The sequence below is a fragment of the Cupressus sempervirens genome, chromosome 5 (genome assembly GCF_028749045.1).
Source record: "Cupressus sempervirens isolate cs-2001-9-10 chromosome 5, ASM2874904v1, whole genome shotgun sequence".
Classification (NCBI taxonomy): Eukaryota; Viridiplantae; Streptophyta; class Pinopsida; order Cupressales; family Cupressaceae; genus Cupressus; species Cupressus sempervirens.
Window position 1 is genome coordinate 690,310,280 of NC_143122.1, and position 72,089 is coordinate 690,382,368.

Below are 72,089 nucleotides of genomic sequence, written 5' to 3' on the forward strand. Positions count from 1 at the left end.
GCTTAATTCATGCCACTCTTGGTCTGAAAGCTTGTATATACATGTACTTTGTCACAATAAACAATGAAACATATATCATTCTCATATTCTTCTACAAGCTTCTTAGGTATTTTGAACCTATATTGCATCTTCTCTTTAAATGTTTCAAAATAGTTATCCATGATGCTATCAAAATTTTCACCCATTTTTGCTATATATCCATTATTTGATATAATATAGGAACATCTTTTCTCCAAAAAATAGATCCTTTGGAAGGGAAGAACTTTTGAACAAAGAAAAATAAGCATACCAAAAGTGAATCAAACTTCCATGGGTTATTCTTTGATAACCTGATGCTCTCCATGTTTTTGTTGAATTGGTTCAACAATAGCTCATCAAGGTTGAAGGATAGGTTACTTTTCACCACCTTTTATGCCAAATCAACAACTTTACATGATACATTGTTCAATTGACTTGAGCTATAAATATTATGAGAAATTGCATGGACTCTAAATTTTAGTTCTGGTGTTTTCCATGTCATTTATCTTCATACCTCTTCTATCCCATTTGAAAAGAGTTCTCTTGGTTAATTCAACCCAACCTAGGGTTTTCATCATCTTAGCTTTGTGAAGCATTGGTAGTCATGTGATTTTGTGAATCATTTTCTTAGTAATATGAATAGGTTGATCCAACCACAATTTTCCATTGTGTACATGGCTCAAAATGAATCTAATCCACTTGACTTGAAAATCCCTTGGCATATGTGAGATATGTCTCAAGTCCTTTCTTGCCAAATGTTGATGCTTGCGTTTTAAAACACCATCCACACATAATTCCTTTAACAACTCGTTCATCTCTAGGGTTCCAAGTTGTTATATAGAGTAGTCGCAAAATGAATGGATTTCATGTATGAGTAATACCTTAGTTGTAATTTGAGACTATGCACTAGCTGGGTCAAGTTTTTATGTGATCATCAGACTTAACTTGAATGTAGGAAACTTTTAGTCTAGTCCATGAACTAGAATTTTAGAACCTTTCTTAGATATTTTTCTCAATGATGCCATAGCTCGATAGGGTTTCTAAAAGTTGGAGAAATCTTCAACAATGAATGATCAAGTCACTCAAGGGGTCTTAATTCTCTCTTCGCATTGTGTTTTGAAAATTTGTGGTGAAACAATGCATTCAATTTTATCCTTTTAACAAATTTCCTCCTTTTGATTGCCATTAATGCTTTGTATGTATACTCACTTGTTGACATGATGTTCTCTACTTGGTTTAGTCATTAATGATCGAGGGACACTTCAAGCTCAATATGGTCTTTAGACTCGGTAGCAACTACTACCTTAGAATTTTTTTGAACTCCATAAGGTCACCATCACTCAGTCTTAACTTGGTACTTGTTAGAGTTATCAATTTTACATTTATAAAATGATGTGTAACCTGACCTTTCTTAATAAGGTCTTGAACTTCTATGATCACTCGGTGATCCTTGTGCATCCTGAATTCTAATATGGATCTTTCTTCTTGTAGTCTGGAACTGATGAAGGATGTCTACTTTTGAATCTTAGTTCTAGTGATCTTTATAGGGAATTAAGTTGAAATGTTTGAGTCACCCAACTCACTGACTTGGGTGTCATTAACTTCATGACTTTGGCTTGCATTCTCAGGAGATTTTGGTTCCCATTTTTGCCTCATTTGATTTCTAATGTTGTTAGCTTTGGCCTTTTTCATCTTCAATTCTTCATATCTTCATGTAGTTCTTGGCAACGTATCCATGTTTTATACAAATAAAACATCTCTTTGTAGTGTCTCTTTTCCTCATATGATGTTTCACACAATTTTCTCCAATGTGCCCATACTCACCATAGTAGTGACATCTACACCATGTTTTTTAGTCCCATCCAAATATTTCTTTTAGAATCTATTATGCTGGGTTTAACTTCATGGTCTTGCATTCAGAATATTTATGTCCTTTTTTATTGCAATTGTAGCATTTTCCTTCAAACTAAGATTTTTCTTTGTGTTTACTTGCTCTATGACCATCCTTTTTGTAATTGTAGCACTTTCCATTGAATTTAGGTTTACCATTGCTCCAACATCTATTTGATGTATGATCTATCCTACCACAATGATCACAAGAAGCCCTTTTATTCTTTTGAACTCCTTGCTTAGACGATTCCCTTTGTGTTTGTATTGAGTTTTCTCACTCAATTGATTCATGCTTTGTTGAGATTTCATCATTCTTTCATTTGTTTTATTTTCAGTGCTAAGTTCATTTTGCAATCTTTCATTTTCTATTCTTAGATTGATAAGCTCTTGATTTGCATCATTGAGTTGATCAATGAGATGTGCTTGTTGTATGGATAGTTGATTGATTTCATTATCTTTTCCTTCTATCTCTTCTTTAGCTTTGCCCTTTTTTTTCAAGACTTCACACAATTTGATTGATTGGATTTCTTTCTCTCTTCTCAAATTTATGACTTCTTCTTGAAGATTGAGGTTTCTTTCAAGTAAAACTTTGATAGTTGCATTAGCTTCATTTGAGTTTCTTTCTAGACATAAATCTTCAACTCTTTCTTCAATGTAAAAATTGTCATCCATATGTGCTACAAGATCTTTCCTTCTCTGTAATGATTGAGAGAGTTGATCCTTTTCTTTCTTGATCTGTCCAATAGCCAATTCCAAATCCAACTTGTCATTCTCAATATCCTTTTCTAGCTTCTATACCTCCATTGTCTATTATCTTTTCATTAGTTGTTAAACTTCTTTTGTGCGAACCAAATGCTCTGATACCAATTATTGGAAAAATAAGATAGGTTAGGTTACTAAGAGGGGAAAGGTGAATTAGGAACCAATAAAATTTTTAACTTATTTCACCAATTAATCCTTTATATTAGTTTGATCTAATTGCATGCATGAAAGGATGAAATCAATAAAATACCCATAATATTTTGACACAAGAAATGCTGACCTAGAAACTTTCCAAAGAGAAAGTAAAAATAGGGTGGGGATGATACCCAAAAGCTTTAGTATTATAGTATAAAGTTGGCCTATTAAGGCTTACAATTTACCACTTCTATTGATCTACCCTATTAGGAGCAACAAGGACTACTAGGTCCGCCTTGTAAAAGGATTTATAAACATACAATAAATATGCACTCTATTAGGAGATTTGGCACAAGACTATTAAGTCTACCCTATTAAAGGATTTGAATGATGCAACTTTTAGGATAAATTAGTGATGAATCTCTAATCTGCAAGTTTTTTTTCCAATTGAGATTCCTTGTAATACAATGATCAATTGACTGTGATAGATAAGTCTCTATTGTCTCTTATACTGCTTGTAGCCTTCAATTAGAAGTCATATACTTTATATGCTTAATTCATTACAACCTCTACACCCTTGGATGTGATACAATACATTACATATATATCAATCCTATTAACTACTCACTAGAGTCGGCTACAGTACTAGAGTAATCATAATTCACAAAGTTGGCCCAACTACTATAAGTCAAGTTCCAAAAATTGAATTAGTGATGTTCTAAAACTTATTAACCAATGTCAATGCTTAGAAACCTCTGTCACTTGGTTGAAGATGAAGTTTGGTCCATACTAATTACTTTCAATTAGCTATAACTTGGTCAAGATTGTGCGACTCAGTGAACACTAAGAAACTCGATAGCTATTGAATCTCTTGGTTGACACTGCATAACTCAGTCAACACTAGATTCACTTGGTTAACACTGTGAGCTCGATTAACACTACAGAACTTACTTAAAACTATAGAGATTTGTTAATACTAGAGTCTCCATCACTTTCATTGGATAGCTCAATAGACATTGCTACACTCGAGCTATACTACAAACTGTCTCTAATGCTTGGTGGATTAGTGTAGCTTGGCATGAACTGAAAACTATGTGTTTAGCTTAGTAGCTACTGAGACACTTGATTAAATCTATTAGATAAATGATAAGCTTGTTAGAAACTATAGATCTTGGTGGCAATGTAACCATTTGTCTAAGTGTTGAGTTACTGATAGACAAGTTGACCTTAATTCAAAAATTATTATTTATAATTCTTCAAGTCTATACATTTGTTACATATTATGAACTATTGAATCAATAATATATGATGTAGAAAATTTACCCTGAATGTCATAACTAATATAATTGACCCTACTAATTACCTGTTTTGGACCTCCCTAAGATAAAATAGAATTTTGATCGGGGAGAAGAATATGTAATGTTAGTTTATGGGGTTCTAATGAGTAAAGAATAATGATTTAAGTGTGTGTATATTAGAAGGAGGATGTAGATGTAAAATAATAGATAGATTGTCATGGAATGTGGATGTAAATATAAGGATGTAATGACTAATATGGGGTACTAGTAAGTTTAGTAGTCACGAATAAGATATGAAAGAAAAATATAATGAAATAATAAAAAGAAGTATCTCAAAAGTTATAAAGCTAGCATGTGAGACAAACCCGAGATGGACATAATAGAAGGGATGAATACTAAGTTGTGTTATACTAGTAATGCTAGTACTATGAGGATGAGTGGTGATGAAACATTATAAAGAATGGATTGATAGTGGAAGTAGTAATGATGTTGGAGGTAATAATTACATAGTACATGAAGTAACCTTAGCATTGATTACTCACAATTACTTTGATCTACATGGTTTGTTAGTGAACTAATTATGAATCAGATCAAATAGTTAGAATTTCCAATATTAGCCCAACTCAGGAATAAGTCACCTAGGACAATACAAAGAAAGACAATCCTTATGGTTGTGCAAGGATCAAAAAGATAATGTCACATGTAAGAACATTAGAATTATTATGCAAATATTAAATTCTTTTACATAGTTCCAATTGAAGTTTTCCTAGAATGTTCCTCACTAAATGGGGTTGATATTCAAATGATGTACATGTGAGGTTCTACATTTACATTCATCTAATGCTTTTATTACAAGAACATGGTAATAGATTGCATAATGACATGTTTGGTCATTTCATAGTAACTTTTAAGATTGGTGAGAGTCAAGAAAATTATAATTCCAATATTTGAAATTTAAAGGGTTAGATTAAGGCAATGTATAAACAACAAATTAAAACACATATCTTACCAAAAGGGAAACTTTGATTTTTTATTTTTTCAAACATTCCTTATAGATTTAATGGTTTAGTTTGCTGAGAACTATTACCTTAAGTTTGTAAACAATGAATGAACAAGATAGTAAGTAGTAGTACTTTTTAAAAAGTAGATGTCTAATCAATGATTGATCTAATAATTATGAATAAACATAAGAAAAACTAAAAGATCGAATTATAAAAATATGATAAATATAGATTTATTTGAAAAAAGATTTAATAATTATGAATAATATAAGAAAATCTAAAAGATTAAATTATACAAATATAATATTCAATAAATTCAAAAATTATATAAACAAAATGAAGAGAAGATTTATAATCATTAAGTATCAGCTACCAAAACTTTTGCATTAGAATACACTAGTGGATCAAAATTATTTTCTTAAACCTCACTTTCTCTTCCACACAAGATTATCCTTAACACATGCTTCCTTCGTCCCATCAGATGCTTTCCTTCGAAGAAGTTGAAAGAGCATGAAATGTGAAATGAAATGGTAACAAATTTAGGAGAAAACCTTGAAAATCCTTATGCTTGTCATTTAAATTGTTTTTGGTGTGCTTTTGCTCTCGTGATGTTCTCTACTTAACCTCCTTTTATATATACTCTCCACTAAAAATCCTTGTTACCTCAACAAGAAGCCTTTCTTCATTATTTTATGTTCTACTCTTTTTGTGTCTTTAGCTCAGTCCAATTTCATGGCATATGCGTCTTACTCAAAGGTTCAGGAATCTGCATCATCTACATCTAATTCTAGTAGACCTTATGGTTTTTTTTATCAATCATCATGGTCCTGATGTCAAACATAGAATAGCTGCCAAAATATACAACATGCTTACCAAAGCCATGGGACTAAATGCTTTTTTGGATTTAGAAGAATTTGAATTGGGGGATGGTTTTTTTGGAATATTAAATGCATATAGACATTTGTCCCTAGACCCAAATGCCCACCTACCACCCCTGATGGATTGTAGAATAGACAGAAAACATGAATGCAGTAGGTGAGTTTTTTGAAATTATAAAAAGAGTGGAAAACTATATTGCTAAAGACAAAAAGGAATGTTTGAATCATTCATTCTGTGAGATAAAGAGAAAAAGTTCAGTAGAGCAGAGAAGAGATTAGAAGTTGTAGAGAGGAAAGAAGCGATCAGTAATCCAGTCTTCAGAGTGTAGAGATAGAAGGAAGTCTATTTCATGCCTGCAAATGCATGTGTTTCTTCTCTGATCATTCTGTAAGTTTATTGTTTGTTGAGTTCATCTTGTTGAAGTAGTGATTTCTCCAGGCATTATTGTATGCAGGCATTAGAGCTGCAAGTTTAAAGTTTTTTGAAGTATTGAAATTGTCTAAAGTTCGAGGGTTATTTTAGAGTTTTCTGGTTGAAGTTGAATGCTCCCAAATTTTGTAATGGTTTAATCAAAGTTGAATAGAAAGCAAGGAGACATACTAGAATCCTTTGTTCTTCTTCTGTTCATTGCATTTGAGAAGTTTGTTTGGAAGTTTCAAGCTTTTGATTTCTAGTTTTAATGGTGGAAACATTCACATTGAAATTTTTCAAAGTTATATTTTTTAAGTTTGAACCAAGCTCACTCAGTACCTTCTTCTACTGAGCTCCAACCTCCAATGGCTACTGAGCTAACTCGACTTGGTGCCGAGTTGTTCTTCATTTGCTGAGCTCACTCGGCACTCTCCTGCCACTCGGCTCCTTATGGTGCGAAGCAAAACTAGAACTCGGCAATAGTTTTTGCTGAGCATTTAATAGGGTTGTGAAATTGTTATTTAAGGTTGGTAATATATTTGTCACATGGTATCAGAGTTTTGAGGCCCCACATCCAAAGTGAGTTAGGGTAATTTTTTCTTGGGGTATTTGACATGGCAGGAGATGCAGGAAAGATATGGCAGCAGCCACCACCCTTCAATAGACAAAATTATGATACATGGGCAAAGAAAATGAAAATCATAATGGTTGCTAATGATTTGTGGGATTTTTTGGTTAATGGATTCAATGATGTGACAAACCCAGCTCACTATGCTACTCTCACAAATGCACGGAAGAATCAATTGAAAGAGTCAAGGAGGAAGGATGCTAAAGTATTAAGTCTTATTGAAGTAGCAATGATAGAGACAGTTTTTCCCAAAATTGCAATAGAAAATTATGCAAAGGAAGCATGGGATATCCTTGAGACAAACTTCAAGGGGACTAATAAAGTCCATACAATAAAGCTACAAAATATAAGGAGGGAGTTTGAGAACCTTCAGATGAAAGAAAATGAATCAGTTGTGGATTTCAGTTCAAGGACCTCTAATGTGATTAACCAACTAAAGTCAAATGGAGAAGACTATCAAGAGAAGAGGATAGTGAAAAAGATATTAAGGAGTTTACCTCATAAATATGACAATTTGGTGATGACCATAGAAAAGGGAAAAGACCCCATTGTTTTGATGATGAATGAGTTGATGGGTATTCTTCAAACCCATGAGCATAGGATCAACAAATCTAAATCTTCTTCTTCCCAAGAGGAAGCATTCAAGGCTCACTCAAATCCAAGAGGAAGGGGGAGAGGAAGAAATGTCTCAGGCAGAAACACCAGAGGTAGAGGCCGAGGTAATGGAGGACAAAGAAATGTTGCAACAGAAAGCTCAGGAACAGTAGATGGAACAAGTAGCTCACAAAATACTTCAAGAAGAGTTAAGAAAAACTACAACTTAAATAGGAGTAACGTAGAATGCTACTACTATCATAAATATGGGCATTATGCAAGTGAATGTTGGAAGAAGCAAAATGATCAATGAGGACAAGAAAATGTGGTTGATGTGAACATGGGAAGTGGAAATAATGCCACTACCTTCATCATGTGTAATGTTGGTGAAGAAGGAAGCCCTGAGGTTTAGTACTTCGATAGTGGATGTAGCAACCACATGAGTGGTAATGAAATCTTGTTTTCATTCATTGACAAGAGTTTCAAATCTGAGATTAAATTGGGTAATAATGGAACCCTACTAGTAGTGGGCAAAGGATCTATTATGGTCCACACCAAGCAAGGTGAGAAGAAAGAAATAAAAAATGTGTATTTTGCCCCTAGTATGAAGCACAATCTGATGAGCATTGGTCAGCTCATTCAAAATGGATACAAAGTGCTGATGGAGAATGACACGTGTGTCATTCATGAAAAGGATGGGAGTAAGAACCTACTTGCGGTAGTTCAAATGACAAAGAACAGAACATTTCCCTTGAGGATAGAGACATGTTTCTTATCTCAAGTTGGTGTTGCACCTCCCACACAATAAGCTCTAAGGAGTGTGATTGAAGACCCTTCATAGCTATGGCACCTCAGGTACAGTCATCTTGACTATGCTTGTTTAAATTCATTATCAAATAAAAGAATGGTAGAAGGTTTGCCACGTATAGGAAATTCATGTCACAAGTGTGAGGCTTGTAGTTTGGGTAAGCAAAATAGGCTTCCCTTTAATCCTATAAATTCGAAGAGGGCTAGATATCCATTAGAGTTAGTGCATAGTGACCTAGTCGGTCCTATGCAAGTTACTTCTATTAGGGGGAGTACTTGTTTTATAACATTTATTGATATTTCAGTCATAGGACATGGGGTTATTTTTTGAAATCTAAATCTGAAGCATTTGATAAGATTCTTGAGTTTAAAGCCCAGGCTGAAAGAGAATGTGGACACTATATCAAGGTCCGAAGATCAGATAGAGGAGGGGAGTATAACTCTAATTCTTTTGTAAATTTTTGCAAAAAATATGGCATAAAGAAAGAGCTCACAACCAGCTATACACCACAGTAGAATGGAGTGGTTAAAAGAAAGAAGAGAACCATTGTTGAAATGGCAAGGAGCATGATGAAAGAGAAAGGTCTCCCAATTAAATTTTGGGCAAAGGTTGTGGTAACAATAGTTTACCTAATTAATAGGTGTCCTACAAAAGCAATCCATGATAGAATTCCAATGGAAGAATGGTCAAGAGGAAGATGGATAGTTGAACACCTAAGGGTGTTTGGATGTGTTGCATATGCACATGTTCCTAAAGAGAAAAGGTAGAAATTGGATGACAAAGGTGTGAAGTGCATCTTCATAGGGTACAACTCAAAATCAAAGGCATACAGATTGTATCACCCATTCAGCAATAAGATGATTCTCTCAAGAGATGTGGAATTTCTTGAAAATTAGTCATGGTATAGACTGATGAATGAATCATAGAGCACCTCAAGTAAATTTCCAATTATGAATGAAGAAGATGCTGATGAACAACAAGAAGAAGGAGCAGATAGAAGAAAAGGCAAGCAACTTTAGTCATTTTCGAGCTCCTCTAGGCATGATCGAGTGTCAATGTCGAGTAATAGTGAAGACTGAGCTAGTTGACAAAGCAACAGTAGTGAAGATTCTAATCCCACACTCTCCTTCCTATTACCAAGAAAGATTAAGAGTCTTAGGCAGATATAACAAGATGAAAGGTATGAAGATTATGATGAGAGTGTTAATTTTGCATTATTTTCTCATAGTGATCCAATATATTTTGGAGAAGTTGTTAAGGAGAAGAAATGGTGTAAGGCCATGGATGAGGAGATAGATTCTATAGAAAGGAATGAGACATGGGAGCTAACTGATTTGCCTCCCACAAGACAAGTGATTGGAGTGAAATGGGTCTACAAGACCAAATGCAATGCTAAAGGCAAGATTGATAGGTATAAGGCAAGACTGGTAGTCAAGGGCTACAAACAATAGTATGACAGAGATTATAATGAGACATATGCCCCAGTTGCAAGAATGGAAACTGTGCGTATTGTCATAGTAATTACAGCTTAGCACAAATGGAAGGTATTTCAAATGGATGTGAAGTCTGCCTTCCTAAATGGTGTATTGAAGGAAGCAGTCTATATGGAGCAGCCACCTGGTTATGAAGTTGTAGGTGAAGAACATAAAGTATATAGTTTGAAGAGAGCTCTTTATGGGCTCAAGCAAGCTCCAAGGGCATGGTATAGTAGGATTGACTCATATTTGATGAGCAATGGCTTTAGCAAAAGCAATGGTGAGCCTACTCTCTACATCAAGGCAACAAATAGAAATGTATTGATTGTTGTCTTGTGTGTAGATGATTTGGGTTTTATGAGTAATGACAAGGCTCTAATTGGTGAGTTCAAAGAGGCCATGAAAAATGAATTTGAGATGATAGACCTTGGTCTCTTAAAGTACTTTATAGGCATAGAAGTAAAAAAAATGCATGATGGCATCTTCATCTCTCAAGAAAAATATGCAGAGCAGATCTTGGAGAGATTTAAAATGTAGAACATTAAGGCAGCCCCAACACCAACAGTAATAGGTCTGAAGTTGAGCAAGGAAGACTCTAGCAAGAGAGTGAATCCAACACTATACATGTTAGTGTAGTTTTTTATTTTTCCTATTTTGCTAGGTTTTTCCTACACTTTTAATAATCTCGCTTAGGTTAATAAAGCATGTCTTATTAGGTGAATGGTTGTGAGGTGTCACCTTCTTACATGTGAGCATCCATTAGCTATCTTGGGAAGATACTTTGCTATCTTTAGTCCGATAGATGGTTGCTCCTCATTGGTTGGTGTTGCCACCTCCTCCCTCTTCCTAGCCTATATAAGCATGCTACCTAGCTTGTATTTGGATATCTCTTATTTTTGCATCCTCTTAATGCTATTTTGCTTCCAGCATTTGCATTACTCTCTTGGAGACTAACTCTATGATGCTATTTTGATTTTGTATCATTTGCATTCATAGTTTAGATATTTACTCTTTGCACTCGTTTTCTGGGTTATTAATCTTTTCAGATTCTAACATGGTATTAGAGCTTTTCTATGTGCAAGAGTAGATTTTGGTTTCCTTATTTGAGAGATTCGAGGGGGGCAAATAAACTTTATTGTAGTTTTTTGAAAAATGAAGTATGCTCTTCTCTTGCATCATTGGATGATCATAAGAATCAAAAAAGTTTTGACAAAAACAGTTTTTCTCTGGGGTTTCAATCTCAAATCTGACAACCAACTTGCATATTTGGAGTTTTTAATCAGTTTTACAAGTTTCAACATGTCATTGGTGGACTTAAGAAGCTGATCCAGCATTTGCATGTCATATTTTGGTTGCTGGGGTCGTCTTTTGATTTTTGGAGCCATTTTTTACTGTTAAAGGCGTATGATTTACACTACAGAAACATCTTTTGTAGATCAGCAAGAGAAACGGTTTCTGGGTTTTGTTCGCAGCCCCAGAAAACCATCTGGGTATCTTTTATATTTTGCATGCAAGCTGTATATTTTTCAGAATCGAGCATGCAAAGCTACAGCCATACCCCTCTCCATTGGCAGTCGCAGATTTGAATGCAATTTTCAAATGTCTCATTCTTGCTCATACGGACTCCAATTTTGATGATTCTTGTTATGAACTTGTCTATTTTTTTGTGCTCTATCCACTAGTGGAGTTGTTTTTTGATTTTCATGCATGAATTCTTTAGAAATTGCAGATTCTCAGCCATGACTGTGCACAGTTCTCACTTTGGAAACTTCAGAGGATCATAAATTTCTCATACGACCTCATATCGAGGCGATTCTTTTTTTGAAAGTGCATGATTTTTCGAGTAGATTGCAGTGGTGCTATTTGTTTTTTTGATTATTGTGCCCAAGTTTCACTTCTAGCATAAGCTCTTCATGAGGGTTCGTAATGCATTGAAATAAAGACAACTAAGTATTTCTTTCTATTGGTAGTTGTAAACGCACTAAAATAAAGTGCTAAATAATATTTCTTTGGGGGTGGGTTCTTTGATTGAGTAAAAAGCGGGGGGAATTGTCGTGGCTGGGTTCTCTTCTTTTTAGCATTTCTTCTCTAAATTTTTTCATCATGGATCAAACAAATATGCCCATCCTAACTCCATACAACTACTTTGAGTGGAAATCATGCATGACAATTCACTTAAAGAAAGCTGGATTAAATAGGATAACTATGGGACTTGAAACTGAACCTACTAAAGATGAAGATAAGCCTAAGTGGTTTAACAAATGTGATGAGGCATATGGAACATTGTGTTTGTCTGTTTCTCCTCACTTTCTATTTCAAATTGTGTCTTTGGATACACCAAATGAAGTATGGACAAAGCTAGAGACACTATTTGGCACACAAGATTCAATGAGGGGTCATATGTTGGAAAATGAATTAATTCGTTTGAGTCCAGGCAATTTCAACACAATCCAAGATTTCTTCACCAAATTGAAACCACTAAGGCTGCAGTTAAAACAATGTGGAATTGAAAAGAAAGATGAACAACTGATTCTTAGTATTCTCTCTAAACTAAGTTCAGAATATTCTGTGTTTGTCTCTACCTTCTATGCTACTAAGGGTGCACTTGGTACTCAATTCACCATGCCATCTTTAGATGATTTTGTTGTCAAACTCACTCGAGAATAGGACAAGCTAATCCAGATGGGCATTCTTAAGTCCTTTAAGTCACATGTCTTGGCTGCTAACCAAGGCACAAAAGAACAACAAGGACAAAGTAGTAACAACAATAGTAAGGACAAGAAACAAAAGAATAGTCAGGAGAAGAAGGATCAGATGCTGGTTTCTTCAAAAGCAACTATTGATACACCATCTTCCAAGGGCGATAAGCCTAAGAAAGAAAAGGTCAAATGCGCCTATTGTAAAAGACCTGGTCATGGTGAACATAAATGTTTGCAGAAACAACTTGATTGCTTGACATACATTCTTGAGAAGAATAATATCAGTGTTCCTGAGTCTATCAAAAAAAGTTCTAATGAAGGTTCTAACAAGGAAAAAGAAAACAGCAAGGGGAAAGGAAAGGACAAGGCTCTTTTTGCAGTTGCTTCCTCACCATCCACTTGGGTTCTTGATTCAGGTGCTTCACACCACATGGCTTCATCTAAGGAAGAACTTGCATCCTTGGAGCCGTGTACTATGCCTTCTATTTTGATGGGTGATAACACTCTTGTTGAGGTGTGTGGGAGAGGGTCTGTTGATGTGGGGGATGGTACATTCCATGATGTTCCTTATGTACCCTCATTGTCAACTAATCTCCAATCGGTACACCAAATCACTCACACATGTTTAGGTAAGCGGGTTGAGTTCACTTCTAGTTCAGTGGAGATATGTGAGTTGCACAATGATTCTATAGTTGCAGTTGGGAGAGCAGATCATCAGTCACGACTCTATATGTTTTCTCACTTTGTTCTTGATCCTCCTTTGACTGTTTCACTCACTCACTCTAATGATGTGAGCAGATTATGGCATGAGCAGTTTGGCCATCTTAACTTCCACTAGTTGCATTAGCTTAACCAGCAGAGCATGGTCACAAGGTTGCCTTCTACTTTGACATTGGAGTCACTTGGAATACATGATAGATCTTCTAATGGGTCAGATTCACTTGAGCAGTCTTCTACCTCCACTTCTGATGCAGAGAGTGATTTAGAGGACTCACCTCCTTCCTTTCCTAGTCATCATTCATAGGTTGATGATTCTTCTCTAGATTCTCCATCTTTTGATCCACTTTGGGCTAGACAGACCTTGCAGTTTGCAGGTGATTGGATTGGGGATCCATCAGACACCAAGCAGACTCGTTCACAATTCCAGGATGCTCTACATATCTTCATTGCTACTGCCTCAAATCCACAGTCCTTTCATGAGGCTTCTGGTATTTCTAAGTGGGATACAGCTATGCAGGAAGAGTATAGTTCCTTGATGAGGAACCACACTTGGGATCTTGTCCCTTTTTCTAAGGGAAGAAAAATTGTTCGATGTAAGTGGATCTACCGGAAAAAATTTACAAGCTTTGCTGGGGGTATGGGATGCTTCATCTTTTGGGGGGGGGGGGGGCACTTCCTCTCACTTGGAGTCCTAATTTTCTTTGGGGAGTCTCTTTTCTCTCTCTTTTGGTGGAATTTTATGTACATGGGTACCTCATTAGGCTTGACTTGTCGGGACCCATTTCTACATCCACCTAAGCTTCGCTTATGGGGTGGTGTTAGTGTAGTTTTTTATTTTTCCTATTTTGCTAGGTTTTTCCTACACTTTTAATAATCTCGCTTAGGTTAATAAAGCATGTCTTATTAGGTGAATGGTTGTGAGGTATCACCTTCTTACATGTAAGTATCCATTAGCTATCTTGGGAAGATACTTTGCTATCTTTAGTCCGATAGATAGTTGCTCCTCATTGGTTGGTGTTGCCACCTCCTCCCTCTTCCTAGCCTATATAAGCATGCTACCTGGCTTGTATTTGGATATCTCTTATTTTTGCATCCTCTTAATGCTATTTTTCTTCCAGCATTTTCATTACTCTCTTGGAGACTAACTCTATGATGCTATTTTGATTTTGTATCATTTGCATTCATAGTTTAGATATTTACTCTTTGCACTAGTTTTTTGGGTTATTAATCTTTTCAGATTCTAACAATACAAGTGTATGATTGGAAGTTTGATGTATTTGATTGCAACTCGGCCAGACCTAATGCATGCAATAAGTTTGATTTCCAGATTTATGGAAACAACAAAGGATTCTCATTGGCAAGTGAAAAAGAGGATCCTAAGGTATGTAAAAGGTACCAAGGAATTTAGAATTTTGTATACTACAGCAAATGAATTCAAGTTGGTAGATTATATAGATAGTGATTGGGATAGAGTATAGAATATAGAAAGAGCACTTCTAGATACATGTTTCATATGGGATTAGGTGCAGTTCCATGGGCATCCAAGAAGCAACCTATTGTTGCTCAATCTATAGCAAAGGCTGAATACATAGCAGAAAATCTAGTAGAATGTCAAGCTATTTGGTTAAGAAGGATCTTGACAGATTTGAATGAAAGGCAAGAGGCTGGAACCACAATTTATTGTGACAACATCTCATCTATTACATTGTCCAAGAATCTAGTCTTCCATGGGAGAAGCAAACATATAGAGATCAGATATCACTTCATCAGAGAGTTTGTGAAGAATATAGATATCAAAATGGAATTTTGTAAGTCTGAGCAGCAGCTAGCAGACATTTTCACAAAGCCATTAGGCATTGGAAGTTTTGTACACCTAAGAGAGTGTCTTGGCGTAGTTGATTTGGATCAGTAGTGATTCTTGTTTGTTTGGCTTGGGACAAAGTGGGAGTGTTGGAATATTAAATGCATATTGACATTTGTCCCTAGAGTCAAATGCTCACCTACCACCCCTGATCGATTGCAGAACAGACAAAAAACATGAATGCGGTAGGTGAGTTTTTTGAAATTCTGAAAAGAGGGGTAAACTATATTGCCAAAGACAAAAAGGAATGTTTGATTCATTCATTTTATGAGACAGAGAGAAAAAGTTCAACATAGCAGAGAAGAGATTAGAAGTTGCAAAGAGGAAAGAAGTGATTAGCAGATCTATTGGTCAGAGTGCAAAGATAGATAGAAGTTTATTTCGTGCCTGCATCTTTGGTCATTCTGTAAATTTATTGTTTGTTGAATTCATCCTGTTGAAGTAGTGATTGCTCTAAGCATTATTGTATGCAGCCATTAGAGCTGCAAGTTTAAAGTTTTTTGAAGTATTGAAGTTGTTTAAAGTTCTAGGGTTATTTTAGGATTTTCTGGTTGAAGCCGAATGCTTCCAGATTTTGTAATGATTTAATCAAAGTTTAATAGAAAGCAAGGAGACACACTAGAATTCTTTGTTCTTCTTCTATTCATTGCATTTGAGAAGTTTGTTTGGAAGTTTCAAGCTTTGACTTTCTAGTTTTAATGGTGGAAACATTCACGTTGAAATTTTTCTAAGTTATATTTTTTCAATTTGAACCGAGCTCACTCGGTACCTTCTTCTACCGAGCTCCACCCCGCAATTCTACCGAGTTCACTTGGTACCTTCTTCTACCAAGCTCCACCCTCTAGTGGCTACCGAGCTCACTTGGCGTCCACACTACCGAGGTCACTCGGCATCTATTGGTGCTAAGTTGTTCTTCATTTGCTGAGCTCACTTAGCACTCTCCTGCCACTCGGCTCCTTATGGTGCCGAGCAAAATTGGCACTCAACAATAGTTTTTGCCGAGCATTATTCAGGGTTGTGAAATTGTTATTTAGGGTTGGTAATATATTTCTCATAGGTTTGCCTATTGAGTTAGAAGGAGGAATGAAGAATGCTTCCCTTCATATTGCTATATTTTCAGAGAATTATGTACAATCATGGTGTTGCTTATAGGAGCTATCATTTATGTGTAGAACAGGCACCAAGATCATTCCCATTTTCTACCATGTCAAGCCTAAAGATGTCCGGTATGCAAAAGGAGTCTATGTTGCTACATTTGAACGGCACAAAAAGAAGGGTAGAGTCGCATCTAAAAAGCTTCATGAGTGGAAGGATGCACCATACCGTGTTTGAACTAATATCAGTCACATTGTCGATAATGAGGAGTAATAACCCCACACACTCATCTTGCTTCGATCAATGCATTCTATTTTTCTTTCTGGCTCTAGCTTTCCAGGCCATAGATGCTTTTTATGTATAAAGTCAACTATTGAAGGATGATATTTTTCTTTTCATTTTGTTGTTGTTGTTTCTTATGTATCTAGACACAAGGACATGCTATTGAAGAATATTACATATTCTATTGTGAAAGAAGTTAGAAAGCTAGAATGCGTGGCATATGAAGTTCCCATGCGATTAGATGAAATTGATTGTTTGGCAGCTGGATATCCAGGGGGCTTAGATTGTTTTTTTTGTTAGCTTGGATAGCTGTTTGTCCAAATGCTATTATTTAGTATCTAATTGTTTTTGCTAAAAAATTGGTTAGAGCAAAGAAACTTATTTATTAAATAATTGACTTCTTTTAGAAGCAACTAGAAACCAATTTTGTTAGAGTTGGTAATTTGTTTTATATCTCCACCGTCAATTGTAAATCAATCTCGGTCGTTGGTTTACCAACGAGAGTAGTATAAAAGGGGGTCTAGGGGGCATTTGGCAAACAAGAAATTTGGAGAAACATTTGCAGTGTTAGCAAACAGTCTTGCAGTCTTAGCAAGGGCACAGTGTTAGCATGGCGATAGCAGTGGGGAATATCAGCGGGAGAAATTAGGAGGTTGTCGAAGTTCTGCTAGTAAGAGGCGAGGAATTCTGTATCTCTTGATTTGCTGAAGTTTAATATAATTTCTCATTTGTAGAACTAGTTTTCCCTTAGGGGTTTTTCTAGGGACAATTTTTCCGAAAATATTGTGTTCATTGTGTTGTGCATTTCTTTTCATATTTTATAAGTGAAGTTGTAGTTGTGTTATTTTTCAATATTAGCTGGGAATTTATTTTGAGCAGTTTAATAAGCGTTTATGATAAGAGATTAATAATCAGTGATTGCAATAGTTAAATTTTTCACATGGTATCAAAGCCTAGTTAAGGGTAGAAGAGTTTTGCCCCAGGAAAGAAATTTTGATCTCTTTAGATTTATTATTGCTTTAAACCCTTGAGATGGCTTCAACTGGTTTGAGAGATTAGGATAGATTCGATGGTGCCTCAAATTTTCGTGTCTGGAAGGCCAAAATTTCTTTATTGTTGGAAGAGAATGGTATCAAGGATTATGCTACTAGTGTTGTACCTATACAAACGGATGCAACCCAACTTGTAACATATAGGAAGGACGATGCCAAAATGAGGAGGATTATCCTTGATGGTGTCAAGGATCATATTGTTCCACATATCGCAGAGCTAGATACAGCAAAGAAGATGTGGGATGCCATTTTGAATCTATACCAGAATGCTACCACCAAGAGGAAGTTGATTCTCAGAGAGAAGCTAAAGAATACCCGAATGAATCAGGGAGAAGACGTCACAAGTTACCTCACCAGGCTCAAACTTGTCAAGGATGAGTTAGTAGCTATTGGAGATAGCCCTAGTGATGACGAGCTAGTGAGAATAGCCCTAAATGGGTTTACTAAATAATGGAGTGTCTTTGTTCAAGTTGTTAGTGGACGAGATACTTTACTGTTGTCACTTAGATTTGCACCCTTGTCCAAGGCTTATGCGCGAGGACAACCTAGTGAAACATGGAAACAACCTTCAAGCTGTGGGACTTGAACTATGAGGTTGAGTCTCCGGAGAAGGCCAGCTTCCTCTTACTGTCAGGGCACACCTATCTATTCTCAGGAGAAAATGGAGAAAGAGAGCACTAAGGCAAATCCTCCTAGTCTAATCTAAGGCGGTGATGCACCAAAATAGAGTGTTCAGACCCATTCCTACCCATATATGCACTACAGAGCTAGGGTAACATCCAAAAGTCATACACGTCCAGACTTATATCGATCAATAATCACATACAGATCAAAAAACCAACTGAATGACACCAGGAAAAGAAGATTTCACTTGTATATTATCCAATAGGCCAAGATAGATACAGTATGTGGACCACTAATCTCAATAATGCATCAATGAAAGGAAAAATGAAGCACATACACATTGACCACTGAAAATAATGACACAGGATGCTATGTAGCTCAGAGACACAGGGATTCTACACTGCAAGTCTACAAGCAGTAGTAGAGAAAATCAGGAAGAGTCCCCTCGGGAACAGAATCACAAAATTGCCTTTATAGATCAGGCATAACTTGAAGATTTATGTGTTACATTTACTTCCTACCTACTGGCATTAACTTCCCATCTTGAGAATCCAATCAAAGATCTGATTGAATCCTGGCTTGCATACCAAGAAATCTCATATCTTTCTGAGAAAGAGCCTAGAGAAGATAGAAATGGCGCCACAACATTCCTTGACATGGTAGATGGATCAACTAGATAGATGGAGTGTCCCTCTACACCTGATATTCATTCTGAGTTGGTGGCAATTGATTATGAAATCAGATCCACGGCAAAAAATAAATAAATGATTTCTATCCTTTCTGGTTCACAAAACAACAGGGTCAAAAAAAAATTCAACCGGGTCCACATGCTAACTGGGCCACGTGGGGCAATCACTTTCTTCCCCTTTGCCACCCTGGCAGTCTTCTTCATGCGCTGACCACACCTTTATGTTTGACTGGGCGCTATGTCGCTATGTGTGCCATGCCCTGAAGTTCCTAATAGCGACATAGTGCCCAACAGTTATCTCTATCCGTGGTGGTACCAAACTGTCACTGCGATGCCCAACCTGACTGTATCATTTACCTGGCAACTTAACTGTCAATCATAACTGCGATGTTAACTGTGCATCCAAATCTAGGCCCACGAGGGCACGCGGCGAATGGGCGCTAACTCCCTATCATAAAATTTGCGCGACTTCTCCATGGCGAGATAGCGCCCGTCGCTGATCTTCGCAGATTTGACGGTGTAGAACTCGCCCCTGCAATATGCTGGTTGCATCAAGAACCTTGTCCCACGACATGTCTGTGCCCTGACTAGGCATATGTGGCAATTCTTGATTCGCCGTGGACCCTTCAATCCGCGACTGGGCCCATCCTGTTTGGCACCACCTCAGCGACGCATCCTGGCGAGACTTGACCCCACCAACACATGGCAAAAGGGCGCCAAGTTGCTATGCTAAAAAACTCACAGCTTCGCCATGGCGAGATGACGCCTGCCATCAATCCTTTCCAATCTGACAGTCACAAAATCTCCCTCCTGCGACCCTCCTTTTCTCGTGATTCATTGAGCCCGTTGATACGTGGCGTCTCCTCGTTGATCTGTTGGTCACTTAAATCTGACCGCACCGGCAGCATGAAATGTGGCCCTGCCAAGACACGTGGCGCACAGGCGCTATGTTGTCGATGTTAACACCTGGGCAATTCTCGACAGCGAGACAGCGCCAGTCTTAGATCCCTACGAATCCAGCAATTGTGAAGACTCGCCATTCATGCTGAGATTAGTGGGCCCACTGTATGCTATGCACTGACTCATACGCATGGCACTTCCCTGTTTGGTTCGATGAAGACTAGCTGACAACCCAAGACCTGATCTGCAAAGCGACCACGTGTTAGCTAGGTGCCATGTCGCTATGCAAAAATCAAGACCAAATTCCCAGAGTGCCATAGCGCCCACTAATAGCGTGCCTTGAGATTTATGTGTGTCCCCATCTGATTCGTTACCTTGACGCAGGGCTGACAGATTGCGTTGCAGAGTACCGACGGGACCCATTTGCCTGATCCTTCCTCACCACGGTGAACTTTCCATTTGGGCGCTATGTCGCCATCAGAAAATGCATTGGTTTTCCGTTGGCGCCATAGCGCCTCACCGTGTTTTCAAACTTTCGGGCCATGAAACTATCTTCCCGCCACCATGAAACCCCTGACCTGCCGTACTCTGAGACCTGCGATCGGACTCTGAATGACACCTGGCAATCCTTGGTGAGACCTGGCCCATGTTGATACACCTGGCATCGCCCTGTGACATGGCCCCACCTGACACGTGGCATCAGGGTGCAATGTCGCTGTCATAACCCTCGCGCATCTCTACCATAGTGCGATGGCGCTTACTGTTGATCCGAGCTGATCCGACGGTGGTGAACGTAACCCTCGACTATGTTAGCCGTGCCGACAGGAACTCTAACCTGGCACATGTGGTTTCTCCTGATTCGTCGCCAGAACACCTGATCACGTCGGTCATTGAAACTTGTTACCGTGACTATTTCTGCTGGGCGCTATGTCGTTATGGAGATTTTCCTACTATTATGCGATAGCGACATAGCGGACAAGGCACCGTGGAACTTTTCTGACCCGCCGAACGCTGGACCCACCTCTGCAACGTGTCTTTAGGGCGTCATCGCGCTATCATAAATATCGTGCATTTTCTTTATAGCATGATGGCGCCAACCATCGATCTGCTTAGATCTGACAGCCAGAAACTTGCGGGTTGCAACATTAAAATATTAATTCAAGGCTAACCGTTGCATGAGCCGCACTTTCAAAATTTGAATCCTTGGCGGCAAAACTAGAGGCAACGCTTCTGGTGACTCGTAGGGGGCATGAGCCTTCTCGATGCACGACCAGTGCCTGAGAATGATCCATTGGGCCATGGAGTCGAAAAAGAGGGCCTGGAAGGTACAAAACTGAGAGCTGCAAGAAACCCTAACCCTAAAAGAGGAAATCAAAACATTAAAGAACTGTTGAACTCTGGCTCTATCTTGCGACTTGAAAACAAAAAATAGGACCTCCTCAGCAACCTGAGACTTATCAAAATTTGGAAACTGGTGACTCAAGAAGAGAGCCATGTGCGCACGCACTTATTGCAAATAGGAATGAACAGGAAGCGGCTAGGCTAACTATGTACATGGACTCACAATCCTTCAGAAACAGGGCTTCAAATGGATCCCATTGACTGGAATGGGCAGAACTTCACCATTTGGCCTGCTTAGCTGGAACGCATTGGCCTATTTGCAACTAGAGATCAGATAAGGGCCACTCCATAGTGGATCAAATTTGGAGTGCCTTCCTGGTTTTTCCCTGTCTGAGTCCCACTTGAGAACTAAATCTCCTTCTCTGAAGATTCTGGCCCTTGCCTTCTTATCAAAACTCTTCTTCATCTGTTGCTGGTGTATCTCCAAGGTTTTCATAGCTTTGTTTCTCTTTTCTTCCAGCTCAATTAGTTCTGCCATTCTTACAAACATGGCATCATTTTCAATTAGTTCCACCTGATGAGCCAACTCCAAGGATGGGAATTCCAATGAGATTGGAAGTCTAGCCTCCCTACCATATACCAACACAAAAGGTGAATTCCCAATAAATCTCTTGGGCATTATCCTATCAACCCATAGAGCAGTTCTTAGCTTCTTATGCTAGGCCCTCTGGTTGTCTTCTATCATTCTCTTTATGATTCTGATTAGATTCTTATTGGAGGATTCAACCAAACCATTACCCTGCAAGTAGTAATTTGATGATGTGCTCAGATAGATATTGTGACTCATTGCCCATGCACAAATCTGGGTTCCAAAAAAAGATTTGGCATTATCTAAGATGATAGTAGAAGGAGCTCCAAACCTAGATACAATTCCATCAAGGAATTCAACAATTGATGGCTCTGTAGCATCCTTCAAGGCAACTGCCTCTGTCCACCTAGTGAAATAATCAGTAGCAGCTAAGATCCATTTATGACTTGCACTAGATGGAGGATTAATGGGGCCTATGAAATCCAACCCCCACTAGGTGAAGGGCTGATCCACCTGAATGGGATGAAGAGGAAGAACTGCAAGTCTCTGTTTGCCTGAGAAGAAAGCGCACTTCTCACATTTTCTCACATACCTATGACAATCATGAAACAAGGATGGCCAGTAATAACCAGCCCTCATGATCTTCATGGCAGTTGTTCTTGCAAAGAAGTGGCCACCATCAGGGCCATCATGGAGTTCTTTAATCATCCTTTCAGCCTGATCCTCTTCAACACATCTCAACAGGGTCCCATTAAAATCCCTCCTGAATAGGATATCATCAATCACAACATAGGGAATGGATTGTAGTCTATATTGTCTTCTTGAAGCTCTGTCCAATCCTTGAGGGTATCCATTCCCTGATAAAAAGTTCCTCATGTCATCCATCCAGCTCCTTGGGGCATTAACATTTCTTTCCTCCTGCTGCTCTGTAATTACCATAGCAGCTTCTTCATCTGAATCCTAACTTGATAACATTTCTTTGGATAACATTTCGAATCACACTCTGTGATTCATCATCAGGATATGAATAGCAACATTTTTTCTCCTCTAGCTATTCATATCCTGATGATGAATCACAGAGTGTGATTCAAAATGTTATGCAAAAAAATGGCACACAATCGAATCCAGAATGCGTATCTTCATACTTTATCTGATTGTGGAAATCTATTCTTGCCTAACATTTCTTTGCATAATCCTCTCCCTCTTACCAATTTGGTAATCTGAATGTCAACATCATATTCCATTACCCTAGTGATCCATCCAACTCTCTTCTCACTGATATCTTTGTTTAATAGGAAGTCTTTTACACTTGCATGGGGCACCAAGAAATGGATCCTATTATGGGATAAGAGGTGTCTGAATTTCTTCAAGGCTCTAATGAATGTAAGGGCTTGCTTCTCAACAAAGCTATACTTATCTTCATATTCCTTGAGCCCTTCACTAAAGAAGGCTATGGGCTGCTCCTCATTCTTGTCATTTGTTTGAGTCAAGACAGTAGAAATACTTGACTCACCACCTAAAGTGTAGAGGATGAAATCATTCTCAAAATTTGGGTTCATGAGGGTAGGGGCCGATGCTATTGCTGCCTTGATCTTTTCAAAACTCTCCTTCCCCTCCTTGGTCCATGAGAAGACCATATCTTTCTTGAGCATGGCTGTAAGGGGTCTCACCATGGTAGCAAGATTAGGAATAAACCTTCTTACAAAATTTATCCTACCAAGGAAACTTTGCAGCCCCTTCTTGTGTTTAGGGAGAGGAAGGGCAAGTATTGCTTTTGTTCTTTCTGGATCAATGGTCAATCCATCCTTAGATACAATGTGTCCCAATAGTTTTCCTTGGTTTGTAGCGAAGACACACTTGGCTGGGTTGAGAGAAACCCCAAACTCTCTACATCTTAGAAATACCTGTCTCAAATGATCAAGATGATCTTCTACATTCTTGGAATACACAGTTATATCATCAAGGTATACTAAGACAAACTTGTCAATTAATCTTTTGAAAGCTACCTCAATTGCCTTTTGGAATGTGGCACCAGCATTTGTTAATCCAAATGGCATTTTGCAATAAGCATAGGTGCCCCATTTAGTAGTAAATGTTGTCTTGTATCTATCAGACTCTTTAACCAGCACTTGGTTATAACCAAAAAACCCATCAAGAAAAGAGAATCTCCTTGACCCACTGACCTTGGATAGAATTTGCTCCATAGAAGGGAGAGGATGGTGATCCTTAAGGGAAGCCTGGTTAAGATCCCTAAAGTCCACACACAATCTGATTTCTCCATTCTTATTCCTCACAGGGACAAGGTTAGCTACCCATGATGAATGTTTAATAGGAAAAATTATGTTAGCTTCAATCAACTTGGATAGTTCCTTCCTCATTAAGGGTTCAATCTTGGGATTCATTGGCCTCTGCTTTTGTCTTACTGGTTTGACCCTATCAACCAAATCTATGGTATGCTGAAACAAACTAGGGTCAAACCCCTTTAAGTCATCATATGACCAAGCAAATACATCACTAAATTCTTGACATAGATGAATGAAATTTTCTTGCTCAGCTTCAGAACATACCTTCCCCATGTTAAGAGATTTTCCATCAGCAATAGTAACTGGAGCATGATCATCCTTTTCTGCAGCTAGATTTATTCCTTCGCCTCTTGTCTAATCATCAGGATTAAAGACACTCTCCAAGGTAATGAGACCCTTGGGCAACTTGTTGGAGCTGAGGTGAATGATCTGATCACCATAGAGATCTTGTAGTCTTGACTGATTTCTTTCTAAAAATTCTGCTTCACTCTGCAAGAAACTCACAATCTGCTCATCAGACTCAAACACTTGCCAATGAGTATTATTATCAGGAACAGCAGGCCTTACTACCACCCTTATTTGTTTCTTCTTATCTTCCCCAAGATTCCTTGGCACATCATAAGATGCCCCCACTGCTGCAAGTCTATCAGCATATTTATTTCCTTTCCTAGGAATGCTCTGAATATTAAATGCTTGGAAACCCTCAAGAAAATCCCAGACTCTGTGTTTGTAAGACTTGAGCAGGCCATTTTTGGTGATATTCTGATTTCTCACTTGGTTCACTACCAACTCACTGTCTCCATATACTTTCAAGGTTTGAATTCCCCTCTTCTGGGCAAGTAGGAGACCTTGGATCAAGGATTCATACTCGGCCACATTATTGGTACAACTGAATTGGAGCCTAAAAGAGAAATAATATCTTATTTGTGTAGGAGAGATCAACATAACACCATCCCTTGCTCCATTTATATTCCTTGAGCCATCAAAGTACATATTCCATATTCCGCTCATGTCATCATTAGCTCCAACAAGATCAGGAACTTGAACCTCTTTCTCTATTATGCAATATGTACTAAGGCCTATCTCAAGAGTTTCCGACATAGGCTCAAACTGACATGTATTTTCCCACTCATCTAAGAAGAAATCAGGAATCTCTACTATGGAGGTGGCAGGCTCATTCACTATGTCATTTTCATCCATCTCCAAAATAGGGCAATTCATATTAATGAAGTTGGGAGTGTAGGGTTCAATGTGATGAAGGGCTTGAGGTTCTACTCTAATTGAAGCATTGGCCCCATATCTGGTCTTAAATGACATATAAGACCAATTAGCAGATATGAATCTACCTATTTGGGCAGTGAAGTCTCTTGAAAGATAGATGGCAAAATAGGGCTTAACCTCAGTAACAGATATGTCTTGAATCACAGTACAACCAGGGCATGCATGTAGGGCCATTTCCACACTTCTAAGGATGCCTACGATTTTGATAGTACTCCCATCTAGTTGTAATACATCCCTAACAATGGGCTCATATTTCATCCCTAAAGCATCAGCAACACACCTAGGCATTACCAAGCTACTAGCCCCCGAATCTATCATGCAATTATGGACTAATTTGCCCCATATAATCAGAGAAAGATAAAATGGAGGAGGTCTAACCTTTTTACTTGTCCCCACATCTCCTTTTGGTTGTACTAAACTAGTGGCACTCTCCACAGTAGATGACTGATCCTTGGGTTCAATCCTTTCCAATTCTTGTTGCAGCATCTTCCTCTGCATTGGTATGGTAGCAACAACATCCTACATGGAAATGTTTACATTGGTTTTCTTCATTTGCTCTACCACACTCAATGGTGCATTAGGAATTTTGGTAGAAACTTTAGGAGCTACACCCATGAGAGGCTGAGATGGAGCAGCATAGGGATCACTTGCATTCTCCTCTCTTAGACCTTGCCTTTGCTGTTGTGAAGTGTTTGTCTAATCATTTTCTTTCTGTGTGTTAGGTGTAACACTTGAAGTTGAGGCCTACTTAGGAGAAGGAGGAGCAGCATGTTCCATAGCTCTCTTCTTACTTCTTGTGTTATGAGCAACGGAATCCTGGTTTACATTACAATGCTCCTCCATCTGGTGATTCATGAAAGAGCAATCACCTTTCCTTTGGATATATGAGGCCTCCTTGGTATGATCTTCCTTGTATGGTTGCTTTACTGTAGGCTCCTGGACAGTTAAGGCCAAATAAGATTTTGCCTTTTGACACATGCAATAGGTATAAGAATAGTTGCAAGAAGGAAAAAAATCTTGATCTTGGGCCAAGTTATTTTGAGGGACTATAGCTCTGTTTTGATTTGAGCTTGAAGCAGAAGCATGACTATTCTGCCTATTCTGATCAAAAGAGCTATTCCACTGATTAGGAGGCCTACCACCACTTGGAGCCTGATATTGTAATTGGGGAGGCTTGCCACTTTGGGCTTGCTGCCTTTCTAAGGCCACCACCTTGTTACTCATTTTTTGTATTAGAGAAAAACTATCCTCTAATCTCTTCCCTTTGTCCTTCAACTCCCTCCCCTGCTCTTGTAATTTTTTATCCAGGATCTTCTTTCTTTTATCTGTGTTCAGCACTAGACCTTGGAGCATTTCCTTGAGTTCATCTATTCCATTTGAGGATGTGGAAGCTTGGGGAACTGGAGTAAGGGCTTGTGACATAGAAATTGTAGGAAGAGGGGCTATTGTTGGTTGGTGGTTGGGGACATCCGGAAAGAAGGGCATAGGATGTCTTGGAGCCAACTTTCGTCCTTGTATTAGGATGTTCTCATCTTTTATAGCTGTTTCATAAGCATTTGGTAATGTATCTCCCCCCATAATTTGGATTGTGGTGGCAATGTCACTGTTGAAAGCTCTAAGGTAATGCAAGAAGGCATTACCAGGGGTAGGTTTCACTATAGTAGGTATTCTATCCCATGTCTTTTGGAATCTGTAATTAAAATCAGTCATACATTCATGGGGAGCTCTTTTTATTGTAGTTAGCTGCTCTAGCAGTGACAAATGGTCACTCTTATCCTCAAAATGTTTGCATAATCCTGCTCCTAGTCCATCCCAATCAGTTATGGAACCATGAGCTAAGCCTCTATACCACTGTAATGCTTTTCCTTTTAAAGATGAGGCTAGAAGTCTGACGACAACATCATCTTCTGTAATAGCATGAATATTACAGACATTTGCTACCTCTTGGATATGCTCTAAAGGGGAAATAGAAGTTTCACCAGTAAAATTATGTATGCTTTTTAGTGCAACTACTGGTATATCATGTCTTTGGGCTAAAAAAAGAGGACTTCCACCATTAAAGGTGGCAAAAGGATGAACTCTTGGCTGTACCATATAAACAAGTGTTCTATTGATGAGTGTTGATGGTGATCTAGGCTGAGTTCGAACAATAGGGGGAGTAGATATAGATCTTATGGGTATATCAACTGTTATTCTACCCCTAACTGGTGATAATGAAGTTCTAGTCCTTCTTCTCCTAGGATTTGAAATAGAAAGCTCTTGATATTGAAATTTACCTCTAGAAGATGCCCTTATTTCAGTCCTGGGCATGAATTACTACAAACTTGGTTTGGAACCAGATTTTTTGATGTTCAGAGTCGCCAAGTACTTGAAGAATCAGCCTCTGAAGGCTTGAAAACTGAAGCCAGCACTACTTCTTCAACATTTATCTCTAGAATTCTTACTTCTTGACACCAATAGACCTGAAATCTTCTGATATGAGTCCCACCGGGCATGCCAAAAACTGTTGTCACTTAGGTTTGCACCCTTGTCCAAGGCCTATGCGCGAGGACAACCTAGTGAAACATGGAAACAACCTCCAAGCTGTGGGACTTGAACTACGAGGTTGAGTCTTCGGAGAAGGCTGGCTTCCTCTTACTGTCAAGGCGCACCTATCTATTCTCAGGAGAAAAGGAAGAAAGAGAGCACTAAGGCAAATCCTCCTAGTCTAATCTAAGGCGGTGATGCACCAAAATAGAGCATTCAGACCCATTCCTGCCCATATATGCACTACAGAGCTAGGGTAACATCCAAAACTCATACACGTCCAGACTTATATCGATCAATAATCACATACAGATCAGAAAACCAACTGAATGACACTAGGAATAGAAGATTTCACTTGTATATTATCCAATAGGCCAAGATAGATACAATATGTGGACCACTAATCTCAATAATGCATCAATGAAACGCAAAATGAAGCACATACACATTGACCACTGAAAAGAATGACACAGGATGCTATGTAGCTCAGAGACACAGGGATTCTACACTGCAGGTCTGCAAGCAGTAGCAGAGAAAATCAGGAAGAGTCCCCCCGGGAATAGAATCACAAAATTGCCTTTATAGATCAGGTATAACTTGAAGATTTATGCGTTACATTTACTTCCTACCTACTGGCATTAACTTCCCATCTTGAGAATCCAATCGAAGATCTGATTGAATCCTAGCTTGCATACCAAGAAATCTCATATCTTTGTGAGAAAGAACCTAGAGAAGATAGAAACGACGCCACAACATTCCCTGACATGGTAGATGGATCGACTGGATAGATGGAGTGTCCCTCTGCACCTGATATTCATTCTGAGTTGGTGGCAATTGATTATGAAATTAGATCCATGACAAAAAATAAATAAATGATTTCTATCCTTTCTGGTTCACGAAACAGCAGGGTCAAAAAAAAAGTCAACCGGGTCCACATGCTAACTGGGCCACGTGGGGCAATCACTTTCCTCCCCTTTGCCACCCTGGCAGTCTTCTTCATGAACTGACCACACCTTTATGTTTGATTGGGCGCTATGTTGCTATGGGCGCCATGCCCTGAAGTTCCTAATAGTGACATAGTGCCCAACAGTTATCTCTATCTGTGGTGGTACCAAACTGTGACTGCGATGCCCAACTTGACCGTATCATTGACCTAGAAACTTAACTATCAATCGTAACTGTGATGTTAACTGGGCATCCAAATCCAGGCCCACGAGGACACACGGTGCATGGGCGCTAACTCGCTATCATAAAATTCGCGCGGCTTCTCCATGGCGAGATAGTGCCCGCCGCTGATCTTCGCAGATCTGACAGTATAGAACTTGCCCCTGCAACATGTTGGTTGCGTCAAGAACCTGGTCCCACGACATGTCCGTGCCCTGACCTGGCATATGTGGCAATTCCTGATTTGTCGTGGACCCTTCAATCCTCGACTGGGCCCATCCTGTTTGGCACCACCTCAGTGACACATCTTGGCGAGACTTGACCCCACCGATACATGGCAAAAGGGTGCCAAGTTGCTATGCTAAAAAACTCGCAGCTTCGCCATGGTGAGATGGTGCCTGCCATCGATCCTTTCCAATCCGACAGTCACAAAATCTCCCTCCTGCGACCCTCCTTTTCTTGTGATTCATCGGGCTTGTTGATACGTGGTGTCTCCTTGTTGATTTGTTGGTCACTTAAATCTGACCACACCGGCGGCATGAAATGTGGCACCGCCAAGACACGTGGCGCACAGGCGCTATGTCGCCGATGTTAACTCCTAGGCAATTCTCGATAGCGAGACTGCGCCAGTCGTAGATCCCTACGGATCCAGTGATTATGAAGACTTGCCATTCGTGCTGAGACTACTAGGCCCGTTGTTCAATGAAGACTAGCTGGTAACCCGAGACCTGATCCGCAGAGCGACCACGTGTTAGCTAGGCGCCATGTCGCTATGCAAAAATTGAGACCAAATTCCCATAGCGCCATAGTGCCCATTGACAGCGTGCCTTGAGATTTACACGTGTCCCCATCTGATTCGTTATCTTGACGCAGGGCTGACAAATTACATTGCAGAGTACCGACGGGACCCATTTGCCTGATCCTTCCTCGCCACGGTTGACTTTCTGTTTGGGCGCTATGTCGCCATCAAAAAATGCATTGGTTTTTCGTTGGCACCACAGCCCCTCGTCGTGTTTTGAAACTTCTAGGCCGTGAAACTGTCTGCCCGCCGCCACGAAACCTCTGACCTACCGTACTCTGCGACCTGCGACCAAACTCTGAATGACACTTGGCAATCCTTGGTGAGACCTGGCCCATGTCGATACACTTGGCATCGCCCTGCAACACGGCCCCACCTGACACATGGCATCAGGGCGCAATGTCGCTATCATAACCCTCACGCATCTCTGCCATAGAGCGATGGCGCTTACCATTGATCTGAGCTGATCCGACAGTGGTGAACATAACCCCCGACTGTGTTAGCCATGCCAACAGGAACTTTGACCTGGCACACGTGGTTTCTCCTGATTCATTCTCGGAACACCTGATCACGTCGATCATTGAAACTTGTTGCCATGACTATTTCCGCCGGGCGCTATGTCGTTATGGAGATTTTTTGGCTATTATGCGATAGTGACATAGCGGACAAGGCACCGTGGAACTTTTCTGACCCGCCGAACGTTGGACCCACCTCTGCAACTTGTCTTCAAGGTGTCATCGCGCTATCATAAATATCGTGCATTTTATTTATAGCGCGATGGCACCAACCGTCGGTCTGCTTAGATCTAACGGCCAGAAACTTGCGGGTCGCAACATTAAAATATTAATTCAAGGCTAACCGTTGCACGAGCCACACTTTCAAAATTTAAATCCTTGGCAGCAAAACTAGAGGTAACGTTTACCAAGTTGGGATTGACTATGGACTGATTTCACTTAGGAGGAGTTTAGACTAAGTCTTGTCAATGGGGCCAACAAGAGTCAAGAAAATGAGGTGGAACAAGAGAACGTTGCCCTAGTGGGTAAAGGGAAAGAAAAGAAGGGATCTAGCAAAGGATCGAATTCACAAAATGAAAAGAAGAAGAAGGACCTTTCTAAAGTCAAATTCTATGGATGTCACAAGTTTGGCCACTATGTCAGTGATTTCCCAGAGAGGAAGAAGGGTAAGAAGCAGGTGGCAGCTTCAGCAAGTATGAAAGAACTCTCCAGTAGAATGGAAGATGAGTTTGCACTCATAGCTTGTATGGTTAGCTCAACCTCATAGTGTGTTTGGTATATAGATAGTGGGGCATCATTTCATATGACAGGAGTTAGAGAGTACTTCTCTAGTTACAAGGAGGAGGACACGAACATCTAGATTTCTATGAGAAACTTGTCCAAACTAAACCCTGTTGGGAAAGGGACTATTCAGTTTTAGAGGGAGAATAGAAAGATAATCCCACTTCATGATGTGTTATATGTGCCAGGCTTAGGTATGAATTTGATTTCTGTATCTATTCTTCAGGATAGGGGGTATAATGTACTCTTTAGAGGTAAAAATTTGTTGATTAAGCACAAGGATTTGAAATCACCCATAACTATTGGAGTTAGGAGTGGTCACATTTATAGATTGCAGTTTGATACTCCAAAGGCACTTATGAGCAACAGTAACCCTAGAGATCTTGGAGAGCTATGGCATAGGAGGATGGGCTATATTCATCATGGAGCACTTAGATTGCTTCGTGAGACGGTGACAGGTGTTCCAAAGGTGAGCACAGAGCATGATGATGTATGTAAGGGATGTGTGTTGGGGAAGTTTGTGAAAGCATCTTTTCCAAGGAGTGACACCAGATCTAAGGGTATTCTTGATCTAGTACATTCAAATGTTTGTGAACCAATGTCGACGAAATCTCTCAGAGGATATGAGTACTATGTTACTTTTATTGATGATTTCTCTAGAAAGATCTGGATATACTTCTTGAAGACTAAGGATAAGGTTTTCAGTCGATTCCAAGAGTTCAAGGCTCTAGTGGAGAATTTGACAGGAAAGAAGATAAAGGTTCTTTGGTCAAACAATGGAGGCGAGTACAAAGGAAATGTCTTCCAGGAGTTCTATACTAGAGAAGGAATCAAGAGAGAATGGATTGTTCCTTACAATCCACAGCAGAATGGAGTTGCTGAGAGGAAGAATCATTCTATATCGAAGGCAGCAAGAGCTATGCTACATGACCAGGACATGCCCCATTACTTATGGGCAGAGGCATGTAATACATCAGTCTGCATTCATAATAGAGTTCCACACAAGGTGTTAGGGAAGATGACACCTGAGGATGCTTTCATAGGGAAGAAGCCAGATGTTAGTCACTTCAGGATATTTGAGAGTTTGGCATATTGCTATATTCCTAGAGATACACGTACAAAGTTAGATCAAACTGCAGAGAGGGGGTACTTTGTTGGGTAGAGTGAGACCTCAAAGGCATACAAGATTTTCATTCTGGGGACTAAAAGAATTATTGTCAGACGGGATGTCAAGTTCATGGAGGACAAGGAATTCAGGAGATCCAGAGATTTGCCACTAGATGATCAAAGTGAGTAGCCAACAGAAGCTTTAAGACCAAGTCAAGAGCAACAAAGCTCAAGTATGGTTACCAGTACGAGAGTAGACTCAGTTAGTGAAGATTCATAGAGTATGGAGCAACAGGTGGAATAGGAAATGCATCTAGAAGACTTAGAGGTTGACATTTCATCCTCTACAGTTGGTAGTGGGAACCATGTGGTTCGAGATACACAAAGGGATACTCAGGAGTTTGTTGGAGCTCCTAGGAAGAGTACTAGATAGTGAAGACAACTAGCCAAGTTTAATGACTATGTGGCATTAGTTATTCAATTGGTAGATAGTGAGCCTTCTAGCTATCAGGAAGCTACAAAAAATCAGGTATGGCAAGATGCTATGGTTGAGGAATATTCTTCAATAATGCAGAATGATGTGTGGGAGGTAGTACCTAGACCAATAGATAGGGCTATAGTTGGATCACACTAGATGTATAAGATAAAGCATGGTGTAGATGGTAGCATCGAGAAATACAAGGTGAGGTTCGTGGCAAAGGGGTTCTCTCAGAAGGAGGGATTAGACTATGAGGAGACATTTGCTCCTGTTGCTAGGTATACTTCTATACGAGCTGTAATCTCACTTGTAGCACAGATGGGATGACAAATCCATCAAATGGATGTCAAGATAGCATTCCTTAATGGTGAGTTGAAGGAGGAGGTATACATAGAAAAACCAGAAGGCTTTATAGCACACAACAAAGAGACCCATGTGTGTAGATTGAAGAAAGCATTGTATGGACTCAAGCAAGCTCCTAGAGCATGGTATGAGCGCATTGATACATACTTGCAGAAAATAGGCTTTGTGAAGAGTGAAGCAGATGCTAACCTCTACTACTTGATGGTTGGGGGTGAGATTCTCATTCTCGTTCTTTATGTGGACGACCTATTTCTTATAGGTTCGCTAGGACTCATAGTGGATTGCAAGAGGAACCTTGCAGAAGAGTTCGAGATGAAGGATTTAAGACTTATGCATTACTTTCTAGGCATGGAAGTGTGGCAGACAAAAGGGGAGATTTTCCTTGGTCAAGGGAAATATTGCATTGAAATCTTGAAGAAATTCAGGATGGAGGATTGCAAATCCATGTCTACACCCATGATGACGAATTGGAGGAAGGTAGATACATCTAAGGAGAAAGATGTAGATCCCACTTTATATAGACAATTGATTGGTTCGCTTATGTATTTGGTCAATACTAGGCCAGATATAGCATTTTCCGTAAACTCTCTAAGTTAGTTCATGGTTGAACCAAAGAGAATGCATAGGATAGCGGCTAAGCATGTGCTACATTACTTGTGTCGTACAGTCGAGTATGGGATTAGATATGTTCGAGGTGAAGGTATCAGGTTGATAGGCTATACTGATGCAGATTGGGCAGGAAGTACAACAAACAAAAGGAGCACTTTAGGGTGTTGTTTCAGCTTGGGATCAGGAGTTGTATCTTGGTTCAGCAGGAAGCAGAAGTCTGTGGCTCTAAGTTCAGCAGAGGTAGAATACATAGCAGCTAGCATGATGACATGTGAAGCTATATGGCTTCGGAAGTTGTTAGTAGCCTTGTTTGGTCAGAAGGTTGAGACTACTGTGATACATTATGACAATCAGAGTTGCATCAAGTTGTCTGAGAATCCATTGTTTCATGATAGGTCTAAACATATAGATATTAGATATCACTTCATCAGAGATTGTGTAGAAAGGGGAGTTGTTCAACTACAGTACATACCTACAGAGGAGCAGGTAGCAGACATTCTGACTAAGGGATTGGGGAAGGAAAAATTTATCTTCTTCAGAGATAAGTTAGGTGTCCTGCAGAAAAACTTTCTTGCTAAGAGGGAGTGTTAGTTTTGTTAGCTTGGAGAAATGTTTGTCCATATGCTATTATTTAGTATCTAATTGTTTTTGCTAACAAATTGGTTAGAGCAAGGACAATTATTTATTAAATAATTGACTTCTTTTAGAAGCAACTAGAAACCAATTTTGTTAGGGTTGGTAAGTTGTTTTATATCTCCATCGTTGATTGTAAATCAATCTCAGCCGTTGGTTTACCAACAAGAGTAGTATAAAAGGGGGTCTAGGGGGCATTTGGAGAACAAGAAGTTCGGAGAAACGTTTGCAGTGTTAGCAAACAGTTTTGCAGTGTTAGCAAGGGCGCAGTGTTAGCGTGGGGATAGCAGTGGGGAATATCAGCATAAGAAATTAGGAGGTTGTCGAAGTTCTGCCAGTAAGAGGCAAGGAATTTTGTATCTCTTGATTTGCTGAAGTTTAATATAATTCCTCATCTGTAGAACTGGTTTTCCCTTAGGCATTTTTCCAAGGACAATTTGTCCGAAAATATTGTGTTCATTGTGTTGCACATTTCTTTCTGTATTTTATTAGTGAAGTTGCAGTTGTGTTATTTTTGATATTAGCTAGGAATTTATTTTCAGCAGTTTAATAATCATTTATGATAGGAGATTAATAATCAGTGACTGCAATAGTTAAATTTCTCACATAGATGAAATTGTAAAAGATTTTGAATAAACTGCATTTCAATTGGACGGCAAGCATCATAATGTGCAAATTGTTGGAATATGGGGTCTGGGTGGTTCTGGTAAGACCACTCTTGCCAGAAAGTTATATAATAATTTACGGCGGTCCATGAAGAAGGCTAGGCTTACATTAGATACTAGAGATGCTGCTAACAAAAAGAAATGTTGCACCAAAAGCAAAGAGATCTTGCGGGAATTCTCTATTATGCACAATTTGATAATGTAGAAGAAAGCAAGGCAGTTCTTGCAAGGCACTTGAGACTTGTTGAAACATTAATTGTTCTAGATTGTTTAGATCATGTGGATCAACTGAATCTTTTATTACCTAGACAAGGATCTGAAAATTTGATTGGATTGTATAGTTTGATTATTGTAACTACAAGGGAATTAAAAGTTCTTACATGTTGGAATATCTCTTGTTTGTATAAAATGAAACCATTGAGTGCAATTCATGCCAAGAAACTTTTTTTTTGACACACTTTTTTACAATCATCTCCAATAATTGGATTTGAGGATCTTGTTGATAAATTCTTAAAGGTTTCTTGTGAGTTGTCATTGTCTCTCAAAGTCCTTGGTGGACAACTTTATGGACATTCAAGCAAAGAATTCTGGGAAAGCCTTCTACTGAAGATCTCTAGGATAGTGCACCAGAATATTAAAGATACATTAAAAATAAGTTATGATATCCTAAGTGATGAAGAGCAAGAGGTATTTTTGGATATCGCATGTTTTCTTATTGGAGAAAAAAGCGATTTAGCAATTGAACTATGGAACGCATCAGAGTATAATGGTTTTTACACTTTGAAAAAGCTGAAAAGTAAATGTCTTGTTGAAATAGATTGGCAAAATTCCATCAGAATGCATGATGACTTAAGAGATTTGGGAAGAGAAATTGCAAATGGACAATCACCCTACCATCTTTGATCTTGCCAACAAAAAACAGTAAGTTAACAATTTTTTGATTATCCTATTATTTATATGGGTGAAAAGAAATGACATTTATTGTTAACTTTATGAGTTTTTTGAATTGATATTGGAATAGGGATGGCAGGAAATAATGTCAAACTTAGCTCGAGTAGTCAAACATTGTCTGGTTTTATTATTGTTAACAATGAAGAAAAACGTGCGAGAATAACGTTTTTTACTGGTTCAGTAATCATTGGCAATTAAATCTAATTCCATTATTCTCACAGTTCTTAAGTATTTTTTTCTATTCATGCTCAGAATGGAATTGGCATTCGATGAATAAAGGCCATCTCTGATGATTGCCTATCGCACGGGGAACTCATGGTTGACACAAACGGAGGAATGAGGAACTTGGCGCCTTCTTCACTTGGACTGAAATTTATTGAGGCTCGTGGTCGTAATTTCAATCATATAATTCCTGAAGTATCAGGAGATTTGGTCTGGCTTCGCTGGTTTTCAGTTCCGGCTACATGTCTTCAATCACTAATTCCAACAAAAAATTTGAGGATTTGAGAAGTCTCCAATGAACCTCCATTTTATGCCAGGTTACCGCGCCAGCTTTGTGTGGCTGAGTGCGATGTAAGTACATCTGCCGATGCTTTATGTTTAGATTTCATTTAATCTGCAACAACTGTTGAATGCCTAGTTCATTTCCTAGAAATATGTTGCAGGCTCCTTCGGATTTAAGAGTGTTGAATATTTCTGGCTGCAAGGATTTCCAAGGGTTTCCAAAGTCAATAGGACGTCTCAGGCATTTGAAAAAAACTAGTTCTGAATAAGTTATGGAGTTTGCAACGTTTTCCAGAAGAAATATGCCTACTACAATCACCGGAATACCTTGAATTAGAGGATTATTATAAGCTGTCATCGCTGCCAAACGATATGGGCAATTTGGGAAATCTGCGGCATCCAAGATTGCGTGAGTGCTCGAAATTAGGGAAGTTGACAGTTTCTTGTAAAGAGTTAACTCTGCTGCAACATATGAGCATTTCCTTTTGTTGTAATGTCAGCTTTAAGTCAGACATTATGGAAAACATGTCAAAGCTAGAGTTTGTGAGCTTCGAATATTTACCTGAATTGGACGAGTCGCCTTGCCGAATCGCAAACCAGGTGTCCTTGATGGCGCTCCACTTATCCACTTTGCATAAGGTGAGGGAGTTACCTGTGAAGATCGATCAGTTGAGCAAGTTGCAAAATTTTCCTGTTGGGGGTGTTTCATTGACAAGCTTACCGGCCTCTCTTGGAGATTTGTCTTCCTTGACTACTAGAAATTGTTAATAGCCGCGGTGTGAAATGTTTACCAGACACTTTGGGGCGTCTTAGTCCCTTATAGATGTTAGAGATAAGGAATTCAGGAGTAAAATCCTTACCAGAATCAATGAGTCAATTGTTTAATCTTGAAAGGCTAATGATAGATTCGTGTCCCGTAAGCGAATTGGATCTTCGATTCCCCAGGCTTAAGATGATACATATATCAAATAACAATGAGTTGTCCAAGATCTCTATCCCCAAAGACTGTTGCGGTGGCCTTGAGACACTCATAGTTAAAAATAATAGCAATCTGAGAGAGATAGAAGGCTTTATACCAAGTTCAGTCGGAAAGCTGGTTTTAAGAGGATACCCCAAATTGACTGCGGTTCCTAGTTTTGCCCTATTAGTTTCTTTACGAAAATTAAAACTGGAAGAATGCTTTCAAGTAAAGAAGATTGAAGGCTTAGATCATTGGAGAGAATTGGAGGTGTCGAAAGCATATACGTGGTGCATAGGAAGCCTGGAGTGCACGGAACAATTGAGGACACTGCATCTCACAGCAGTGAGGAAATCTGTCGTTGAATTCTGCATTCAACCCCTGCAGGTAATACAAATCTCTCACAATTTAGAATTCTAATTATTGTTTTTCTACCGAGGTTTAGGTTGAATACTGATTTACAAATTATCTGCATAAATGGCCTAGCGAAATAATGGTATGCACGCGAGCAGTCGAAAATGCAGCCTCAATTGTAATTAACTCCTTGGCCTTTCCTATTCTCTCTGTCGTTGACTCCTTATCTAACGTGCGAATTTGTCTCCCCTCCTGGAAAATGCTATTAAAAGTAAAGCAGCCCAGCGATGGGAATGTCATTATTGCTTGTTTTGTTATGCAGCCTCTACATAAGATTATATGTGCTGAACCTCTTAAGAAGGGTTGTTTCCGCTATTCTCAATGTCTGGACACATTTAACGTGGAGTTGGAGGAAGAGAGATGGGTATGGATTGGTGTCTTCACACAGCATTCTCAGTGGTATGGTGAGAACTGCATATATTCTACAAGCTGCATAAAAGAGAGGCAGAATGGCATAGTGGAGAGAGGATTCGTTGCGACGGTAGAAGAGAACAGAGTTAGGGAGATTCTGCTAAATTTGTTGCAGGCGATGGGAATATGATTTTGCTACGTTGAAGTTATAGATCCAATCATATTGTCCTTCATTTCATTCAGAAAAGATATACAATAAAGTATTGATATTTTTATACAATGTAAGCCATTCATTATGACTAGTGCATGCTATAGAATAATGTGCAAAATCATAATTCTGCTCTTGCCATTTTGAATAGAACTTGTACCATCAGTTTCTTTGCATCAGTTTCCTCAATGCTCTATATCTCTTGGAACCTTGTGACAAATGAAAAATTGACACGTATTATACATGGGGTAGTTGTCAAATCCACATAAGAGAAGTTAGATATGTATTTCAGAGTGTTAGATGTGATCAAATTTGATGACTCTCACTTTGCCATTATGACAAGTTGTGGAGTTTTGAGCCAATGCAACTAATGACATCTTGACACATGTCGAGAAAAGTTTAAAGGTCAAACAAGGGCCCGCGGTGTGGAGGTAGGTTATAGTTGTCACCATTTTTTTTTTTTGACTTCCCCATCACTCTAAGAATAATGACTCAGCACACACATATTCAATCAAAGCCTTAGAATAATATTTTGCTCAATAGTTAAGTTTCAAATTATTCATGGTTCTTTTAGGCCCGTTGTCTACAGAATTGATGGTGAATTAATTCAAGATTTGTGTGAAATTTATGATATTGGTCTGTCCTTGAATCATTTAAATTTTTCCTAGTTAAAGTGTGATTGAATTCCACTATGAGTGCATGAGGAACAAGTATATAGTGTCTGGGAATTGTAGAAAGAAATAGGGTATTGTGGAAGAAATTGCATCAAGTGTAAGCTAAGAACCAATAAATGCTCTTGTTTAGGTCATAAAATTTACTGTTGTAAAGCAATTATAGTTGAAATCTCTATGTGTGAGATATTCTATAAACCCTAGAAAATGTCACCTAAAAAGGATTTCTCAGGGATGACAAATTATTAGGAAAGGAATATACATGATGATTTCTTAGAACAATTAAGGATGTCCACCAATGATATTGTGAAGGGTAAAAAACTTGTCCCAAATTCACCATGACTACAAATTAATGAGGGTTTATGGGATAGAGGAAATTGGGTAAGGGATGCTAAGGCAACCATAAATGGCTAGGAGCTATTCAAAAATTGGTTAATTGATCTTATCTATTCTTGACCACATCCCTATGAGCCCTAGTTTTTCACTCACTTTCTACCATTGTACTACCAACACACATTCTCCTAAAAAATGTACTTATGCATTGTGATTGGGCGTGATTAGCAACAAAAATGGACTTACTAGCGGTTTGATGATGTGTGTAGCTAAATCACTTCCTCCCTCTTGCGATCCGCCAAAAATAAAATGAACTAAGTTTCACTTTTCCTTTTTTTTAAATCCTGATTTTCTCAAAAAATTTACACTAAACTTAATGAATTTTAAAATTTTGATGAAAAAGTTAAGTGACATCAGTTTTTTTAACTTTTTTTGGGAAATAATAAAAAATTTGAATTTCACAAGCCAAAATGGCATAATGTTGAAAATGGAGGCCAAATTTAGTAGTATTATTTTCCTTCATCTCCAAGGATGATTCTTTGTAAATAAGATCAATAAAGTTTGTGATATTTTATATGATGCAATATTGTTCAACAATATAAGAGTGAAAATTTGGCCAAGAACTACATGAACATAGTTAGAATTGAAGATGAAGAGAAAGCCAAATTTGATGAAGAGGAGCCTTTGAGGAAGAAAGGTAAGGTTATTATAACCAAGCCAACAAAATCATCCCCTATTGTATTCACAAGAAGAGTAACCAAGTCTAGAAAGAAGTTGAAGCTAGGTGAAAATGAAGTTGAAGAGATCATGTTCATGAGTTTTGCATCTACTCTCTGAGAGAAACTAAAGAAGATGGAAGAAGGATCTGGAATGGAAAACTTTAATGGCCTTAAGTATGAAACAAGGAATGTAGAAGAGAGAAACAAAATTGAGGACATGCTTATGTCAAAACTAGGCAAATGGATGTACTCACCACATGAACTTGCACAATAAAGTCCCACTAAAGTTTTGTACAGGTAATCAAACCTAGATGGGAAGGTACAAAGGAGACTACAAAGGACATTTATTAGTAGACCTTGAAGCAACTAATGCCTAATCTCAATGAGAAGGAAAATAAAAGAATCTTTGGAGCAAAATGAGAAGAAGCTCACACTCAAGTTAAATGCTTGTATGATATTTCTTAAGGAAATTGAATATGTGGTGAAGGAAACTACAACTACGTGCAAGAAAATCTATTAGTTGCACAAACCTAGTGACTTTATTGTTCATGTTGATAATAAGGAAGATGAAGATAAGGAAGAGGAAGTAGAAATAAGAGATGATGAGATCAATTATGTCAATCTTGATGATGATAAGGAGGAAGAAAAAGAAGCTACTTCAGGAAGCCATCCAGAGATATAGAGCATTGAGGAAACTGATGCAAAGAAAATTACAGCAATAGTCATGGCCTCTTTTCCTCACTCTTCAAGCAAAGCCTTAGTGCAACCAGGCTCAGAGATAGCTTATATCGAGTTGGTTGTGGATAGCACTACTATACCAAGCACCCAACCAAGCTCATGTTCTATTCAGCTAAATGTTGCATTGATAGAAGTGCCCAACACTTCATCTCCTGAGCATCAAGGTCCTCCATCATCAGACTTAACTGAGCAACAAAAAGGTATTCCAGTTATTAGTTCTATTTCCATATTTATTGCTAGCCCATCTATTTCTACAATTTCTATTCCAAGTATATCTATAGCCAATGCAATGAAAGTTGAGAACTAGTCTCAACCAAGCATTGAAATTCTAGAAAAGGAAAAATAGAATGTTCCGACCATTCTAATGGAGAAGGGTAAAGAAAAGGAAGAAATTGATCTAGATGAGGCTATAGCTATTTCAAATTGGGATATTTGTACCCTCACCTGTAATCAAATGAATACCATGGGTGAACTATTGAAGAAGAGATCTAGGAAACAAAAGCATACAGAAGAGAAGAAGAAAGAAAATCAATTTTTTGAAGACATAAAGAGCATATTTATTGATGCTCGAGTATTGAAGTCGACAACACTCAACCTATTATGGATCAATTAGAAGAAACTATCCACAAATTCAGTGAAGACTTGAATGGAGATGAGAAGCTTCTATAAAGAGTAGAAAGGAAGTTTGAAAATAGAGTGTTGGGACTTGTTGCACAAAGAATTGCAATAGACCAAGTAGATTTAACTACCATTCTTGGTTCACTGGATATTATTGTTAATAATGTTGTTTCATTACTTTTCAAACTAAGTGACACATCTATCTTCACCATGAAAATCAAGGATAAATTATCCAAGATAGATGAAGACATGAAGGCAATTGCACACTAGCTGTCACTTGACCCGAGCTAGAGTTCTACACATTTCACAAGGATTAGGTATTTGACCAACTTGTAGGTAGAATTATTAAAGGAAGAAGCTAGGATCCAGACCATACTTGTAGAAATCTAGGGCATGATTCTCCCAAACATGGATGCATTTCATAAACACATTGAGCATGCAAAGACTCTCATCCATGATAACAACTTCTCTATAGCTGATCACATGATGGTATTATCAACAGAAGTTCAGATTATATTACATGCAAGCAAGGTACTATAAGAGAATTGGGAAAAGACAATGACAATTATTATGAAGGTACATTCTATTTTTTTGTCTCATTTTGGTATTAACATATAGATATTATATACCTTTGGTATTTATGTCAAAAAGGGGGAGAAGTATACTATACTCTAGATGTATGTACATAGGAGATGTATGTATGAGGGAGCAACATAGTTAGTAGAGTATATACAAATAAGCAGAAAAATATCACTACAAAAGAAATTTTGAAAAATTAGAAAAATAGAGTATGTTATCGAGTTGAAAATACTAAATGATGGTAAACGAAGTTTTTTGACTTATAGTTTTGAAGTTCAAATTTTTGGTTTTGATAAGTGTTTTTGTCACTAATGCCAAAGGGGTAAATTGTTGACATTAAGGTCAATTTGTCTATCAATGAATTAACAATTAGTCAAATGGTTACATTGCTACTAAGCTCTTTAATTGCTATCAAGCTTATCATTTAGTTAGCTATGTTAACCAAGTGTTTCATATGCTCCCTAGTCAACTAGTTAGATATTAGTATCTACCGAGGACTTGAGGCAGTTCGTAGTTTTTGTTGAGCCATACAGTGTTTATTGAGCCTTAGAGACAATGTTTAGTGCAAATCAAGCATAACAGAGGCTACCAAGTTATTTAGTGGAAGTGAAGAAGATCGTAGTGTTAACCGAGATATGAAGTGTTAACAAAGTTCTCTAATGCTAACTGAGATATGAAGTGTTAACCAAGCTTGTAGTATTAACAATATAAATCTAGTGTTGACCTAGTCATGCAGTGTCAACCAAGTGATTTAATTGCTACTGAGTTTTTCAATGTTCACTAAATCACACAGTGCTAACAAGTTTGAGCTAATTCTAAGTGATTAGTATGGACCAAGCTTCAAGTTAAATAGAGTGCCAAAGATTGCCAAGTGTTGATAGTGTTTGCTGAGTTTTAGAACATCACCGAGTTTTTCTTCAAAACCTGAGTCATGGAAGTTGCGCTGACTTTTTGAATTATGATTGATTTGGTATTGTAGCTGACTCTAGAAGGTAATGAAATGGATTGGTATATATGTAATGTATTATACTATATTCAAATGAGAGACATGAGTGAATGAATTGAGAAGAAGTCTGAATTATGAAAGGCTACAAGCAGTATAAGGGGCAAAAAAGATTTATCTATCATAGCTAGGTGATCATTGCATATCAAGCAATCTCAACCAGCACATAAGAGTTGTAGATCAGAGATCAGCAATTGGTTCATCCTAACAAGTGTATTAGTTAAATCCTTTAACAAGGTAGACTTAACAGTCTCTGCTAAATATCTTAACCGAGTGCATACTTCACTGTATGTTTGTAAATCCTTTAACAAGGTAGACCTCACAATCCTTATTACTCCTAATAGGGAACATCATCAGAAGTGATCAATTGTAAGCCTTAACAAGTTAACTTTATACAACAGTACTAAAGCTTGTGGGTATCATCCCAACCCTAGTTTTACTTTCTAAGTGGAATTTTTTGGGTTACCATATCTTGTGTCAAAAGTGTTATGAATGTTTAAATGCTTTCATTCTTTCATGCATGAAATTAGATCACAATATTATATGAAGGATTAATTGATAAAGTTAGATAAAGATTTCAGATTTTATTGGTTCTTAATTCACCCCCTACCCACTCCTCCCTCCCCCCACCAACTTAGTAACCTAGCCTAGCTTATATTTCCAAAAGAAAATATCATTAGAATTGAGTTCTTGCAAGAGAAAGAGGTGAAAAAGGAAAAATGGAGGGTGTATAAAAGTCCTTTCATTTTATTAATACTTTTGATATAAATTACGAACCATTGAAAGATGCAAAGTTATGGGATAAAAAATTGAAAATAGTGATAACACGCTTTTCTGAAATTATTCAAGTTTTAAATGAGAAAAGAGCCATTTTGATTAAAGCACATCTACAGAAAGAAAAATAGGTGATGCATAGAATTGCATTCACTTCTCCTATGAATATCTGTCAATACACTCTTAGGAGAGGGATGAATATACTATTGTGAGAACAACTAAGGAAGTTGCCAGGAAAGATGAGGAAATAGGATGTAGGTCTTCACCTCCTTGTGCAATAGGTGTTCCCCCTATCCTAGCATATAAAAGACCTCTATAAGAAGCTCTCCCTATTGAATGTCCCTCAAAGAAATAGAGAATGGAAGAAAGTCCTTCATCAAGAATAGATGTATACTCACTCTCTCAAACTCCTATGCACATTGAAAGTGAACAAGGAGTGGCTGAGCATTTGGAGAAATTGGAAAACCAGGGTGATATTATTGTAACCATTGGTGAGTTAGAAGAAGGAATGCTGGAAGACCCTCCAATGCCAACCATGGACCTCATAGTGGAAGATTTTAAAGGAAAGGAATTAGATCTAGTTGTGGAACAAGCTCATAAGAAGTTTTTGTCAGATGTTTTTTTTTTAAATCTAGAGATTTTTAATTTAGTTTTCTTGGAGATTGAGTATGTCAAATTTTGAGGCCAATTTTTACAAGAAGAGAAACTTAATGAAGGGGACTCTATTATATAGGATGAAATAATAGGAGATGATGGAGAGATTTAGTAAAATTACTCTACAAAAAAGAAGAATGATGGTAAAGGAATCATGAGTATTAATTTTCCCTAGATGGGATATTGTTGGTGCCATGCTCTTTGATGCAATAAGGAAAGAAAAAAGCACTAAGTCTAGGACTAAAGAAGAAGCTAGGAAGGAATCCTTTGGAGTAAAGTATAGTGTCAAAGACCATGCTACTTTGATCATGTGGTCTTTGTAGAAGAGGAATCAATCTAGAAAACGTGAATCTTCTAGTAACAATCAATTGGGGCACCTAATAGTAAAAATAATAGGAGAAACTTCAAATGTTGGAGTTGCTCTCATGAATAGAGAAATTATAGACTTTTCATTAGCAATTTCTAGAGAAGAGAAGCATAAATTTGTTGAATTAAATCTCAAATATCATAAGTTCTTAGAGGCCTTTGTTGAACAAAGAAGAAAAAATAGTGAGATGTCAAAGGAACTAGCTTTGTATGAGAAATAAACAAGAAGGAAAATGGAGATAGGAGAGCCCTCTTAGAGAATGATTACATCTTCACTAGTTCCACCAACCCCTATTGGTCCAATTATTGAACTCTTTCAAATTTGATTACACCCTGAAGAATCACATGATGAAGGATTTGAGGAGGAAAAGAAGAATCTCAATAAATGCACAAAAGGAGGTGCTTAAAAGGTATGAAGAGAAAGAAATTGATACAATATTGCATTTTAGATATGCTATTAACACTAGGTATCTCCATTATTGGATCTCAAAAATCATAAATATTAGGGACTCTTTTAATAAGAATGGAAATGTATTAAGACAAATGGGTCAAGAGAGAACAAGTGTTGGGTGAGATTTGTGAAATAACCAAAGATGGATCATAGGATTAGGAGTTAATAGAAAGACATATAATCAAGTGGTAATTTTGTTGGAATTTTATATCAACAAGGAACTAATACAAAGAAGATTGAGATTTTATTTTTCTAAATATGTAAATAAATGTTTTTATCTTTTCCTATTGGTTAAAGATGCAAATAACATGAATACTTATGGAGAATAGGAAGAAGAATTGTGTGCTTTGCTTAATATCAGAATGAATGACATATTAAACAATGATGACATTTTTTTGTTTAGAAAGACTATAGAGGAGATGGTAAGAGAAGAGATATTTTACAATTCTTTCATTTTTGAAATAAAATAGTTGAAGGCAAGATGGAAAGATATCATGGTAAAAGAAAAAAAGATTATGGAGTTTAATTGGCCCAACGATACAATTTTTTATGAATGGGTGACAAGATATAATTCCAAAGAAAAAAATCCACATGTGGCACTTTGTGATCAAGATCAAGGCTAGGATTAAAAATAGAATAATTTGCACCACCACCCAAAGATGTTACCTAAGTAGTAGTAAAAGATAGTTAGATAGTAGGCTGGAGGCAAATAGTAAATGCTATAAGAGGGAAGATAGTTATATGAATAAGGTATCTTACTTTTATGGTTCACCCACTATGGCTACACCTACATAAAAAACATGGAATTGCTCTTGAAAATTCAAATTGTCAAATGTATTTTCTCTAGCTATCTTTTCTTTTCTTTCTTGTTTGCGAAGTCATGGATGCTGACATTTTGTCTTATATGTTACAAATAATGGTTGTCAGATGAAAATATGACACGTGTCCATGCTCTCCCAAGTCTGAAGCTTCTTGCAATCCTTTCTTACAAAAGGATTTCCAAGACTGGGATTAAGGGTCCGAGTTTTGATAGTTGATGAATGTCATTTTTCATGTTTTGAGTTGGTTGAAATAATGTGTTGTGTTATCATGATGTTTTTTTATCATAAATAAGGAATATAGGATTTCAATGTTCTGAGTCTATTTTGAGTCATTAATTCACAATATTTGATACTCCAATTTGTATTATCTTCAGGCAAGTTAACACAAATGAAGAAGCATTTCAAATTTCCCAATTCATAGCTTGTCTCTTCTTGTGTTTTCTTTTATTTTCTATGTTTTATAACAATTATGTTGAGTTGCAGTTGTATTTCATTTTGAATTATGTTACATTTTATATTTTTTTGTTAATTAAGTTTATTAATTTAATGCTTAATGTGATATGAGAGGATTGAAATGTTTCATGTGAAGATTGTGATAAGAGTAGGATATGGATTGGGTACTTATTTTTCCTCACAAAGTGATGAAAAAAATCTAAAGATATAGTGTCATTTTGTAAATGTATGACCCAATGGATACAACAATGGTCATATTCATATCTCGGTAAACAGATAAATCTACACAGTGTCAAAATATTATTCAAAATCCTTTTTTATTTCATGTTATTGTGTAGATCTAAAAGTTAGCTTATACTTGATTTTGAGATCTTTAGGGTATGAAGAATTAGTCATTCTACATTTCTTTTGTTGTCTCTAAGTTAGAAGGATTAGAGGAAAATGCTTGCTATAATTGGAATTAACTTCTAAAATTGTTGTAAAGAAAAAAATGTAATTAATTACAAAGTATACCCACCTAAATCTTGTAGAATTCAAAGGGAAGAAGACTAAATGTCTTATCAATTGTTCCTATTGGTTTAAATGGAAATAGTTGTCATTGTTTGTAGCCAACTCCTAGGTATTTTCCATATCCCAAGAGGTAACTGAAATATTTTTAGATCAGGAGCCAACAAAATGGTTAATCTTCTAGTGACACACTACATTGGTATTATTCAACACTTTAATACATGTTTTTCATAATAGTGTCTTTTCATTGTGATAGAGTTGTCTTTTGTTTCCATATAAGGGTACTTGTTAGGGTGATGTTTGGTTCATGTTTTTGTGTAGGTATGGGGTATTTTATTCTGTAAGTGGGATAATGAAGGTAGTCATGTTTCAATGAAATTTATTTTTCATACCTATTGCGTGTTGTTTTGCCTTTATAGATTCTCAATGTTTTTCATCAAAAAAGTCATTTTCCCTTAGTTGGTGGCAACTTAGTCAAGGTTTCACTAACTAGTGTTATATTATCATAAAATGGCTAACAAAAGAAAGAATACAAGGGCTTATACAAAAGAAAATCTTGAGGTCCCACTACAATCCGACTTACCATAAGTTGGTAGAAGAAAATGGTCTAAGAAAAAGGGAGAACCTAGTCATACTTGGAGACCAAAAGGGTAATATTGATAGTAACCCTCAATATCAACCTATTGAAGAGAGGAATTCATCCATCTTTGAATTTTGAATTTGAAAACACTAGACTTCTTAGTAAACTTTTTGCAACTCCTTTTCAAAATGAAGTGATTTGTCAAGACAAAGAAATTTCATCTATTGGAGATGTTGTTTTTAGACAAAGTGGGTCTAAAGGATCATATCAACATTGGAGATTAAGAAGTTCTCAACCTAGTGGATCTCATCTTGAGAAAATACCTTTCATAGAGAGAAACCTTATTGATCTCAGTGGCCCAACAAAGTCAGGTGCAACTACTTCTAATCTTGATGATGCGATGGCTAAAGTGGAAGCTCTAAGAATGAAGGTTGCAGAGGAAGATACCAAACACATACATTCAGAGACAAAGAAGGAAAAGATAACCATGAATGCTCTCATAGATAGGGATAACTTGCTAAGAAGGATGATCATGCTGAAAGAACAAAAAAAAATGGTTTGAGGAGAGATCCAAGTCTTTACATACTGATCTATTTGGTGATTTTGACATCTTGAAGTCTAATATTTGAGAGGAGGAGCATTCTTTACAAGAGAAAGAGGGGCCTATTATAGAAAAATTTCACAGCTATAAACTATGGAAGAAACTAGGATGGGGATAAGTATTTACAGAGCCTGCAAACAAGCCTGCAAATAAAGGAAAATAGAAGGTTGTGGCTATTTAGATAAATGAACCTTTTGTTGTATCTAAGGGCTCTCTCACGATATCTAAGATTGAATTATAACTTGAAAGGGTGAGGAAGGAATGCGTATATTTGGCTAAGGAGTTGGAAAAAGTAGAGAATGAAGCACAAGCTTCTAAAATGAGAAATAAGATTCAATTCCTCAAATTTTCTTTTCACTTGACCACTAGAAAACTTCCATTTTCTTAGGGTATGTCCTTTGCTCCCATTCCTAGTCCCTTAGTATGTAATACTAAAATTCTTCAATTTTTTCTAGCCTCCTCTTCTACTATAATGAGTTAGTAATCCATGCGACAACAACTGAAATCTAATTTAGTAACAAATATTGTTGCATCTATTGCTAGTGGTGGCGTAGGATTTGAAAAATGGCCTATTAGTATTGAGAAGCACCTTAGAAACTTCATTGATATGTTATATGATTATGAAGTTGAACACGAGGATGTAGTCATGAAGTTATTTTTACATTCACTCACTGAAGATGTTAGGGCTTGGTAGGAGACTCCCTAATGACAATATTTGTTCATAAGATGATTTGTAAAATTTCTTCAAAGAGAAGTATGGGGATAACACTAATGTTGGTTTTATGCTAAATGAGTTAAATAATATTAAGAAAGATTAGAATGATTCCACATTTTTTTTCAATTTTAGGGTCCAAAAGGGTGTGTACAATCTCGTCTAGGTTATGAAGTTAGATGAAAGTGCAAGTCTAACAACATATTTCAATGCATTTGACAACAAGATGGCTTATATACTAAGGGAAAAAGATTCAAAAAAATTAAGGGATGCCTTTAGATTTGTTGTCAACATTGAGAATAATAGAAAAGACTTAGCTAGGTTTAGGAGGAGAGATTATCCAAAAAAATTCAACACTCAAGGTAACAAGAAAGATAGTGATGAGTCTGAAGGAAATAAGAAACACGAGGAAAACAAGATAGATCAAGTTTTGAACTTATTAAAGAACAGAAAAAATTTAGTAGGGCATGTAAATAAAACAAATATTGGTGATAATCTATAGTTTAACAACACTTTCAAAAGATAAAATAGACTACATAATTTTCCTTATGATACACAATAGAAATATGGTAAACCTATTAACTATGCTACAAAAAGGTACTAATGAGAAGGTTACACCAAATCCTTTGCAAAGGTGGTCACTAAATGTTGCAGAAGAAGTTCTTTGGTGTATAGCTTGCCAATCCCCTCACTACCTAGAGTATTGTGCACTTGCTTAGTTAATCAGTGCATCCCAATAATCAGAGCCAAGTGAAGCTATTGACAAAGAAAGTCATGATTATGTGGCTTTCAATCTAGTGATTTATTGTTATGAATATGATAATGAATCAAATGTAGAGGAGTCAAAACTAGATGCTAACCACCAAAGAAGTAATTATGAGAAATTTCATCAACAAATTCTCTGAGAATGAAAATGAGATAGATGGTAGAGCATGTAATATGACATCAGACCCAACATGCATTATCTTGAGGAATCCATCTAAAGAAGATATTAATAAAATAATTTTAGAAATGGTTGCTCAAGTTTAGAGCACTCATCATTTGAGGAATGGGATAGTAAACAATGATGTTGGTAAGCCATCAAATAGTTTTATTAAAGATATTACTCATAAGATGTTTGATACATATAAAGGAAAAGACCCATTGATTGTGAAGCTTCCTTTATCTAAAATAGTTAGAATAGATGAGCATAGGAAAAAAGGCATTAACATGGTTAAGGGGAATAGCGAGGCATATTTCCAGTAAAAATTAAAAAATACTCAAATGTAATAGGATGAATCCAACCCAAAGAAAATAAGGATTAAGTAGAAGTGTCATAGATTCCCCTCATGTACCATGACAATTGTGGAGTAGTCTATATTGAGAATATAGATTCTTTCTTCCTAAGTTCAATCATAAATGGAAAATTGTAAATAATTGTATGATATGTTCTGATGCCACAAACATTGTTATTCCATTTAAGATAATAGTAGAGTCCCTTGGTTTGAAAGTAGAAACTAAATAAGGTAGGTTTTTTGTTGTAGATTCTCAAGAAGTTCCTATCATAGGAACCATTAGTGCATTACCTTACAAAGTAGATGCATATCCTGATAATGATCTCATCATGAGTATGCTAGTGGTAGATATTCCTCCCCAATACAATATGTTATTGTCTGGTAAATGGAGTTTTGCTATAGGTGGTAGTTTGTAGTGTGATTTTTCTTTTTCTACATTTCACACTAGTGGTAAATCTATTAAGGTAAGTAGGGGCTTAGGGTTACCTACATGATTGAAGAAAATGTGGGTAATGATGCAACTTTATTCTTGGATACTGACATAAATTCTTTCAAAGATGAAGTCATTTTTCAAGAGAAAGAGAAGGAACCTACCAATATTGCAAGATGTCAAGAAATGTTCAGAAGGTAGTGATTTTTGGACTATGCATTATGATGATGCTATTAAAAAAGAAGTAGGTGGTTCAAGAGTGGCTATCATTTCACTGGAGAACCTCATGGGCTCCTAGTTAGAAAACTCAGAAGATGAAAATTTTCGCACTCTTTCACTTTGAACTTTACATGAACAAATAACATTGTAGAATATGAAGCACTTCTTTTAGGTCTTATATTGGTTGTTAAACACGGTGTAAAGTACTTGTACATAATTGGTGATTCATAGCTAGTTGTATCATAGATCACACAATCTTATGCACCAAAAATTAAAAGGCTAAAATAGTATAGGAATTCTACTTGGGAAGAGATTGAGGCCTTTGATGCATTTGGAATAATTTGGATGGATAGAAAAAACAATAAGATGACATATTTGTTAGCCAATGTAGCCATCAAGCCTGATGATATCACATTTGTAAGATTGTCCAAAATTGAAGTGCTCAAACTTAATACTAATAAATTGCCAAAAGGTTTGGTTGTGTTTGAAAATAGTTTTGATAATCAAAATAGAGTGCAATCAACTATTACAGGAAAAAAACTAGAGTAATTGGAGGAGATAAATTTGGGTAGTAATGAAGCTACTAAGAAAGTGTATATAGGTAAGAAGTTATCTCCTGTTATCAGGAAGTCCTTTATTTACTTACTAAGTGAAAACATGTCTTTGCATGGTCATATGATGACTTTAAATCTTATAGAGAATACTTGTTTAAACATGTTATCCCTCTTAAGGAAAATGCTAAGCCTTTTAAGAAAAAGCAAAGACCAATAAACCCTACTCTTGCCCTAAAGTGCAAGAGGAGTTGATGAACCTCATGGATAGGGATATCATTAAGCCTATCAAACACTCCACTTGGGTATCTAATTAGGTGCCTTTAAGAAAAAAGAATGGGGGCATTAGGTTGTGTGTATATTTTAGAAATTTGAGTATTTTAGTTGAACGATAATTATGGACTACCAAATATGGAAGCCATGTTTTAGAGGGTGACAAGTTTTGAACTTATATACATGATGGATGGTTTCTCTAGTTACAATCAAGTGTTTGTTGATGAATTTGAACAATACAAGACCACCGGGCAGATCCCATGGTTTCTTTCCTTAGTTTTAATCAAAACTAACATGTTCATTTCGATTGAAACTAACATGGTAGTTTTGTTCAAAACTAAAGAAGGTTTATTGACCACGTGGTTAAACCACCCATAGTTTCGATAGAAACTAAGTGATTTAGTTTCTATCGAAAGTACATAAATTTTTTTTGATAGAAACTCAGTTTCTATCGAAACTACTTAGATAGAAGGTTATATGAATAGTTTGAAGTTTTTTTAGTGATTTCCTTTCTTTGCGGCTGAATTACTAGGTTCAAATGGAGCACTGAAGACCTAAAATTTTGCATGACTGAAGTACTCTGAACTAGCTTTCTAATGACTATGAATTTGGTTCTTTTCAAAATTTTTAAGTATATATTTTTTAACATGAATTGAATATAGGTTTATTATAAAAAATAAACTGAGATATTCGGTGCTCATGGAAAAATAGTAAATAAAAAAATAAAATTTTGAAAAGTAAGTACGGTCTCCATATTTGAGTCACCTTTCAATCAATTTTTTTTTTTTTGAAATTGGGTAAATATATAATAAGTTACATGTGTCAAAAGCCACATATGTCTAAATTAGTGTTATGCCAACTTTAAACTACAATAAAATATGAAATACTAACAATGAAGATATAAGACAAACTCTATGGTTTAGGTATGGATGTTAGCAAACTAAATTTTAAAGAATCACATTGATATCTATTGTAGAAAAAAAGTTATGTTTGTCAAAAATAGTGTCACTCTTTAAAAATTAGGTTATTGATATCATACCAATTTTTGTAGGAGAAAAGAAAATTCAATCAATTAAATTTTTTAAAAATTAAAATAAATATATTTGGAATCTAGACACAAAATCCTAAAGACTCTAGCTTACTTGATCTTCAAATTCCTAACCGTTAAATGGGAATTTGCATTTGAAAGTGAAAGTTTTCTTGAAAATTTAGAGTTCAGTGTTAGTTAAGGCAAATAATTGTAACCCACTATTGTGGGCTCACCCCAGTGCTTTTACTACACCATGGGGAACCTATGTCTATGTGAGGATTTCTTTTAGTCTTATCAATGTTGGAGCCACATTTCAAAGAGCTATAGATGTAGCTTTTGTATATTTAATAGATAGATTCATGGTGGTGTACCATGATGATCTCATTGCATACTCTAAAAGGGAAGATGACCATTGTAGGAATCTTGAAAAAATATTTGTAAAGGCTTTGGAGTATGGAATTTCCCCTAATCAAAGTAAATATGCATTTGGGGTGACTAAAGGTAAACTTTTAGGCCACATAGTATCCAAGGAAGGGGTTAGGATAGACCATCAAAGGGTAGCTACAATAGATAAAATTCCCAAGCCCAAAATTGTGAAGGGAATTCAATCATTCTTTGGATAGGTGAGTTTTTTGATAAAGTTTATAACTAACTTTGTAGAAATAAGTAGACTAGTATAAAAATACTCAAAAGAGGGGTAAAGATTAAGTTTGATGGGGAACCCACATTTTCATTTCAAAATATTAAAGAGGTAATTAAAAATACACCAGTGCTAGGAACTCCTAACTCTAATAAGCCTATGCATATTTTTTCTTTTTCTTCATTCCATATAGTTGTTGCAGTATTAGTCCAAAAAAACAAGGAGAGTTTTGAGCAACCAATAACTTTCTCTAGTAAATCCCTCTAAGATGCAAAATTTATGTATGATATAAATAAGAAGAAAGAATCTACTTTAGTGAAATAAATAAAGGCTTTTAGGTGCTATCTGATAGGTGCAATAGTAACAACTTTTGTCCCAAGTGGTGCAATTAAGAATATTTTCTCTTAGCAAGAAGTGTGTGGAAGGAGATGTAGGTAGATTAATGGAATTTAGGAATTTAATGTTGATATTCAAATTAATAAGTTGGTCAACGGTTAGGGTTTGGCAAAACTAATGGAACAATCAAATTTAGATGCAAACAAGATAAATGTAATGGATGATGAACATAGACCATATATTTGTGATATAGATTCTTGTGACTGGTACAAAGATGTTATACATTATCTTTAATATGTGAGTGCTCCATAAAAAATGAATGATAATGAGAAATGAGCATTGAAGACATTAAATATATTATTGTGGATGGAAAGTTATGGCGAAGAAATATAGAAGTAATCTTGAAATGTGTAGACTAAGAATCCAATCAGGATCTTGAATGAAATGCATAGTGATGTTTGTGGAAGCCATTACATGGATAAGACTACAACCCATAATGTGATATGGGCTAGGTTTTGGTGGACTAATTTGTTTAGAGATGCTCATGAGCTGGTAGGGAAGTATGATCCCTGTCAAAGGTTTGTAGGTAAGTTGAAATTTTCTAGAAATCTATGTTTGAAGAAAATGAAGGTGCATGCACCTTTTCAACAATGTGGTGTTGATTTTATAGGTGAGATAGAAAAAAAATCTAGTGGTGTACATGCTTGGATCTTAGTAGCTACAAACTATTTTACAAAGTGGGTAGAAGTCATTCTTACTAAGAGGTCCATTAGAAATGTGGTAAATGATTTCCTCTTGAACAACGCCATTTCTAGGCTTGGATGTCTAAAAGAAATTGTCTTTGATAATTCTACGTGCTTCATATTAGATGATGATGCCCAATTATGTGACAAATATGGAATAAAAAGGGCTAACTCTGCTCCATATCACCCTTGGGGAAATTGATAGATTGAGTCCAAAAATAAAAGTATCTTAAAGATTATAAAAATAATCTTGGATGAAAATAAGAATGCATTGAACTCTAAATTACCACTGCTAGTGTGGCCAGACAAGGTAACAATTAAGAAATCCATTGGATTAGCCCCTTTGATTAAGTCAATAGGATCCAAGAAAAATTTCCTCAAAATAATTTGATTGGAATGTACAAATTTATCCAAAAATATGATGATGTTGTTGTTGTTGTTGAAAAGAAGATTGTTGCAAAATGTGGAACAATCATTATTTTTTCATTGATGTCAAACCTGCTACTTGTTGGTGAGACAATTGCTTACTTTGGTTTGTGTGCTATCATTTTTTTGATTGATGAAGAAGATATGAAGAAGATACCTAGGATAACAAGAGTACCTACAGAATGGTTGAGTTATATGGTGTATAAAAGGAGCACTAAGAGCAGATAAGACATTGACAATATGATGTATTATTTATCTACTTAAGGATGCAATAGATGGATACACTAACTCAGTCTAGAAGAAGAAGAAAGACAAAATATTTTTGCTAAGATTGATTGAGTGATTAGTAGGAATCGAGTGATGTTAGTTCAAGCCGAGCAGAAAATAAGTTGGTGCCAAGTAAAATAGAAAAATAGTGTATGCCGAGAAAATTTAGTATGTGTTGACTAACAATAAATAGACAATATGTTTCTAGTGAAGTTCAGTTAATGCCAAGCAATCCAGTGTGTACCGAGCATTAGAAGTTACTTATTTTCAGGTGACAATGTAAAGAGTTTCATCAAAGATTTGTTAAATCTGAGCTAACAAAGTTGATTTATTGGACTATGTGAAGTGTGTGGAAGATAAGCTTGATGAGTTGGAAGCACAAAATTTGAGATAAATAGTTTTGAGGAAAATTCGATAAGGATTGGAAAGGAAGTTTCTAGAGGAGGAACAAAATAGAAATATGGTTAGATTCAATGAATCATACCTAACCCTAAAATGGATGATTGTAATTAAACAAAAAAATAACATAATTTTCTTTATAAGGGAATATAAGGCCAGAAGCAACTATTTTTATATGCAAAGAAGCTAAGAAAGACAACAAGTCTAGGGTGTTACTTCATATGGTGATCTAAGGGGATGAATCTGCAAATGGCATACTAATGAAGAAGGCTTAAGGAGTTGGAGGTTTGAAGGGTCAAAAAGCTATCTGATATGAAGAATATGAATGCCAAGAAGAATGGAGGACTGAACCAGAGATCTATTATCTACAAGTGAGTTGTATTTTGTTATCAGATCAAGTCCTACTACTACTCTCTAAAAATTGTATTAGTTTGGATAAATCCTTTAGATTAAGGTTGACCTAATAGTCATTTATAAATCCTTTAACTGGGTGACATTCTAATAGAATATTCTAAAGTCCTCTAACAAGGGTCACTCTTAATAGGGTGACTGAAATCCTCTAGCTAGGCCACATTTAATAGTGTGTATTTTAACCTTTAACAAGGTTGGCCTTTAACATAGCATCACTTCAAAAGAGTGAGAATTAGTAGCATGTTACTGGTGGTTTTTCCCAAATTTGATTTCCACATCCAATCCTTGTGTCAAGTGTGTTATTGAATCTATTATGTTTCATGTTTACATTAATGGAAAGTTATTTTGATCTATGACAGTGATCTAATTAGTTTTAAGTATTGGATGATTTGTTGGATGCATGTATGATATGGATATATGAATATGAATTTGTGAAGTGCTGAAAATATTTTTTTTGAAATTTGGACCTTAGATAACTAATTCACCTTCCATCTTAGTTAATATAAATATTCCAACAATTGGTATCAAAGCTTTGGAGCTTGTAAGGAAATAATTTGAAGGTACTAGAAGCTAAAAGATCAAAATGTCTAAAATGGCAGTACCCAAGCTTAACAAGGAAAACTTTCCTACATGGAAAAGTTTGATTAGGCTACATCTAGGAGGACTTGGAGACTATGCACAATCCACCTTTACCACTAAGCATGTCAACCCTACTAGAGCCCCTACGATTGATGATCTAAAAAAGAAGAAAGAACACAATAAGATAATGGGGTGAACCCACAATAGTGGGTTACACTTTTTTGGAGGAAGAAATTCCTCCAAAATCGCAAAAGTCAGATTTTTTGCCGAAAAACTTTCGATAGAATGTAATCATCTAGTTTTGATAGAAACTATAAAAGTTTCTATCGAAACTACTTTTGATGGCAGTTTCAATCGAAACTAACTATGCAAAAAAAAATTATCCTAAATAGTTTCGATAGAAACTAAAAAATAGTTTCTATAGAAACTATTTAGTTTCTATCGAAACTATTTTTTACATGAAAACTTGGCCTTATTAGTTTCGATAGAAACTAACTAAAAATAGTTTCTATCGAAAGTATTAAAAAAGTTTTGATAGAAAGTTAGTTTCTATCGAAACTAGTAAAGTAGATGGCTTTTACAAAGCCTATAACATTCTTAGTTGTTTTCATGGCTTCCAGGCTCAATTTCTAGGTTCAAATGGAGCACTAAAGACATGTCATTTTCCATGACTCAAGTACTAAGAATGAGCTTTCTAATGAATATGGATTTGATAAATTTTGAATTTTTTCAGTATACATTTTTTTACGTTAATTGAATAGAGGTTCATTATAAAAAATAAACCTATATATTGAACGCTCATGGAAAAATAGTAAATAAGAGAATAAAAATTCTAAAAAATAACTACAGTCTTTGTATTTGAGTCCTCTTTCAATCAAAAAAATAAAATTTGAAATTGGATAAATATATAATAAGTTACATGTGTCGAAAGCCATGTATGTCCAAATTAGTGATAGGTCAACTTTAAACTCTGATAAAATATGAAATACTGATGATAAAGACATCAAATCACCTTTACGATTTTGGTATGGATGTTAAAAAACTAAATTCAAAAGAATTATATTGATATCTATTGTAGAAAAAAAGTTATGTGTGTCAAAAACAATGTCACTTTTTAAAAATCAGGTTTTTGATAACATAGCAATTTTCTTGGGAGAAAAATTAATTCAATCAAATCAATTAAAAATATATATTTAAAAATATATTTAAAATCTACATAGAAAATCCTAAAGGACTCTAGTTTACTTCATCTTCAAATTCGTTACTGTTAAATGGAAAAATATATGGAGGAGATAAGAATGTGATGAGAGCCAAGTATGAGATTCTCAGAGGTAAATTTGATGACATGAAAATGCAAGAATGTGAGAATATAGTTGAATATTGTGTAAGAGTCAAAGAAATTATTAATACTATCAAAGGAGAAAATGGTATTATTGAAGATGAGACTATGATCAACAAAATATCAGAACCTTGCTACCTATCTATGCCATTACAGTCTCTTCCATACAATAATTAAGGTGTGTTCTTGGTAGTGATCTAACTTTTAAAGGATTGATGGGTAGACATACTACTTTTGAGATTTCAATTTTTGTTAATTTCAAAACTAAAAATGTTGAATCTGCATTCAAAACTAAATTTTCACTAAAATAACCTAAAGAGAAGAAAAAGAAAAAGGTCAAATATGTTTCTAGTGATAGTGATATAGATGAAGGTGATGTAGAAGAGCTTGAAGCACTGTTGGCTACAAGAATTCAAAGAGGCAAAGGAAAGTATGAAGGTAAGTTACCTATCATATGTTTCAATTGTAATGAGGTTGGTCATATTGCTGCAATATGTCTAGAGAAAAGGAACAAAATAAGTCAAGGCACTCAAGAATTGGGTGACTCTACCATTTCTAAATAAGTTTTCAAGGAAGAACTAGAACCAAGCTATCCAAGAAGATATCCGAATCAGTTCCAATTGAAAGGTGACAAAGATCCAAATCCGTATACAAGATATAAAGGGGTCACTAAGCTAGATTAGTATTAGTTATTAACAAGTTACCTTTTGTGCCGAGTAAGGTCAGGTCATAGAATCTACTGAGCAAGGTTGGGAGTAACAAAGGTACTTATGGTTACTGAATTGTGAAGATGTCGCTGAGTAATTGATATCATATAGTGGATGATAGATTGTCAACATAATGTCAACTTATCTACTTCTGTACCAAGCATTAATGGTGAAGTTTTAACAAAAGCCATGGAATTGAATTCATTTCTTATCATGAATTTTTGAAGTGCTACTGTGAAGAGCTATTTTTAGTGCAATCAAGCAACTTGAGAAAATTTCTTGCAAAATTTTTTTGAAGTTCTCTCAAGCTACCAAGCAAAAATGGCATCTAGCAGCAAAAAGGTCAAGAAAGGTTCTGACATGTTGGTTTGACGAATTGAATGGAAAGTGCCACATTTAAAGCTCATGCCTATGGTTGCTAAAACCCTATACCCAAGCAAAGCTTAATCCTGAATCCCTCCCAAGGTACTTCTTATTAATGACATTCTTACTCATTTCAAATGTGCAATTCAAGAAATTGGTACTCTAGAGATGGATGATGCCCTAGCTCAGTTATGTGTTGATGGAATCCTAAAACCTGAGCATCAACATTTGGAAGTAAAAGGATTAATACATATTCCCCATATGCCCCAAGATTTTCAAATTAAATGGATTAGGTATATCCTTAGATGGGTGCATAACATACAACTATGGTTAAAGCAGCCAATTCTAATAACAAAGAAAATGATTTTTTGAATCACTATCCTCCATATGCTTGCTAAAGCCAAAAAGAACTAAAACACTAGGTTGGGAAGAGTTGGAGAAGAAAACCCTAGCCGAGTGGGATGGTAGAGGTATGAAAATAAGTAGTGTTATAGATGCAAAGCTAAAATTTGGATTTCATGTTATTGCTCATAAGATATATAGTTCAAGCCATCTTAATAGTGTATCATGTGAAGCCATGGTTTTGGCATATAAAGTAGTGAAGAACAACCTATCATATGACCTTGCTGAGATATCATTGAGGAAACTCAATAAAAACATGGAAAGTATTAGAAAATCCAAGAACAACCTATGCAAATTTGGTTCATTATTAACCTAACTATTCTTTTATGTTTAGAAGTTCTTCCCTTCCAAAGGCACTATAGTCTAGAGGAAAGATGTGCCTATACTTTACCAAATAAATGAATATATTGCAAAAATGGGAGAGAACTATGTTAGTATTATGGACAACTACTTCGATGTGTTCAAAGAGAAAATGAAAAATAGGTTTAGGATACCAAAGAATTTTTTTGAAGACTACAAGGATGATGTGTGCATCATGGTGGACTATGACAAGGTATATATCCATGTAGTTAAGCATAGAGTTGTGTGGGTCAAACCTCCTAGCTATGAGGTGAATATTGATGAGACCAAGGATATCATTAAAGCCCTTGTTAATGAACCAATTGATCCTAAGGACCCTTATTTTGGTACTTATGAAGAAGCTAAGGCAAGAATTGAGTGAGAGATAAAGCTCCCATAGGCGATTAACAAAGGGAAGAGAAGGATAGCCAAACTGAAATCAAGTGCACCTCTCTTGTTAATTGAGGGAAAAAGTGACGATGAGGAACATGCAGAGGATAAGGAAGAATCTAAGAAAGAAGAAGAACCTTTGAAGAAAAAGGACAAGGTGATCATCACCAAGCCTACAAAGTCATGCACTATAGTCTTCACAAGGAGGTCATGGAAGAAAGGAAGTGACATTGTATTCAGCAAACCTCTACCCACATTCAAAGATAGGTTGAAGCAATTGGAAGAAGGAGTAGGAATAACAAACTTTAAATCTTTGAAGTATGAGACTAGGATAGACGTAGAGCAGTAGCAAGTTGAAGAACTGCTACTAAGAAAAATGGGTAAGTGGAAGTACTCATGAGACCAAATCGCCTCTCAAGTCTCTAGTGAATTACTAGAGAAAATAAAGCCAAGATGGTATTTTTCTATGCAAATAGCCAAAGTCATATATGCATGAACCCTGAGATAGTTACTATCGAGCATATCAGATGTTAAGGTGAAAGAGTCTTTAAATAAAAATGGAGAAAAGCTTACCCTAAGGTTTAATACTTGTTTACTTTTGATTAAGGATATAGAGCATGTTGTTAGAAATGCTACAAACACTTGAAAAATATTTATCATCCTCATAAACCAAGTGAATTCCAAATTTAAGTAAAGGATGATGATAAGGAGAAAGATGAGGAGGAAAATGTTGAAGATGTGACTTATTTTGATAATGAAGAAGATGAAGAGGATCAAGGTCCAGAAGCTACTGAAGAAGAAAAGAAAGACAATGAGGAGACTAAACCAGTCATGATAGCTATTGTAATCATTTCCTCACTTCCTCACTCCCTAAGCAAACCATTGACTGCATCAAGCATGGAGACAACTTCAACAAGTTTGGTTGTGACTACCACTAATACATCAAATGTCCAATTAGTCTTTACCCCAACTCAACACAGCATATTATTGACAGAAGTGACTTCCACTTCATCAACTAAGCTACAGATTACTTCTTCATCTATCGAGTTGAGTTCTTCAGTCTTCACTTCTCCAATTTTGAGTTGTTCAATTTTCAATACATCCATGGTATGCTCTCTAGTTTTGTCTACTTTAGTTTTGGATTCTACAATTTTGATTTCATCAATTTTGGATTCTTCAAGCATCTCTGTTAGTATTCCATCAGTGGGCATAGTATTATTTTTTACTGCAAGTCCAAGTATGTCCACTATTATTTTTGTTCTAGGTACAAAAGCAATAAGTTCAAGGAAAGTTGAGCCTAAGATTCAACCAAGTACAAAATTTCTGGGAAAACGAAAGAAGATAGAGGAAGATATAGATTTGGATGAGGAAACAAAAATTCCCAAATGAGATATCTACAATATTTCTATAGAAAAAATGCACATATTTGGTGAACTCCTATAGAAAAAGGCCAAATAACAAAGATTAATATAGGAAAGAGACAATGAGTATAAGATAACAGATGATGCCAAGAATAGCTTGACCAAGGCAATAGAAATTGAGGTTGATCTTCTCAACCTAATTTGTTTCAGCTAGGAGAGGTAGTCTAGAAATTCAATGAGGACACCAAAGGTCAAGAAAAGCTGGTTGAAAAGGCTAAAAATAAATTTAACAATAAAGTGCTTGACCACATTGCTCAACAAATAGCTTTGAGCTTTAAACAATTTTGGTCAATCTTGAGGCATTTTGTTCAAATGTGTCATCACTTTTTGGGAAACTATGTGATGTCACTAAGTATACAAATGAAGTAAAGGACAAATTGTCCAAAATTGAAATAGATCTTAAAGCAAGTTCTCAGAAGCTACAACTTGACCCTAGTTCAAGCTTTGAACATTTCAGGAAGATCAAAGTTTTGTCAGACTTGCAAGCTGAATTGTTAAGAGAAGAAGGAAGGATCTGCTCAACATTGATTGACATACAAAATATGATACTTCTAGTCATGGATGCTATGAAGAAACACATTGTATATTCAAAAACACTGATCCATGATAACAACTTCTCTATTGTAGACCGCATTATTGAACTATTAGAAGAAGTGCAAATTACAATTCATACATGCAAGGTTTTGCAAGAAAATTGGGGTAAAACATTGACAATTACTCTCAAGGTACATTCATAATTCCTATCTCATTTTGGTGTCTTATGTAAATATGTTAGAATAAATGTTTGGCATTATTGTCAAAAATGGGGAGAAAAGTTATCGGGGGAGATATGTTATTATATGGGAGATATAAGAGAAAATTAAAGAAATGTCATGTGCATATAAGAGAAAATTTATATGTACATTGACGAACACATAGTATGGGGGAAAAATATGCTATGGTGGAGAACTACTCTATATATACCTTACAAAGATCAATTTTGAAAAGTTTCAAAAAATATACCAAGCTAGTATCACGTAGTGATGAATACAAGGTATTCAATTTTGGGCTAATAAGTGATTTTGTCACTAATGCCAAATGGGAAGATTGTTGACATATTAGTCAAGTTTATTATTAGTGACACACACTTATTCAAATTCTATATAGCTATCAAGCACATTAAATAGTTCCAGTGTTTTCCATGTAATTCAATAGCCATCGAGCTCTACAATTGCTACCAAGTCTTGTGGACTCATCCTAGTGGTTATCGAGTAGATTTAGTTAGTGTGAAGTTAGATAGTTTAAACAATTTATTTTATTATTCATCAAGTTTATTAGTGGTTACTAAGTATTGTAGTGTCTACCGAGTTTGCAATTCAAGTGATGCAAAGCCATTATTAACTGAGCTACTTTTTGCTAACCAAGTGATTAAGTATTTTTTGAGTTGCATAAGATCTATTGAGTCACCTGTGCAAACCAAGTTCAAGACTACTTGAACATGATCAATACAGTCAGAGCTTCTATGTCTACCAAGAGCATTATGATGTCAAGTAGTGATAGTGGATGCCAATTATCAGAACCTCACCGAGTCAGTCTTCAAAACTCGACTATCTTCATATGGGCTAACTTTTTAATATTTGTGTTAACTTGTGTCATGGCTGACTTTATAATTTTGTAATTTGGATTGCTACATATATGTAATGTACTATATCATATCCAATGAGTGTGTGCAAGAGTAAGAATGTGAATGTGAGCACATGTATTGTAATTTGAATGTGGATGTGAAAAGTTCAATTTATGAATGCAGTAGATAAAGAATTATAAAGGTCATACCAGTATAAGGAGTAGCAAAGACATATCTATCACAGAAAGGTGATCAATACACTAAGGAATCTCTATCAGCAAACTCAATTGCAAATCAAAGATCTATTGCTTCATCCTAACAGGTGAACTAGTCAAAATCCTCTAACAAGGTAGACCTAATAGTCATTTATAAATCTCTTTACCGAGTGCATACTTCACTGTATGTTTGTAAATACTCTCAGAAGGTGGACCTAGAAGTCCTATTTTCTCTTAACAGGGTAGATCATCAGAAGTGATCAAGGTAAGCCTTAACATGCCAACTTTATGCTGCAATACTAAAGTTTTTGGGTATCATCCCCACCCTAGTTTTACTTTCTATTTGGAAGGTTTGTGGGTCCCCAAATATTTTTGTTCAAGTGTTATGGATGCTTTCATATTTTCAATTTCTCATGCATACAACTAGACCAAATGCGATGAATTAAGTGCTAATTGATTCATTGGATTAAGAATTAAAATTGGTAAAGTTTTTAAAAGTTACCAATTCACCCCTCCCTTCTCAGTAGCTTAGCATAGTCTTGAATATTTCCAATAGGGGAGGTGTTCCTGTTTCCCTACTATGGTGTTTGTTTGTTATTAGTTATAGTGGTGGTGATGGAAGTGACACTTACATTTTTGTCTTGTAGGCAGCAAGGTGCCTTTTTTCTAGACTAGTTTTGGTCCAACAATTGAAGTGGTTGTTCAATTTTAGGGATAGAGAATTTTTCTATGTGCTGATAGAATTTATTGGAAGGGAGTTTGCTGATGACAAACATAGATACATGCCAAATATGGATGTAATTTCCATGGTTTTGGCATGGGTCCTGGAATTGGTTGATAGTGTGGAGGTGATCAAGTGGGTTATTTAGTCAATTATGGAGGTAGATATGGTGAGATAGATACAATTAGCATTTTGCAATAAATATTACAAGTGTTTCATCTTCCAATAGGATATTAATTATTATTAGGACTCACACACATCCTTGAACCATTGGTTTGGCTCATTCAATCACCTTCTGCAAGTTTTTCTTCTCTATTATATGACTGCTCCTAGTAAAGTTACCGTTCAACTCACCTAGATCATATTCTTAAAATTCATTGCTTAAACAAAATTATAGTACATTGCCTCCTATACAAAACCTCCAAAGGCCATTATGAACCAACAATGGAGATATCTGGTCATATTATCATTTCCAACCTCTAACATATCTAGATCTAATGGGAATGGTATATAATTTAGTGGTAAGAGAAATGAAATAGATAGCTAATAATGGTTACTCATGCTTTCAGCTGAATGAAGTTTGACCCATTATAAATATTGCAAGTACATGATCAAATGATACTATTGATGACAAAGAACATTGGTGAATATGATAAAAAAATTACAAATAGGAAACATAAACAACTTAAGGAGAACAATACCATAGTAAATAGAAACTTAAATTCCAACCTAAATAAAATTCTTGACATTCGTAGAAAATTACGTTAAATTTCATGGCACGGGATGAGAATTTTTTGTTGGGATCATTGGGGTGGTTGTTTCAATAGCTATGTTTGTTCCTCCCTTGCCTATATTGGTGAGTAAAAGATGATTCATTCTTTCATTATTTTTTTATGATTCCTTCATGTTCATATTTTCTCCTTGATATGGAAATATTTTCCCTACATGTGATTAAATGAGTGTATCATGTTGTATGTATGGCTGAATGATGCAATCAATATCCTAATGAACTAAAACATAGACATGGTGGTGTAATTTTATATGTTGGTTTACTATTATATGTATAATATAGTTTTGGGAATATAATGTGGGATTGACACATGGGTTCTTTTCTTCTCAAATTTCTCTATTTTTGTATCATAATTAGTATTTTCCTAAGCACATGCACTTGTATATTGTTCATGCACTTTTTTTTGTGGGATTACTTTAGATGGCTTATACTCTCTTGTTGCTTGGCCTAATTGTAGACATTTATAGCCCTAAATATTGAACATTATTTAGCAAAGATATTTAGCATTTATCATATTCCTTACATCATACATGGTTCACTTTACATTTGATCGTGAGGAGTATATTATGGCAAACTTGAATTTCCACTCGAGTACCCATATAAGCCTCCAGGCATCAGGGATCTTTCTTATCTTCTCCTATGAAATGTGATATCTTTGTACATGAAATTTAGTTTTTGATGAAAGTAATTTAATAATAGTTGATTCCTTTTCAAGTTTTTTGAATTCACAATAATTCGTAATAAATTGATGCATTAATTACAATGTTTTTGTTCACCTCCCTTGTAGCATGATTACACCAAGTGGGCACTTTGCAACTCAAAAGAGGATATGCATGTCTATAAGTGATTGTAAGTTTTTAGAATGGTTTTCTGCATGATCTAATTTGTTACAAACTTTTCTTATTGTTATGCTTTTTGTAATGTTACTAATTTATTTGGAAATTCTATTCTTGTCTTTACTTGTGTATTGTCCAGTTCATCCAGAAATGTGGAATCCCATGTGGTCTATCTAAGGGCATATATTAATTTTGATTAAAAATTATTAAATGATTATGTCAAGACATGAATTTTTTGCATGTCTAATTTGGGGGATCAAGTATAGTTTATTTTGTGCCAATATTGTGATTAACTTATCATTGTTTACTATGAACACATGTGTGCATCATTCTAACAAGACTTCTTCCCATCATGGTAAGTTTAAACTTGGTTTTTTTAAATTTCCATGGTATTTATGCTCCTACTTTGGAGTTCATAGAAATGTGCTTAAATGGTGTGAATCCTTAATATTGTCTTTCAAGTGTATTGAGAAAATATAATCTTCTAAAAATGGATGTAGTTTGTCGTTCATTATCCTATGGTTGTATCTTGCTATAAAGCTCAAATATTTTTTGCTTTTGATGTTTGAACTAAAATATTGATCAAGATTATTATATCTTGATTGAAATATCATTTTATCTTCTCCTATAATGGAAGAGACAAATGATTCATCTTATATTTAAGATTGCCACAACTTTCCTCTTTTGTTTCAAATAGGCAAGTAATTAAATTGTCTTTGATAGACATTGAAATTCTATTTCAAAGAAGATGGATAATGCTCTAAATATTATTGATCACATCTCATTGGCCGGGGTATCTTCGAATGAGCGTACATACACCACTATAATGCAAGGTTATGCATCTGTTGGTGAGACTAGTAGAGCTTTTGAGTATTTTACAAAGATGAAGAGTGATGGTTTGAAGCTTGATGAAATATCATATGGAACCTTTCTTAAGGCATGATGCAAGATAGGAAGGATGTAGCATGCTCTAGCAGTCATAAGGGAAATGAATGTGGTTGGAATCAAGAAAATGGCATATATTTAAATCATTATGATTGATGGGTACTTAATCTTTATTCCTTTTAGTCCTTGTTATTCTGAATTTGATTTTGTTAGGTTACTAGAAAGACAATGACATTCAGTTCACATTGTTCTGGATAGTACTTTATAAAATTCTTAGAATATGATTAGATTTTTTTATATATAACTTTGTGATGAGGGTATTTTAATGTCAGCTAGGACTCATTCTTTTGAAGAAGTTTTTCTTGGTGAAAAACCATTTGGACTATGGCAGTATGGGAAAATAAAGATGTTGATAGTATCATTATTTTTTTATTGCATTTTTGGATTTCATTGGTAGCATTCATCTAATATTAGTTGGGCATATCTAGTTTAGGAAAGTTTCATTCAATCTTTTTCCAAGTTCTATCGATGTGATTCCATATTCGTTGTTTCCATGCTTTTCTAGTAGGAAAGAGTTAAGGTTCTTTTGGGGCCATTTGTAGTGACTTAGGAAAACAATTAGGAAGCATCTATGAATAGGAATAAAATTCTTTATTGTAAATCCTTTTAATGAACTTCTTAAATATTGGCATGATAAATTATTGCCATTGTAATGCACCTTTGTCAACAAGATTGGCTCTTATTATAATCAAGTGAAAGCCTACAACCTATGGGCACAATAGTGCCATGAAGACACATGTCTTGTAGATATGTTAGCCCAATGAAGACACCTGACCTATGGATGTAGTGATCTAATGAGAGTTTGAATTTTGGCGATTGTCACAACAATGATTCTATTTATGAGGAAACCTTGCTATCATGGAAGATCTTCATGTGCATCCTCATGGTGGTTGATTCATTAAAGGGCCTCCTTGAGAATATCAAACTTGACTAGGCTTGCATAGTCAAAACTCCCCACTTGCTTGTACAAACGAATAAGCTCCCATCATCACTTGTGATAAGCAGCCCAACTACTAGAGGATGGCTTGCCCTTCAAGTTGCTTTCCAGATAACCACAATGACATGTTGGAATGACAACCATTACGAAACCATTCCACAAATTATGCCATTAAAGTTTCCTAGAGATGACTTTGGGGAGCCCTTGCATAGAAATCAAGATGCTTCACAACCCTCCAATGGAAAGGATGCTAACGCCAATGTTCAAAATCTAGAAAATGTGTCTTTCTTGAACACTAGCAATGATTCTATTGGAGGGTCATTGGGAGTTTTCATTATCAAATCTTCCATTAGCCATGGTAGGTTCATAAAAAATTACTAGAGTGTTGAGTAGCCACCTAATGCTAGATGAGGGCTCACCACTAAATCAACTTCAAAATTATTAAATAGACATGCTATAGAATGGCAGTCTTTGCCAAGCCTCTTTTGAAATTGTGCTGGTCAAGTGATCGAAGAAGATGATCTAAGAGAAAGTCCATGGGTAGGCATTTGTTGGGGGATTCACGCACATAGACAATTTCTATAGTAGCTATATAGCATATTGATGGTAATCAATATCACTACAACCCACTATATTTTTTTTAAAAAAATTAGTTTGGTTGAAGTTTCAACCAAGTCTCAAGATTTTCCACCAATAATTAGTCAAAAATTTGACCATTTTTTGGTCATGACCATGGCATCCTGGTTGTGGATGGGCTAGAATTGGTCAAATTTTTGACCAATTCTTGAAAGTTTTCCACCAAGATTTGGTCAAAATTTTGACCAACCCTTTGGTCATGACCATGGAATCCTGGTTGCGGGATGCACTAGAATTTTGACCAATTCTTGAAAATATTCCACCAAGATTTGGTTGAATCTTGACCAACCCTTGGGTCATGACCATGGCATCCTAGTCATGGGATTGACTAAAATTGGTCAAAATTTTGACCAATTCTTGAAAGTTTTCCACCAAGAATTGGTCAAAATTTTGACTGATAATGACAAATTAGGATTAGAAGAAATATAATATTTTAGACCAAAGCATTGGTCAAAATTTTGACCAACTTGAGGTTTGGTCAAAATTTTGATGAGAAAAATTGCGATGTACTACTTGGTCACACTTTTTGCCAACATGGGTCAAAAATTTGACCAAAATTCATTAAAAACTAGGTCAAAATTTACTAGTGACTACATTATAAAGTGCCTTGGGGAGTTTCATATTGGTCATATTCTCCATCTTCCTTTGTTAAGTGAGTGTTCATTCCACAATATTAGCCTCATGATGTGTTGATGACATGTGTCATTATAGGTGTTTGTACTTCTTTTGGACTCTTGATGTTCCTTGTTCTTCTTTCTGTAGGAGATATTACATTCAATTTTAGTGTTCATGTCTTACTTCTCAACATTATAGGGGGGTTATTTTGGTTATATTTTTTTATTGGTTTGATGGAGAGAGCTATGTATTTAGTATTTGATCCTCTGTACTAGGTGATTGTAGTGGATGGATACTTGTGCATTTTGGTGAGATGGACCATTTTCCATATAGACATTCTTTCATTCCCTTTTTCGGAGGCCATGAAGATACCTTCCATCTTCAATTGATGATCTCTTCAAACTTAGTCTTCTCTACCTGGTCATGTTCTATATAGTAAAGGTTCTTTAGATCAACAATTTAGTAGTGTTTACAACTTCATGCTTCATTGGTGTTCTTCATGATCATCTTTTATTCCTATTTTCTAGGACATTACCTAGTTTGGAGGCTTCTTCAGTCCTTCACTAGTTCTTTTAGCATTCTCTCCATCTCTTTTTGGAGTAGGGTTTTTCCCATGTGGTTTTCTCTATTTCTCATCTTTTAAGATATTTGGTTGTGCTCGGTTACATCATTAGCCTTTATTGCCAGAACCCAAATTTACCATCTGTAGTAGTTTCTAGGTTTTTAGTTACTTCCTAAGCTTATCTCAAGGTGGGGTGTTAGAGTAAGAAAGTAAGCTCAAGTGCGGGCATATAATAATTAATTTTTTTATTAATTATTATTATGAAACCTAGGTTAGATTGTTGTTAGGGTTTTGATCTCCTTTATACGGATTGATCTCTCTTTGTAATTTATTCATTCAATATAATTGCAATCTCTTTTTTGTGCATCAAGAATGTCTCATTTTTGGATCTAGGAATTCTAGCCTCCATAGCTTTTGCTTCTCTCTTTCTGTGATGGGTTTTTTCATCTAAGTGATTCTTGGGAGTTGTGGGGTTGATCTTTCATCAACTTCAACAAAATCAATCAAATAAATCATTCAATCGTTTACTTCAACTATAAATACTTCAAGATACTTCCAATCATTGAATCAACCACATGATGAATATAATAATGTCGCCAATTATTTTGGTTAACCGATACTATAATAATAACTTGAAGCAAATGACTATTGGAAAATTAGTTCTTCTAGGCCATCTTTTATCTAGAAACTTGAAGCATAAGGAATGCCTATTATTAGTCATAGATGGATAACTCGATTTCATTCTTGTTTTCATTAATGTGTGTTGGGAGAATGATTAGAAGTATAGGCACTATTAAGATATTGGCAATGTTATCCTTGTCCTCCTCATTTTTAATAAGAAGCCAACCAAGTTTATCAACAAGAGCTCTATTAAACTAATAAACTATCACTATGCCCAAACCACCACTATAAACATTATCTCGTTAAACTATTGCAATTCTAGCTTTGTCCTCTTTACCAACCCAATGCAATTTTGAATTTATCATTTGTTCTCCAAAATAAATATTTCTTCAAAAAAAGTACGTATTTATTATAATCCATATTTTTATTTAAAAGAAAAAAGTACATATTTAAATACCAAAATATATCTTTAGTTGTATTTCTTAAAGGCAAGAGTACAAATTTATGTTTGGGTAGATGTTGCTAGTGTTATGTTTGTATTGCTCTAGTTTTTTAAAACACTACATATTGCATTTTTTTTGCATTGATTATTTATTGATGTAATTTTCTAAATGTATTGAATATTATTGTCATCATTTTAATGCATAATTTATTGGCTTGCATTATACATCTAAAATATCTGAACATTCATAACTATAAATATATTTATGAATCAATTTGGGAGGGGATATAATGGAGTTATGAATTTTTTGGCACACACAAAGTTTAGGCATGCTAAGATTTGTACACTTTGCAAAAAAAATTATCCTCGCACATATATTTTTCTTTAATAACTGGACATTTTTGAGAAATTATCAATAAAAAATATTGTTTATTTGTGGCATCTGAATTCTTGATGAATATAGGCTTGACTTGAACTTATAACTTCTAAAAAAGAAATTGAACTTAGGGTCCATTTGGTTCTTAGAAGATGACAGAAATTAGCTTTTTCAAAATCTAGATTTCAAATTTTTTACGTTTGCTTCAAAATTGGCAAAATGGAATTAGCATATGGGACTTCCAATTTTGTCTCAAAATCAGGTTTTTCAACTTCCTACTGGCAAGTAGGAATTGAAAATCAAGACCTGGTTATATTTTTTAAGTAGTGTAAAAACAATAGATTGGACTACTTTTTGAAATTTGCCTTCAACTCCAAGCTTATTCTTAAAAATTGTCTCTTCGCATGCATCTTCCTAGTGAAGCAAATAGTTTAAGTAAAATCACAAAAATTGGAATGAAGATTTGCAAAACCTTGATTTGGCTAAACCAAGGTTTGTAGAAATCCTAATTTTTTGAATTCCAGAAACCAAACAGACCCTTAGAGATTAAATAGTTTGAGTTTGATCTACAATCAATAGATATCAAGAAGAGAGGTGATAATTAGTCAGCTAATTAGGTACTCGAGATTAAGTAGTTAATTTTCTTAATGAGTGAGTCGATATTTATTTAATTTGTCGAATTTTAACTAATTCAATTGGTTGACTTGTCAAAAAGGGGTACTTATAAAATAAAACATAACTATATTTATTAATCAATTTATAAGGACTATAATATTAATTAAATAATTAAATACTATGTAATTAATTGATAAAATACTATATAATTAATTTAATTGTGTTAAACTAATAGAGTTAAGAAAATAAATTATGAGTAGTGTTTTTATTTACTTTTTTACTGTTGAAGATTTGAATTTAGTAGCATCTAGATGTCTACAACATGAAACTCATCATTATATCAAAATACTATAAATAACAACAAAGATACACAAATCTTCCAATTTAAAGTTCAAAGTTCTAGCTCATATTATTATAAATGAAATTTATTATTAAATTTATAATTCTCATTATTTTATTTCTTTAAATAAATAATTCAGAATTTTAAAAAAATACGACATGAACAAAATTGTAATTGACAAAAACATGTATAAATGAATACTTATCTACAACTTGCACATAAACTCCAAATCTAAAGATGCTTCAACACTCCTTCAACCATGCCCAAACAAAATGAGAAAATTTTTAAAAAGACCCTACCTACTTTTGTCAACATGACTTCACACCTAACCTTAAATTTCTTACAATTATTAATTAT

The 72,089-nt window shown here is 35.9% G+C and overlaps 2 pseudogenes; both read left to right on the forward strand.

The window, feature by feature from the left end:
- Positions 1-5,729: 5,729 nt before the first annotated feature.
- LOC149557833 (disease resistance protein Roq1-like) lies at positions 5,730-38,341 on the forward strand (annotated as a pseudogene).
- A 28,050-nt stretch (positions 38,342-66,391) lies between these two features.
- LOC149557834 (protein VARIATION IN COMPOUND TRIGGERED ROOT growth response-like) overlaps positions 66,392-72,089 on the forward strand; it is an 18,261-nt pseudogene continuing 12,563 nt past the window's right edge.